A 72,089-nucleotide genomic window follows, 5' to 3' on the forward strand; every position below is an offset into this window, starting at 1 on the left:
CTTGTTAGCTGGGTAAGCTTTTTATTGTGTGTGTAGTAATAGTTCAGGGATTGATGGCGAAGAAATAAAAAGGTTTTAGAAATTGGTGAAGGGTCAAGGGGGGTAACTAGAGAAAAACTATCTTTTTGGGTTTTTAACGTTTATTTGGCTATATCGATCCAAAAAAGGCCTAAATTCTCTCCTAGGATATGGCGTGGTTATTAAGCAAGTGGACATATTTTCCTTCTATCCGAACATCCTTGTGTCATCACTCAATAATCATTCAGATGAGGCTTTTGGCTAGATTCTCACAGGATATGGAACTTAACTGTTCTAATCTTGGTCTCGAAAACTCACTGTTATATACAATCAAATACTGAGGCATGCCATTCATGAAAATGTGCAAAACTATTGTATGCATATTAGTCTGAGTTCGAAGAACAAATCTTTACTCTATTGCTATAATGAAACTTCTAAACCATTTATTCATCATAGAAAAAGGAAAACAAGACTTTTAATACTAAACATAAAAAATATTTTTGGTCTTTTTGAAATATTTTAAGAAAGAAAGAAATATACTAAATCTATATAATATAATAAATGATATATAATAAATGCCTAGTTTTTACAGAATGTTACTATGCCACCCCCAAACAGAAATATGCTTTGTCCTCAAAGTATGAAGAAAAGGAAAGAGATTACCATAGGAACGTGAGCAAAAACGGCAGTGACCTGTACTCTGTTCTTCGTTATGAAAATATACCACCCCCAAACAAGTTTGGAGCATGGGTTGATAGATATAGAACGAGAAATACATGGTTTATCTAAAAGGTAAAAAAATGTAATTATTCTAACATGAATTTTTTTTTTTTTTTTTTTTTTTGTAAAAACCTACATAATGTAGAAAATAAGAAAATTTGAGCATGATGTATTTGTATGTCCTTCTGCTTATATACCACAAATCCTTATACATTCCACAAAACACAAACATACATAACATATAATATTAAGAAAAACTAGAAGTGCATAAAGTAAAAACATGTACTACGAGGAAAACAAATTACATATAACTATGCGGACACTAGGGAGTTGCCTAGTCAGATTCCGCGCGGGATAACTAACGACGTCGAGACGAACTCGAGCTACTCCTGTCTCTTCCCTCTCATCGCGCTCTCTCAGGCGTAAAAGCCTATGGAACTAACTCGTCTCGCAACTCTTGAAGAATCTGGAGAGTGCTGGCCTGGAAGGTGCGCTGCTCGTGCTGAATTGAACTCAACTGCTGGTGTAGTTAACACTAACCCTCATGCATGAATCACAAAGCATCCAAGGGACGCGTGAACTGAAATAGTGCTCCTAGAGCAAAGTAGTCCACTGAAGGTGGAGATGGAGCTTCGTCATCGACGAGACCGTGCTCAATCACTTCTACAGCCTCTGGGGACTAGTCGTGCTGAACGCAATGAAAATAAATAGAAGTGAATGTGGCAGACTTTACTACCACAGAGTCACTCGGAACTGCTGCTCCCCAACTAAGCATGAGCTTAGTTACAAGGGTAGGAAGGGGAGCAGTACTCCGTCTAGACTGAGCAAGAAAGAACTAATATAGAACCCGTTGTTCCGAGTCTGTAAAATCCAAAGAATGTGAAGGATTGGCTTACTTATATCTGAAGGTTTCGTCATCCCCACAAGGTTGTGCGCAATCCATGTTGCCACTGCCAATTGGTTCTTCCTAAAAGAAGTCTGCCTCACGCAGGTGGAACCATTAATGTACTCGCCCTCTAACACAGTCACATGCATCAAATTGAACACTGAGCCATGGAACTGCTGACTCTCAGGTACCTCGTGTCGCGCTTCAATACCCAAAACCGACCCAACTGCCTGCAAAGTCAACACATGCGTGCCTCCCCCAAACGAAACGGTAGCCAAGCATTCGTTATCACGAGCTAAGCCGCGATAGAAAGCTTGAACAAGAGAAGGGGTGTAATGAGCGGTGGGTTCTAGCAAGAGTGGCCTCCAACCTCTTCTAAGGATTTGTCCCTTGAAGAAATCATAAAAAACCCCTGAATCAAATAGATTTACAAAATCCATTTCGGGTACAGTCTTTCGATTGGTAGCCATGGGAGGGTGTTTTGGTTAAATTGAAAGTGGATATGAGGTGGGGTGAAGGTTTTGAAGTGGCAGTAGGAACTATTTTTTATTTGGAGAAGGAGGCGCGGCGTGGGTTAGGGGAGGCGCGAGCGCGTGTCGGGGTTGTTTTTGCGAGCTAGGGTTTTGAGTGAGAGAGACGGTGCGTCTGGCGGTCGCGTGGTTGGATTTTAAACCCGCGTACGACCGTCGGTTTTTGGGTTTTTAGGTTTTGAAATTTTTGGCCCAAGCCCATATGAAATGTGCAAATACCGAAAAGGTCCTGTTCTGTCTCATAACTCGTAAAATGCAAATCCCTGCTTCGTTACCGGTCCGATTCGGACAAACGAACTGTCTAAACAATCAGCACAAAAAATCCTATCCAATGGTATATCACATGCTTTGATCCAAGGGTGTATGACACACAAGATGATAGATAAACGCCTTAAAGCGTGAAGATGGCATAAGCTGTATACACGAATGAGCTCTAAAAAGAATAGAGTATGCCAACTTGAAAAAAAAGAACACAAATAGCGGAATGAATCAAAAAGAGTGTTACAAGAGCAAAGGGAACGGATGGTGGAAAGAATATACAAACGTGAGATTAAAGACTAATTAATTTTTTTGGATTATATTTTTGAAAAACTTTAAAAATGTGGGTCGTTTTAAGTCAGATCCCTAAGACTCGAGTCAATCCCAACCAGATGGTTTGATTGCTCTACGAAGTTGGGCTCTATGTTTTGGTGTAAGACACATGTAGATTGTAAATAATGAGCCTTCGCTTATCGGCTGAAGCCTAGGGCAGTCTGGTGTTTGACATTGCAAACACCAGTTCTCCCTGACTGCACGCCGTCTACGAGCATAGGAACTTTTTCCTGCACTAGGTGTGATGGTGTGAATTATCTTCCAGATATCATATTTTATATCAATTGGAAGAGATACAAAAAATTTAGAATCAGAGGGTACACGTCTCCATTAAGCCTTGCTCGGTGGAGGAGAATTATCTTTAGACATTTTGAAAGTTTTGTAGAAGGGGGGGGGGGGGGGGGGGGGAAAAAAAGAAGTTTTTGAAATTTTTGGCAACTGGAAATTTTGTAGAGTTTTAGAAAAAAGGGGGGAAATTTTTAAATTTTTTGTACAAGGTGAGTCTTTTAATGTCAGATTCTCAAGACAATAATAGAGAGGTGCATGATAGAATTAAACAAATCATGGTTTCACTTTGGGTTACACCATTTGTTTAATTCTATAAGTCGACTCCTCGTTGTTTTTTTTTTGGTTCTTGTTTTTCTTAAAAAATATCTCTAACAAGATAGAGGGTTTCTGCAAAAAGATAAAATCATATGTTTATCCAATATCATTTTGGTTACTCTTGGACGTAAGATTTTAAATTTTTATATCCTCAGGTTTTTTAAAACTATGTAGAGATATATACGAAGGATTCGTACAAAAGCAGTGATAAAAACATACCATAACAGATTGTCTTAGGCCACTTTCATGTAGGTTCGAATGAACCCAATCCGCATGCATACGCCTTCCGCTTATACAAGTTGGGGTTTTATCGCAAAGACATGGAATGTCCCCGATTCGCGAATAGCGCCGGATATATAGGCGACCCTTAATAAGCAAAACTAATCTCAAACCGCACCTAGATTGCACTTTTCTAGGGGTTGGTCCGTGTAGAATCCATTGCCCGTTTTCAAAAAAACACATGACTAGTGTTGTGTCGAGAATCCTCTATTATAAAACTCGAAAAACCAAGAACTTTTATAAAAACAACAAGAAAAAGCTATTTTTAACAAAAAGAGTGTAAAATAAAGAAAAAGAAAATTGTATACTTGCCCCATATAGGCACACTACTCAAACTGCGAGTAAAAGTGCTAACAAGGAATATGCAAGTATACGTGGACTCAAGGCTCCGGCACTTACAACCACACACTCCAAGTAGATTGGGTTGGTTATCTTTTCTGATGTATTCCATAGAAACAGATGTAAGGGAATGAAATGATTGGAAATACATCATGGAACAAAGGATTTAGGCGCTTGTAGCTTCCAAGGCTGAGTTCGCTTGTTTAGGATTAGGAACTACTTGTCCTGGGAACACACTTTTATGGGTTTTCTCTTGAGTTAGGTAGCTTAGAGATTGTTGTATGGACACCAAGATTTGAGATTGTTGATGCATCAAGGATAGCATCATCTCATATGTGTTGTCTAATGGGACATTAGTAGGTTGGGCAACTGGAACTAGGTCTCTTTGGTTGTTGATTGTTGGATTTTGATAGTTCTGGTTAAAGTTGGATGGAACCATTACTCTATTATAATTGTTGTAGGTACCTTGTCCTTGTCTGAATTAATTGAATGTATTTTGTGGTTTGACATGATCTGTGAACCCTGGAGGTGGTTTAGTTTGTTGATTAGTATTTCATTGAAAATTTGGGTGTTGCCTCCATGGTGCATTTGGTACATTGAAAGCAAAAACTTCTTCTGGTTGAAGTGATGATATGCTGTTGAGCAAGGGACAATGAGTAGATACGTGATTTAGATCTAGACAGAAAGTGCATGGTGTTATATCGATGTTCATGACTGGTTGGGGAGTATGCCCTTTTTGTTTGGTTGCAAGGGCATCTATCTTTATTGTGAGGGTTTTGATTAGTGTTTTCATCTCAGGATCGGATTTTACCTCAAAGATACCATTGGCTTTAGAAGTATTGGGTTGAGATGTTCTAGAATTGTTTATGTCGCCTCAATGAGTACTCTTTTCTTCTTGGTCAATCTTCAAGAAAGGTTATAGCTTTTGTAGCACCTTTATCTAAAAAGTTTCCATTACTCATGATATCCAGTGTGACTTTGTGTTCTTGGAGAAGACCTTTGAAAAAACATTGGACAAGAGTGGATTTTTCTAGTTTATGGTGAGGACATGAATGGAGCAGGTTAGAGAATCTATCTCATGCTTCAGAGAATGTCTCACTTAGACTCTATCTGAAGAACTGTATCTTGCTTACTATCTCCTCTATTTTCTTTGGTGGAAAGTACTTCTTCATGAAGGAGAACACTACCTTTTCCCATGTATTGAAATAATCGAGCTTCTGTGATAGAAGCCATGCGTGGGTCTTGCTAGCCAAAGTGAAGGGAAACACTCTCAGTTTAACCAGAACATCAGTAACGCCTGAATGATTGAACGTACTGCAGACCTCGTGTATCCGGCGTAGGTGTTCGTATGGTAACTCGTGTTCGAGACCGTGAAAGATGGGTAAGAGATTGAACACGTTTAGTTGGATGCGGAAATCGCTATTGAACTATGTGAGTCGTATACAAGATAGAAGTCCATCTTGTAATGGTGTGTAGAAACTAGAGAGAGACTCTTCAGCTTGAACTACTTCATCCACCATCCTAGTAGTTGGGGGATGAGAAATAGGAGTATGTCGAGATCGATGTGCTCTCCTACCTGGGCAAGTTTTAAATGCGCTAAGCTTTGTATAGCCTGAGCGTAGTCTCATGCACAATTGCGAGACTATTTAGAATCTACTTATTGCGCACATGTATTGGATGCTCAAACAGCGAAATTCGTTTGTAGCTTTGAAGTTTTTGAAAAGTTTGCATGCTATGTCTGTAGATTAGATACTATGCCCTACTTGAATTTAACAGTGGGTGCAAAACTGGGTTTTGGGAACTACATGCGTCAAGGGAGAAGATCGCTACTTCACCAGATGGTGTGCCACCAAGAATCTCACCCACGGTATTTCTGTGGGGGGGGGAGTGAGGAAGGTGGTTGGTCCACTGGAATCTGGTAGTTTACTACTCTCTTTGTTCGTGCTAGATGTTTGTCCTGATGGACGTGACTAGATTGGCTCTGCTTGATTGATTTTATCTTCTTAATTTGGTCTATGTAAAAAACATTTCACGCAACATCCATTTTAAGGTGGGGCTTAATCCCACTTTTTGTTCTTTTAGGGCTCGGGTTTAGCCTTTGCGTTAATGTAAAGATGAGACTAAAATATAAATCACACAATTATCCAAGCATGCTTAGTAACACATAAGTATCCTCTTACACTTTGTAGCGAGGAGGTTTAGAAATTACCGCCCAAGGTGTGCATACACAACCCTTGGGGTGAAGGCGACGTGGTGGGGTTGACGAAGTGTTTGGTGTCTTCCGTGTCAACCCACCATTCGAGTTTTTCCTTACGGTTACAAGTTTAATCTAACTAAGACCCACAAGTCAGGTTGAAATGTTGGAAAAGCCAATAAGTTACAATTGGTTGCCTTCATGGGCCTAAAACAAAGTTGCCTTCGTGGGTTTACAACTATGAAAGCGGTAAACATGAAAATTTAACTACGTTTAGCTAACTAACTATTCAGTAATGATTAATTAAACCAAATACATAAAAGCTTGGAAAATGTTCGTCAAACCCCCAAGTTGGATTGTCATGTGCGAGCGTGGTGCTACTCTTTCATGCCTTGCACATCCAACCGGTCCAAGTTGGTTGAATGCCCTACTCTTGGTAAGTAAATTTTAACTAAAAGATTAAACTTCCAAAACTTAAACTATTTTGTATTTATCCTAATTAATTTTTTTGTATTTTGATTTAACTTTATGATATTATCTTAATATAATCATGCATAAACAATAATTAATAAAAACTAAAACCTAAACATGCTACTAAACTAATTTTTGATGTTTAACTTTGCTAATGATTACTAATTCATTTTACCTGCCCGTTATATGAACTCCACTTATACGAACTCCAAACAAACTCCACCATGAAAAACAATAAATTATAAGCTTATTTTTGGTGGAGATGTTAGTCCCATAATATAGATCATCCTTAGAAAAAATCAGCACATTCGAAGATTTCTAGACGTATCAAAATTTGCTTGCAATGTTATAAAATTATCCAACGGTCTAGATTTTTCAAATTTCAAAACAACTTTTGACAAAGTTAAACATTTCCGGTTGGGCTGATTTTTTGTAGAAAGATTCTCTATTATGAAAAGACTATCTTCACCAAAAATCAGACCTCAATTCTTCTAATAAATCCACTTTTGGTGATGGAGTTCATATAACGAGCTCGTTCATTTTAATTAATAAAAACTTTTAATTTTAAAAATGCTTTTTTAATTGAATTTTTGGTTTTTGAAAACTCAAAACTTTGCAAATCTATCTACTTTTTATCTACTAATAGTTGAATTAAAAAGACCAGGGGGAATTAAAGTAGACTTACACACGAAGATTCCGAGCCCGTTAGAGAAAATTAAAGCACGGCGCAGGTGAATGAGGCGTGGACGCGTATCAAATGCAGACACTGGTGAATGGTTAGTAGGTGTGTGTCTGACATATGCGAGCGCGTTTCGTGCGCGGGCGGGCGTGTGATAGGCGCGGCGTAGGTTTTTTTGTTCTGTTTGTGCACTTTTTTCTACAGCAAGTTCTGGTGATTCATCTCATGCTATTATCGGGCTCCGTTTGCGCAGAAGTGTGTTGGAAACATACGAAAACGAAACATCAGTAACGAAATTAAGAAAAAAAACTAAAAAAAATTGAAATTAAGATTGAGAAGAAGGGTTCAATGAGTGTTGTTTTTCTCCATCTTCCTCTTCCCATTTGAATTCATGACGGCGGCGCCATTTGATAGATTTAGAATAGTGGTGTTACGGGTGTTGTTCATCTAAAATTCTTTGTTTGGAGGATGGTTTTCATGGTTGGAAAAACAAGACTTGTAACTCTTCTCTCCTACTTTCTAATAGGTATTTGAAAGTACTTCTTAATGTGAAACTCTTGGTTGATTTGTAGATGATTAAAACTTGCTTTTAACTTGTTGTTGAATCAAAACATGGAATTAAATTGGTTTTGATAGAAATCTTACTCACAAAGTTATACTCATTTGAACTTTTCAAATGAGTATGACTTGTGTTTGTGGGATTTAATCAAATATGAGATAAGTAGAGAAAACTTGTATTGAAGAAATGATTGGAAACTTGTATTAAAGTGAATATTGAAAACTTGTATTAAATCACTTAAAGCTTGAAGAACATAAAAAATGGAGAACAAGTAAATGCCAAATTACACTATTTTCCCCCAATTTAAAAAAATATTAGTGATACCCCCCCACCCCCAATTTGTAAGATCCAATGGTCAGATTTCTTCATCTGAAAAATAAATCATCTCGTAGCCATTGGATCTTGCAATTGGGAGGGTATCACTCATATTTTTGAAAATAGGGGTAAGTCTAACTAACCCTTAAATTAAAACATTTAATCTACTCCTAATGACCAAAGATTAACTCTAAAGTAATGTTCTTTCTCTACAACGTAACTTTAGTTTATATAGGACACCAATTACATTTATGCCCTTCCTTCTAGAAACAACCTTGTGGGCTTTTGACCTAAGCCCATACAATAGAATTCTTGATTTTTGCTTTAAGTCCCTGAGTCCATAGCTTTCAGCTTTGAGTCCTTGAGTCTTTGACTTTGACAGTCGACTTTGACTTTTCGGCACTTTTGCTCCGAAGCTGGAATCTTCCCAAGCAGCGTAAATAGCAATCCTTTTTGCGCTAAAATGCATGTATTAGGAATATGCATCCTAAATGGCCTGTATCCTACAAACGGTAGCAAAAGCTATAAGTTGTCTATTCATTAAGCATAAGAAGGGCATCATTGAAGCATTATAATAGTAATAAAACACACATTTAGGAGCTAATCATACATATATTATCCTAAGTTCAAAGGAGCTTGTCCTTATTCCCCACTAATGCAGTGTATAGACTTCTGAGAATAAATTAGGAGACAAGACCGTTTGTGCTAGATAGAGGAAGTTTGTGAGTACCTTCTCTGGAAAACTCTCATGAGGCTTAAGCTCGTCCACTAGGGAATTCCTAGTGCAGATTTAAGGCCTTGTTGCATATGATCAATGCAATCACACTCCGTGAAACGAAATTAGTATAATAAATCACACAATTGTGATCTTAGTTTTTATCTCTCTCATATTTGTTTGAGGACAAAAAAAATGTTGTTTGGGGGTTGTTGATTAAACCCCAAATGTGCGTTTTATTACCTTTACAATGCTTCAAATATGTCCTTCATATGCTTAATAAACAGACAACTCATAGCTTTTGCTTTCCTTTGCAAGTTATTACAGGCCTCTTCAGACTACTTATTGTAAAAGATGCACTTTAGCGCCAAAAGAAACTCTATTAACGCTGCTTAGGAAGACTCGAGCTTATATGAGGAAGTGTGGAAGAGTCAAAGTCAAAGTCAACAGTCAACAGTCAGCGATTAAGGACCCAAACCCAAAAGACTGAAGATTATGGCCTTGTCTCAAAAGTAGCCTTGCTTAACCAAAAGAAAAAACGACTAAAAAGGGTATCAAACTTTACACGTTTTGACAATATGGGGACCAACCTTATTTTCTTGACAGTTTGGGGACCAAATTGTTTGATTTTTGCAATGTAGGAACTTCCGTCAAATTTCTCTAATACCGTTTATAATTTGTATTAATTTTCATTTTATAAATTAATACAAATGAAAATTAATTTCTAATGTTGAAAAAAAAATTAATATAAATTAATTTGTAATGTTGAAAAAAATTAATATAAATTTTCTAATTTGCAATGTTGAAAAAAAAAATTAGAAACGGTGTTAGAGAAATTTAACGGAAGTTCCTACAATGCAAAAATCAAACAGTTTGGTCCCCAAACTGTCAGGAAAAAAAGTTTGGTCCCCATATTGTCAAAAGGTGTAAAGTTTGATACCCTTTTTAATCGTTTTTCGTAACCAAAACTTGCTCAAGAAGAAAAGCAAAAGCAAAAGCAAAGAACATAAAACAGAAAGGAAAAAACAAGGTGTCTTGCATCTAGGAAAAAACATAAAACAAACTCATGAGGTGGTTTGAATCCAAAGGAGAATGGAAAATCTATAACTTGTAAAAGGTGGAGTATATAAACCAAAAAGTGGGATGAGAGAGAGCATCTAGAGCTATTCTCTAGGGTAATTTCTAGGAGTAGTGTAATATCTTTATTTCAAGTCCTTTTTTATTTTTTTTATTTGCTTTATATCATTTTCCATTTTTGTTCTTCATGTTCTTCATTTCAATCTTTTCAATCTTGCTTTTCATTCTCTACAAGTACGTTCTTCTTCATTCAATCATTTCAATCAAGTTCTTCTTATTCATTTCAAGCTTTTCAATCTTGTCTTCATTTACATGTTTTCAAATGCATCCATTAAGTAGAGTAGAGTGACACTACAAAACCAAGATTTACCTTCCCCTCTTCACCAAACACTCTCCATAATCAAAACACAACTTTCCATGGCGAACCTCAACACCTACCACAATCTACATCAACACCTATCAGTACCATGAACTTTTAATTTTTTACAATTTTGGTACCTTTAGACGATTTGAAACTTTTATCTGACCAAAATGCCCCTACCTATTGTTTTTTCATAATTTGTAACTAAGTGTATCTTCTTCATCCACCTTTGCCACCACTTCCACCCACGCCACTGACACGTGTGGTTTTTAGGGATGGAATGATATGTAGGATGAGATGTGGATGATGATGGATGATGGGTGTGTATTCATTCGAATTTGCTTTGCTCCTTGTTTAAATTTGTTTTGATTTTGTAATTTCTATTTCCATGGTCTCCAAGTAATGCGATTGGTGAAGGCAGTGTCATATGAGTCGTGCATTTTTTCGTTAAGATTCATGCCTTCTTCTTGCGCTTAATATTCTTACTATCTCCTTATACATTAGTTACAATTGTTAAGATTTCTCCATAACCTAGAATTGCATGTCAATCAATAAAGAAAACCTAATTGTAATAGGGCATACTTGAAGCCATAACGTTGATCAAGCAAGTCCTATAAGAAGCGGAACGTTGTTGTCTTCCACTCCAAAACCCTTCTTTGTGTTATCTCACAATAGATGGAAAACTATGAGACTCAGAATAGGGTTTGGAGTGGGGACCTCAACTTATATATTGTGGGTTTATTTCTATTATAGCCCATCATGATAATAGAAATACGCTTAAGCCCAAAAAGTATCTGCACATATAGTTAAGCCCATACTCACTTTATACATGTGGCATGACCTGACACGTGTGATTTGAGACATGTAAATGACTCGGTCATGTTACTTTAAGATCACGGTTTAGTGAGTCTTCTTAATATCACACGTACGTAGTTCGACAATTAACACTGTGTAATGTGTATGATCTATGTAAGTACACCTGAAGAGGAAAAGTTCTAACAATCTCCCACTTCTACCACATAGGTCATAATCTAATATTAAACAATGTTGACCTTAAGAGCTCTAAATTTTATTGTCGAAATAATAAGTGACGTCTCAAAGACACAATCTAGTCCATTGAAAATAAAATATATATGATCACAGCAGTCTTTACCACATTTAGCATGACTAGACCCATTTGTGGTCACAATACTAATATCTCCAACGACATAGATTAAGTATGGATGTGTAGCATGAAAATGACATGTAATGTGATCCATGAACATGTGCATTTTCAACTGGTTCAACCTTATGATTTATAGTGATTTTCTTTATACTACTTAATCAAACTTTATATGCGCAACCATAAATGAATAAGTAGATAACTTTATTTCAAAATAATCATCAATTATTGAAGTGACAAGCAAGAGTTACTTAGTAATATAGACTCCCACTGAAATGAAATATCACAAGGACTAACCACTCTTTTACGAGCTATAAGCTCTTTTGAATGCCTTATTAAAAACAATGGTTGTAGAGATTGTGAATTACTAATGCTAGGCTAAACTAAACTAAACTAGCGATTGATTATATGAGAGGGAATTCAAGAGATTTGAATCACCGATACCTTTGATCCACGACCTTCTGCTTTATGGTTTTTTCACAAGTAGACTATAATTAGGCAATCAAGCGAGTGTTGATGCCTTCTTGGATGAAACCTCGTTAACACTTATTTCTACTTAAGTTTGTTCCTATGTTTATGCTATTAATATCTTCTTTCCTTTTATGTAAGCACGGGCAGCCATTCAATGTATTACCGAGAACAACATCAAGGAATACTTCCTAATTAGGCAGCCATTCAATGAATCACCACTTAAGGCAAACACAAAGAATACTTTCCCTAGGTAGCCACTCCCTGAGCTACCCCTTCTAGGGCAACACAAAGAATACTTCCCTAACTCTAAAGAACTATATATACTATTAGAAGAAAAGTAAAAAACACTAACATGATATTAATATTGTAAAACATAAACCCTATTTTATACTTCCATCCCCTGATGTGGGCAATGGAACTAATAACTAACAACATAAAGAACTAACCTGATTGGAGAACACCAAGAACCAGAAAAATCACCGAACCCTAAGCACCAGCTTCATCTCCTCCCTTAAAGGAGAAGATTAACCTTCCATCAAGAAGGAAGAACACAAAGAAGAATTGAACATAAGACTAAGGAGATTAATTTATTAAGACTTGGCTAGTGAAAACCGAATCTCTTAATATTAACCTCTCTCTGCCTCAAGTTCTGGAGACAAGAATGAATGAATGTGAATTGGCAATTACAACTAGCACTGAAGTGCTCTAGCTATTTATAGGGGTTACAATGAGCTCTAGAAACATCTCAAAACATGGAATTTTGGACCTAATTTCCTATTACACATTAACCTCATTTCGGTTCCATCTTCATTTCCAAAAGCATTTAAGAGGTGGAGTTGCTGAGTCGGTTCCATGCGTCTGGACACATGGGACAATACGAATCCATGCATCCCTGACACACGAGTCTATTTTCCTCTTTTGTTCCATCCTTCGTTTCTCTTTTGCAGTCTTTGGTCCAAGTAACGGGTCCTTTTGCCTTGGGCTTCTAAGTAAGCTCTAAAATAGGTCCAAGCCCTATCTTCTCATAGCTTCAAAACCTTGGGCCTTCTTCATAATTATCCATGAGCTCCCATGTGATCCTTAATGCTCCAAATTGCTCATTTTTGCTCCTTTAACTCTAATATTTAGCAAAACTATCTTTTTCACCTGTAAAGTCATAAAACACAACTTACAAGTATTAATAGTCCAATAAGATGGCTAAACAAGAGGTATAACTTAGGGTTAAAATACACTTTTTGAGCACTTATCATTACCCCCAACTAGCCTTTTGCTAGTCTCTTAGCAAATAAGATAAAAAAGAGATAAGTGATTGAAATCACATCCTAACAAATAATAAAATCCTAACTCACTTTCGTAGGCATCAAGATTGCATATACCCACAAAATCAATCAATAGCATGTTCAAGAATGATAATATTTTTCAGAGAGAGAAATTCCTTATGAACTTAGTGCTCAATCCAATGGACGAGTCTCCATTGCTGCAAAGACTCATAGATTATGTTAGGAGATAGTAAAAATTGACGAAACTCTCGATCAAAGCTTATGTCTGTACTTAGTCAATATTTTATACTCTCCTATCCAAGAAACAGAATCCCTAGTTTATCTTTAGATAGATAATCTCGTTTTTCAATCCTCACCATTCATACTCTCAGAAAAAAAATCTCTTAGAAGATGGTTTACTATTTTACCTCATGTATATGGGGAAAAGAATAAGAAAATACGAACATCCCACATACTACCTTGAAAAATGGACTTCTGGATGAAAGTAGTCTCATGGAAAGAATGTCAATCACATATGAAGTGTTGGGTCCTTCGCTTTAGCATCCTCTTACCTATTCTAGACTTCATATCATACTATAGTGATAAGTCATGGGTTGTAACTTGGTTTGGGATTGGTTTATGAAAGAATGGTAAAAAGAATTCAAAGGGTTTTCAAAGAACACTAAGGGTTTTGCTTCTTTCTTAGAAGATGTCTTCGATTTCTGTATTGCGGAGAAAATTCTTCCTTTGTATTGGCTTCTCCATCAATTAGACCTCATATCATACTATAGTGATAAGTCATGGGTTGTAACTTGGTTTGGGATTGGTTTATGAAAGAATGGTAAAAAGGATTCAAAGGGTTTTCGAAGAACACTAAGGGTTTTGCTTCTTTCTTGGAAGATGTCTTCGATTTATGTATTGCGGAGAAAATTCTTCCTTTGTATTGGCTTCTCCATTAATTCTGCTCAACTTATTATTTTTCTTTTTCTATTTTTCTTTTTTTTTGCTCTATGGTATATTCTTGATTAGTACTGGATATGTTTGTTTTCCACTAGCTTCTTTCTTCCTCCTTATAAACCCTAAAACCCTAAACAGAATTATGGTCTTCATTGTATCTCTTTAGTATTTCCTTGTAATATTCCTTTTGGGCTCTTTCTTCCTCTTTATGCCCTTCGCATTCTCAAAAACATATAGGTATGGCTGATAAAAGTTTTTGGGTTATACTCCTTGTTTGGAGTTGGGTAAAAGGGTTTACGAAGGAAAATGTTTGATGTATGTCTCAAAAGGATTTAACATGCATGATGGTCCTACTAGGTGGGATAAAGGCTGAATGGGTTTACTACTTTGACTTATCAGTATGCATGATGGTCTCTCTTTTATTGATGTTAACCACCCATATTTTTGCGAACACAACCAATAGTTGATACTTGATATGATAAATATACTTTGTGAATTCATCAACCAATTAAGGATCTATGATTTTAGTTTTGTGTACATTGCTTCTTTTGCAAGATGTAATTTGGCTTTTGAGTGAAGAAATTTGTGTTATGTATGGAAGAACAAAAGTTGACTTCACAATATATGAGAAATGAAATCGAAAGATCAAAGAACTTGTTGGTACTCTCCTGGAGAGGAGAAAGATTAGGAGAGGTCATCCAATTTGAGTCGTTCAAATCTCTAAATAAGTTATGGGGTTAAGGCAGACCCCGTGTTGATTAAACTCAAAAGAGTTACATACCTCCCTAAGAGTATGATCATTAGAGGGAGGATCCTTAATACAGTGACACTAGACTATGAGCCTTTCAATCATGAAACACTAGGCTATAACCTTACAATCATGAAACACATCAACATAACACCAACGCGGGCATACAGGCAGACTAAGAACACGTAACCATCTATCGTTTGCCACCAAATAAAAGCTTATCCCTCAAGGTTGGATGGCCCGTCCTTAAATGTCTCGCATTCACAGCATGCATATATTAAACCAAGAGTGTCATCCCAAATCTCCTTAATGTATCCATCAATGTTCTTACCTTTATATTTTGCCTTGGATGCTTACTTCATCATAGCTAAGGTAGGACTGATTTCACCAGGCGAACACCCCTTGACCACACTTGGAGGGGGTTCTTTACATTCATTCCTAGTAGCTCTTTTTGGCCTACTCACTGTTGTCCATTCACCGACTTGAGCTGAAATTTCTGTTTTTTTTTTTTTTTTTCGTCTCTATTCCAATAGGTGTCTTATCTGCTTCTTTCACCACCTTTACAATGGTATCCACCAAAAAGCATGCATCTGACAGGTGATCCTCAAGTTCTTCTTGTTCAGCTACAAGTCCCTCATACATCCATGCCTCTCTACTATACAAGTGAACCTCAACAGGTTGCTCTTCTTCCTCTTCCCAGGAATGAACAATAGGATAAACAAGAAATCAAACAAACAAAATTCTTGGTATGCTCTTTCACTACTGAACTAGGCCTTGCAGCTAGAGGACTGCTGCTCTTCCGGTTAAGAATATCTCTTTACTTTCTGGCCTGATCACTTCTTCCTTGGAATGGAGCTAGCTGCAACTAGTTCTACTTGGGTGGTTGCATACACATTTTTATGGAGCATTAAGTGCATTCCTTTGTCCATGTCAAAGTTAATGGCATCCATGTCAATATGTCATTACCTCGTATTCCTTTAACAGAGTTGACATCAGTTTCACCAGTAATAGTATTGACATTGATGTCAGTATTGCTCATGAGAAAGTATTACCATTACAAAGGTGAAACCACTTTGTCCCTCCCAATACTGCTTAGAAGTGGTTGTGATTTAGCTGGTGTAGTTGAACTTCCCCAGTCAGTAGTAGCCATATCTTCATCCAGAGGAGCAGCCTCAGTATCAATACCAACTAGGTAAGCTTAGGGACTTGTAGATCATCAACCACAAAAATGGGTAAGCTTCCCATCTCAATAGGGTTAACCACATTGTCACCACCATAGCCAACTCTGTAACATTAGTAACAATCTGTGCATCTGTAACATTAGTAACAATGGTCTGAGCTACAGGGACTTGTAGATCATCAACCACAAAAATAGGTAAGCTTCCCATCTCAATAGGGTTAACCACATTGTCACCACCAGCGCCAGCGCCAGCTCCACCTTGCACATTTGTTGTTTTCTTTGGAGTCCACCTTTGCTTATGCTTTGGTTGCTTCTTCTGCAAGTGTGTTGGTTCTTCTCACCCTTACTTGTATCAGCCTGCTGCTTTGGACACTTATCATCACTGTGTCCAAATATATTGCATATTTGACATTTTTTAGGCACCCAATTATAATCCAAAGCTATATCAACTTGCACTCCTTTACCCAAATCCAGCCTAGTTGAGCTTCGGAAGGAGAAATCAGTATCAACAACTACACAAGCTCTTGCTTCCTTTTTGGTCACCAAGTAAGTATATATGCTTCCTACAAACTCAATCCCCTTTTTCGTCCACAGTAATTTAGGCAAATCCATTTTAACCCAAACGGGAAGGGATCGAATCTATCTGCCTTGTTGTTCAACTGATTCAGACCAAGGCAAAACAACTAAAAGACTCTACCAGCTATGAATAATGGCCCCAATTCAATAACTAGTTGCCGATCTTCCTCATTCACAAATTTGAAATAAAACAAATCTTTGTTTGCCACCATTTCAAAGCTACCCTTAATCTTCCATTGCTTGTTTAGGGCTTCCTTGACTAAAAGGTATGGTAGTCTCTTCTCAACAAAGAAGCCAACCACATATTCTTTCCACACTGAAACCCTGTTCAATAATTTCTGACGGAACTTCAGTAACACCATGTGTGAATTTAGGATAAACCTTATAGTTTAGAGGGAGCTCCACGATCTCACACATTTAGTTGAAGGCACGTTCCCCCAGAACCATTTGTGGTGTTAGTGGAGACAGAAATCACAAGATCTGTGCGCAGTAACTAAAGAAGGATAAGTTGGGTGGATCTGTAAACTCTCCACCATCCATATTGCAGCCGTTACGGCAATATACACCCACTGGAGGGTATCGGTCTGAGCTGCCTGAAAGAGGCAGGGTTTTCGTACCAAATATAGCAATATTTGACCGAATTACCTTAACAATGCCTTCATGACAGAGTAATTGGCATTGTTGAATTTAATTAGTCCATCTTTTCTTTGGATGAAATCCGCCTATAATTTTTTCCAAATTGATTTTTGGTAAAGAAACAATTACAGAAAGCAGGCAGGGGATGAGTCCTACTACCTAAGTACATAAAGTGTCGAGCTTGGCTTGGCTAGGGCTTGAGCTAAAGCGAAACACTTGCCAAGTTCCGTTAGATTGGGGATGATCATGTGGTTGGCAAAACATTTAGATGAAAAGGAGGCAGATGGATCGAAATGGAGGGCAATTGGAGAGAGAGAGAGAGACTCTTTATGTAATTAAACTATGTATATTGATCCACCATTTATTCATTTAAATCAAAATAAAACATTCACAAAACAAGGGGACAGATGGATCAAAAAAGAGGACATGGCAAAAAATTAAGTTACAATTAACAATGCAGAGAAGATATATGTACTTAATATAGATGTGAAGCCGTGAGAAACCAATAGGGGGTTGTCTTCCGATCACTCCTGTTTTCTGGTCTTGTTTCCATCAACTTCAGAAGTTAATCCTAGCCAACCGTTCTCACTTGAATAAATAACTTTGACAGACCAGTGTGACCTCCATTTGACACTTTCGGCATCACTTCTAGCAGTTGCTTTAGTGTACAACCTTTATGTGTCAGGCTGCAAGGCGAGCCTCTGTATCTGCAGTAATCATTCTCTATCATCATAACAGTAGTATAGTATTGATCGAAATAAAGAAATTGGAACACCAACAATATCAGCCAGTTCTCATCATGCATGCAATAGGTGAATATGGTAAACATAAGGTAGCTGTAGCTACAAGCTTGTCAGCATTTTTTGGGACACCCTCAAGTGGACATCAGGGATATAAGCTAATATAGGGAGTACAAAGAAGTGGGGGTACTGGAGCAATTCTGTGGATTTCCATGGACACATTAAACCACGTGTAGGGGTCATAGACACTAGGATGAGTAAGATCCTTGGCTAGAAGGGATATTAGGGTTGGCAAGGACAGTCCGTAGGGGGCCGAGAAAAGAAAACTAGGGTATAGGAGGGACCTAGAGCTAAGGAAGTGAGGTTGTGTCACCGTCCGTATGGATAGCTGGCCAACCGACAACCACTTTGGATACCCACCAAACACCACAGTGAACATCCAATCCAATACACCTTCAATCTACTATTTCATCCTAGATCTACCCCCTCTGATCAGATCCAACGGTGAGGAGTACATGGGGATATACTGTACCATATTTCGGTAGTACACTAATAAAGAGAACCTCATTAAGAGTGCCCCACAAAAAAAGAATATGAGAGCAAAGCAAAAGAGAGGGGGGATGAATTCAGTTTATAAAGTCAAACATGAGATAGATGCATGCATCATGGGATTAAATAAAATACAGATGCACCGTTGATTCCAACCGTAGATAAAGCTACTGGCTACATGGAGTTCCAAAAGGTATTTAGTTAAGATCCATCGAGGTCGAATCCAAAGGAAAACATGAGGGGCTAACCTATACATGGCAACTCCAAGCGAGTATGATTAATTCACCAGTCACTATCACAATCGATCAACCGAAGCCAAAACCTTCACTTGCTTCATGAATAGCCAGCAGCAAGCGCTCTTGAAGCTGATCCTTGGAGGAATACTCGGGAAGATCTAGTTGGTTGAAGCTGAAAAGATATAATGGAAAACAATGAGGATAGAAAGTTAGACTGAAGACTAGCAAATGGAGCTGCCATCCTGATCCAAAATATTCATGTCAATTGTTACATTGGATACCTAAAATGCTGATATACACCAGGTATATACAAAACTTACCCAATTTGAGTCGGTTGGAAATTTTCAGATAGTGCAAGAATCATCAGAATTTAGCAGTACATATTGATGGATATTGGCAATGTACTTCTGTAAATTTTATTTAAATAATTTGAAGCAAATTAAATTCATATTAGATAAATTCAATCATTCTTCACATTATACTATTAATGTCATCTAAGAAAATATATTTGGATATACTCGACCTTTATCCCGCATAAAAAAGGCTTATCAACTAAATCTGTTACACGGGTACTTCAAAATGGAAGCCAGGCACACGCACACTATCTTTAATTGAACTTCTCGTGTCCATGCCATGTCCATATCATACCCACTTAACATAGTGATGTAAATAGCATATGCTATTTTTAGTAAATCACGCCGTTACTATTTAGAGTAATTTAGGTCACGCCGTTACTATTTAGAGTAATTTAGGTCTTTACTAATTTTAGTAAGTCCTGGTTTTAGTTGGCTTGATTGTTTTTTAGAAGTCGAATTAGTTTAAGGGGTTCTTTTATTTTTAGTATTCCTTATTGGCGTAAGACTGTTGTTAGTAGCCAATTAGTGTTAGTTTCCTATTTGGATGTGGAAACCATAGGATGTTATAAATGGGGTCATAGAGTTTATTAGTGTTTCCATGAGTTACAAACTTGAATGTTTGAGGGTTAGTTCCCATGGGTTGAATTCCCGTTATCCCCTATTGATGATTCTAGGGCTGATTTCATTTAATTGGGGTTTATTTAATTATGTTTGTTTAGTGTTGTTCTTTAAATTTAAGTTTAGTCTTTTATTTAAATCATTGGTGTTCATCTCTGTGCAGTTAAATCGCCACTCGCTTGAAGAGCGAGTAGCGAGTAGGTGTAATCGGTCGGGGATTAATCGGACGATTTTTCATAACACTATCTTTCTTTACAAATAATTATTAAATATATTTAACTTTGAAATACCAACATAATGAAGCCAATTAAGAACCCAATCAATCAATAAACAATTAAAACACTCAATCAACTAAAATAAATATGATTAAAATGTAGAACTTTACAGAATCGAGGGTTGGTCGAATCGGCGAAATGTCAAATTCAATGTTTAACATTGAAATAGTGAACACAATTACTCGGCTAATCGGGCCTAATCGGCCGAGTACTCGGGGAGTTTTTGAGCCCGATTGTAATCAGGGATTAAATTGTTAGTCGGGTCGGCTAAGCAGCGAGTAGCGAGTACTCAACGATTTAATAGCCCAGGACTTCATTTTACTGCCCGCTTCCGTGAGTAAATTTCATCACATAGTAACTAAGCAACTAATATATGTCCGAAATAACAGAATCTAAGTTCTCCAAGAACCAGCGTCACCAAGATTTTCTACCCTGACTACCATAAGACACCGAGTCATCAAGCAATATCTACACTAAGTCACTAACCAGGTATGAGCAGATGGCAGCCTCTCTGGAGCTCCATATGCCTTGTGAATCTGAAAACGTTGAGCACCAGAGATACCTTGTAATGCTTTAAAACCCTCCAAGGGTACCTGAAAAATCAAATTAAAGAATCAGCTCCTCTGACGAATCTGCTCATGATGTCTAGCGACAGAACTGTAAAGCAATTTTGGAAATTGTCTGGTTAAAAGTATCTACCAGATAGGCAAGTAACAGAAAAATTAAGACTTATAGCCAAAATGCACAATTAACGCAGCACTTCGTTCAAAAGAGTTTTATAAAAATTGAAGGTTAACAAGTACAAACTTAAAATTGAATTAATTAATTGATAATATATATATATATATATATATATAACATATATTGAGCTATCTTCAAAACATGTAAAGAACTTTTTAAAAACAGTATCATGTGTTTCCTAAGCCAGGTGTAACACTAAGAAATCTTCCAAATTTCATTATGACATGGAATAGAAACTCTAAACTCTTCTAAATAACAAAACTAAAATTAGAGAATTGAATCTTTGACCGACAGTTACTGAAAATCAGGCTGATCAATTCACACTGTTTTCTCTTTTAGGTTTTTTAATTAATTATCAAACCTCCTGCGTTTTTTTCTCTTCCAACTTTAACTTCTAATGATCAAGTCATCTGGCAGGAACTTTTCTTTTAAATACTATCTAGCAGGAACTGTAAAACCATAATCAGTTTTCATATCACTTGTGGGTATTCCTGCCAGTGTCGGAGGAGACGTGGATAAACATAATGCATCAAAAGCAAGTTACTAGAAAGGCAGTAGAGCATCAGATCCAGAAAATAACCCATTAACTAGCATAACATGTGACAAAAAGCCATATCAAAATACCACAATCAAAAAATAGACAGCAACTCAATTGATAAGATCTGATCAGATGTACCAGGTTTTGGCACTCTCTTGCATCAGATTCGTCTTTTCCAAGAATTAAATACGTATTCCTTTGGTCAGTTCTGAGACTGAACTGTAACCTTGTAACCAATATTCTCATTAGTCTTGGCTGTTCGAAGGCATAGTTTTGGTCAGTTCTGAGACTGATCTTGGATAGTCTTAGAGCACTACCTTGTGCCCACTCTTCTTATTAGTCTTGGCTGTTTGAAGGCATAATTTTGGTCAGTTCTGAGACTGAACTTGGATATCCGCATATTTTGGTCTTAGGACTCAACATGGTGCTTAACAGCCATTCTTGCCAGATTTTATTTCTGTCAGAAATGAATAAAAAAGGGTTGTGTTATATAAACTCACCATTTTACGCACAACACCCACTTAAAGTGATTGTTTTGTTTGGACAAGATTTCCCCCATATATTGTTGATCACACCCACGTCCATTCACTCATCTCATCTCACATTTTAATTTTTCAAGGAAGTGGTCTTTTCATGCTAACAAAGATAACAACTAAATATGATTAGAATTTTATATAACTTTCAATCTAAACAAATACTCATCATAATATGAATTTTATAATTAATGAATCATGTAATGGGTTAATTTTTTGTAAATGGGTACTTGTTTTGTTGGATAAATAGAATTCTTGTAAGTCATTGAGCAAGCAAATGCCTTCTTTGGTGATTTTCATTAAGATTACTAGTTATGTTATATCAACAAAACAGTGTTTTGAGTAGGAATTAAACCCCTTGGATTATATGTTTCCTCCTTCAGCTTTTCTTCCCTGATTCAGATCTATTTTGAGCAGTGATCAAGCTTTTGCCCCACGTGAAGAGCTACAGTAGGCTCGATCACTATATTGAGGGTGTACCTAGGTAGCCACTTTGTGGTTTAGTTCACATATACTGTAAGCTCATTGTCGTAAAATTAGTTTAACTAAAGCCAATAAGTGGCAACCACTTATAAGTGCTTGCTACTTATAAGTTTGTGTACGTCAGGTTTTCCATCTTACACTTTTCACTTTTGGTACTTACAAGTAGCCAAATAATGCAAAATATTGGGTCTACCACTTATAAGTAGATGAATAACTAAGTTACATTGACACGGATATGTGTCCATATCCGACACGGATACAAAGGGTCTGACATGGCCAAAGATAGAAAACTGAGGTAGATGACATACACAATGTGCCTGGTGTGTCCGATAAGTAGCTGAAAAACTAAGTTACATTGCCACGAATGTGTCCGTATCCGTGTCAGATACAAAGGATCTGACACGGCAAAAGATAGAAAGCTGAGATATACGACATACAATATGTGTCCGTGTTGTGTCCGACAGACACGCGGATACGTATCCGACACCGATTACTTTCAAAATATGGCGTGTCCATGTAATATCCCAGAAAAGAAAACCAAAAAACTGGTCCACCACTTACAAATTAAAATAAGTGGCAAGCTACAAACAACACCCCCTAAGCTTCCACTTAAGAGAGAGCTTCTAGTCAGATGACAAACCAATATAGAAGAAAAAAGAGCAAACCTAGATTGAACTCCCAAGAAAATCAGATTCTAGGATCTTCCTTCTATTCTCATGAATATGAGGAAACTGTACAAGATAAGAGCTTGTAGGCTTCATAATTGGGATGGGTTTGTAAGAGAAGATCTCTTCTGTAATTTTGGGAGCACTTCTTGCTCCTAATCTATGTAATCTAAATTCTGTTGTCTGCTGATCACACCAACAGACTGAAAGCACAAACACTGAACATTAATGCATTAGCATTTTTATGCAGCATGAATTGTAGTGCGGCATCCCAGGTGGCGCCCAGGTTTTAAAGACATCAAAAGACACTGAAGCTTTTGTTCATCATCATTTACCTTAGATGTTCCAGTGACAAACTGAAGAAATCTTGCCATGTCTTCCTTGCTGAATGCTTTGACAACCTCCCAGAACCCTTGGACAACGGCAGACGCAGCTGTGTAACCAGTATACTCAGTATTGGCCTTCAGATCATCCACTGGAAAGAGCATGACAAAACGTTATGAGGACTTCCATGAAATCTAAACCAAAATACAGCAGAATGCCCGCTACATATGTTTGAGATACTCACAGTCAATCTCCGGAAGCCCACTGATTAGAAGCTCAAGCTCTTTATCATTGAATATCGAAATAAGCTCTCTCGGTACTAATTCGTTGAAACCTTCTAAGAAGGAATTGATTTGAGGACGGATGGCATTTGTCAAGATATGCTCCGCAACAAGGTCTACATACTCGTGCTTTGTTTCTTCTTTTACCGGAATGTTTCTTCCTCCGGGTATGAGCTCATAATCAGTAACCTATCATAATAAAAAAATTAACAAGATAACAATAGTACGATAAAAAATAAAAAAAAAAAAGTTCTTTTCAAATCTTCAAAATATCAACTGAAGATTATGGATGTCCGGTGAATTGAATCGTGACACATTTATTTTCTGGTCCCAATGCTTTTATTTTTTCTGAGTTGAGAAAAATAAATAAATATATAACAAAGCAACCAAAGCAAATATATAAATTAAAAAGGTTCTAAAAATTTTATACAAAAATGCTCCGGCAGTCTAATAAAGTTGATTGTGATGGAGCAGTAAAATGCAACCCCGGAAATTGAAGTTCTTAGGAAGAAGCTTGGGATGAATACCTTCTAGTAAAAACTAAGTTACATTGGCATGGATAAGTTCATCCGTATGTCTGACACGGCGAATATCAAAAAAAGAGGTATAATCACATACAATGCATCTGATTTGACCGATATGGACATGTGGATACCTACGATGCACAGATGCAGCACTTTTCACATTGCATCTGTATCCACCTAGAGATTCGTTATTCTTGAAACCCTAGTTTTTGGCTATTTTCCATTAAAATTAATTGGTGTTATCAATCTAAGTTAGCATAAAATATTCAACACCTTTTGGTCCGCCTTCAAACTACAATATGATTTATTTTGCAAGCTTTGATGGATATCTGTAATTCTACATAAGCAAATTACATCATGAAGTCTGTCTCTTCGTTCCTCAATTGTTTTGGTTTGGTTTACAAAAACTTCTTGATGTAGTGTTCTGTGGGGACTGGGACCACCACAAAAAACAAGAAAGTCTAGATAATTAGTATAAGCATACATGTCATATTGAATGCAGAACAACACTAATGGGCAAGCCATGATTAAGGAGAAATTAGTTATCTCCAATTAAAAAATTTCCAAAAACATAAAAAACAAATAAATTTCTAAAAAATAATTTCATCATATAATTCGGAAAGATTCATGCCAAAGGATCTCTGAATCTAAGTTACACAGACATGGACTCTGAACCGAAGTTCTATTCACATGGACACATGTCGATAACCGACACAGAGAGCTGTTGAGAACCGACACTAGCACACGGCTAGAAATAATTAATTATTTTAAAAATATTTAGTTGGAAGTATTTTAAAGAATAGTAACAAGTAGAAAGGTAGAAAAAATAATTATCTTTTAAATTATATTTTGGTTAGCAGTATTATTGAAGAATAAGTAATAAGTAGAATAAGAAGATAAGAAATTTAAAGCGTCAATATAAAACAAACATTATAGTGACACGTATTAAGCTTCAAAAAAGTTTATAACTCATGCAAGTGACATCTTAATGTCTTATAAAGAGTTTATAAACATAACATATACGAGTAATAAGATAATTGTGACTGATTTGTAATCTAGTATTTGATTGGCCAGGAGATTTTATTTCCAATTCTGTTTTTTCATTATTATGTTTTCCTATTTTATTGGCGATAATTCCATATTATATTGATTCCTCCTATTGTGGATAATGCCCTACTTTTCTGGTGAATATTATGGAGATATTATTGGTTATTTTTCTTTCACTTATTACCAAAAATGCTTTTCATTAGTCTTCTACCCAAAATTATTGGCCGACAGAGAATATTATATGCTATGTTACATGATATGCCATTTTAAAAATAATTTGTATCGGATACTTATCCATGTATCCATGACGAACACACACGGACACATTGTATGTGATACACCCCAAATTTTTATATTTCAACGCTTTGTACCCGTGTGTCGTATACGGATACACGTATCCGTGTCCAATCTGACTTAGATAATATGCCGTATCCAGCTAACACAGCTGTGTCGACACATATCCTCAAACTGCCGTGTCAATGTAACTTACATCTGAACATACTACAAATATAGAATTTCTTATTTCATCAGTATTAAGATTGAAACTCAACATAACAGATTTGCTAGGAAAGTTTTTGTGTTTGTTACACAATCAATGGGGGAAAATAATTATATTTAGCAAAAAGCATATCAATTCCCAAAGCTTCGAAACTTGCACTGCACACACACTGTTCAATGTTAATTGGACAAATACGGGCTTTATAGACTTGTTCCTTGTAAAGAGAGAGCTGAGCATGTATGTACTATTCTATATTTATTGTGGTATATCTGAAACGTAGCCTTTTCATTTCTATATATATATATATATATATATATATATATATATATATATATATATCAGCCCGGCTCCTAAAATGACCTTAAATAAGGACCAAATCTAAAACAACCCACAACTTCACCTACAAAATGATTTAAAATATAATGTTTTGTGCATATGATTTACTAACCATAAAAAACATCTCTACAAAAATTCAACTCGTTTGATATCTTCTAACTTAGATAAAAATTGTTGTCCACTTTTGAAAAAATATCTAATGGTCCAGAAATGTTTAGTTTTTGCAATCATCTTTTGCCAATGTTAAAAATTGTCAAGTTGAATTTTTGTATTTTTGTAGAGATATTATTTGTGGTTAGTAGATCATATCCACAAAAGATTAGATTTTAAATCATTTTGTAAGTAAAGTTGTGGGTTGTTTTAGACTTGGTCCTTATTTAAAGTCTTTTTAGGAGCCAGGCTGATATATAATATATACAACAATAATACTAATAGTGGATACGTGTGTCCGTATCCATGTTGGATACGGAGTGTCTGACACAACTAAATATCCAGAATTAAGGTATATCACATACAACATGTGTCAATGTGTCCAACACGTACACGTGGGTACGTATCTGACTCGGATTATTTTTGAAATATGGTATGTCCAGGTAATATAGATACTATCATCTACATCGTCTTACCTCCGTCTTCTCATAAAGAATGTGCTTTTCCTCATCAGCATCCATGCTAAATGTCAAATCAGGTATATCACTAACGTCATTCTGCGAAAAAAAAAACGAATAATCATTATTGATATTAACAAACCATGCTTCTGTGTTATTTAAGTCTATTACATAAACAAAATGCCACAGAATAAACAACGAAAACTTGATGTGAAATCATTTTGTAGTGCATCCATATGGGGCTTATTGATCTGCGTCAACACGTAAAATTAACAAGTGGACCATGAAATGAAAATTTCCTAAGATCTAGTTTCCCTAGCACATAGCCTGTGAGAAGCTCTAAGAAGCGAGTGATGATCAAAGAAGTCACTAACCTCCAGCATCCATTTCAAATTCTTATAATAATCTGGGTCAACAGCCTCTATATCATGGTAAGTCACCTTTGCCCCAAGAATGTGCTTGTAGAAGGAGCGAGTGAAGTAAACGTCTAAAAGTTGGCCATCAAACAATGCCTTGGCAACCTGCGAAGGCATCAAAAGTAAATAATGCTACCTAAATACGCCAGCACAGAAGAAACAATTAAGCAGAGTTCCAGGGAATGTTACCACTCGGCCCACAAATTTGAAGTAAGAAAGATGCTCAGTTTGGTATACCGAATTTGGGTTCGGTTGGAAAGTTGCATCGCTGCCCACAGTTGTGAACAGCAAAGCTCCTTTGTCAAATATGACCCTGGACAGTAACTGATACCATTCTCTAGTCAGGCCACCGGCATCAATGCCCTCCTCACCTTGAAACTGCACAGTCAGGCCCTTTCAAGTCTTGAGTAGGACGCATTCTTAACTGATTGTAGGAGTCCTCCAACACATATGCTCGACGAACACTAATACGCAGTGGAGCAGAAGGATGTTGTTCGTGTTGCTGCCTGATTCTCGAGCGAAAATATGCTCTCTTGTTGTCAAAATCAATAAGTCTTGGTGCTTTAAGCACCATAGAGAGTGATTTTTCCAGCAAACCTGGATTCTGCCTGATGAAAGCATTCAATAGGCGTCGATGCTTCTCAGCAAACCTTGCAAATGTCACAGAAGCATCAGGCCGTCTCTGAAGTGCACCACCAAATTTAGTAGATGATTCAGTTGAACTCCCACCAGATTCTTTTACTTCTCTAGCAGTGACATTGGCATTATCTTGAGGCAGAATGGAATGGTTCGTCTAAAGCTTCTCACACAAAACAAAGAAAGCCTCAATAAATGGAAGAAACCGCTGCGTACCAGGAGGAAGAGGTGGGAACTGAGAAGAAGCGCCTCCAACGTGGTCGCCAACATTCGTACTAGAAGAGGCAGAGCCCTGCCCCAGTTTTGTCTCAGTGGTGCATATACAATCGCTCAGTTCATGCCACAGTGGTTCAAGAGCTACATTCAAGTTCCACATAATGGTTTGCTCCTCCCCATCATTCTGTTTACCCTTATTTGCATCTACCGCAGGTGCAGTCAGTGCACCAAGTGCTTGTAGAACACGTAAAATAGCTGCCCCAGCCATGGAACCAGCACTCAGGCCCAGCATGTGTGTACACTTTAATGTGATGAGCTCACCAACAGCAGAACTACTCAAGCCATGAGCTAAACCTGCCAACTCCGAAATAAAGAACTTCCTATGGGGACTAGCAACGGAGGCCAACTTCTTTAGGACTCCGGCCGCAAGCAAATAGACTTTATCTGAAAGCCTAGCAATTTTAAATCAAATGACATTACTGAAAAGAGACAGAAAAGTTGACCAAAACCATACTTAAGTCAGTCATAGCATACAAAACAAAATAAAATTTTAATTACCCCTCACGGGCAAGAAGCCTGCACAAGTTTTGCAAATCCGGCTCAGGGAGCTTCAGAAAGACATCATACATATCAACAGTTCTCTTAATGGCTGGGGCCGGTATCTCGCTACAGACACTCTTATCCAACTCTTGGCAGGAATCTACATTAGCTATAGATGCATGTTGTTGACTATCACCTGGTTCTTCAGTCGCCGGTAAACTTGGTACATTTGCTGCACCAAATCCAGAATGACGCTGACAATCAACCTTCGAAGCACCTGTATAAACAGCCACTTGAAGCAAGCCCATTACCTGCACATTTAAAAAAGAACAAGGGAAAAAACAAATCAGAACGTGTTGACCAGCAAGGAAAGGATAGTAGTTAACATCCCATCAAATGAACATTCAGACCTGGTCCAGATGAGCATTGCTGCGTAAAAAGAGTGGTTGATTCAATAGCTTCAGGAATAATACTACAGGTATATCCCCCTCAGAGATTTCTAATGGGCTTGACGAGGTTACTTCTTCCAGTAGCTTTTCTTTCCCTTTTTCCTTTCTAGCTTCCGATGTTGTTAAATTTGGAGACGTAGAGATCAACGAAGGATCAAAATAAAAGAGAATATTTGCAACAGAAGAATGGTTTGTGGCCAAATATGTCAATATCTCAAGAATACGACGTGATACCAGTGGGGGAAGACCTACATGATAAAACCAAAGTGCAAATTGAGATCTTGCATTAAATAAACAGAAGTAGCAAAACATTCACTTTTCAATACCAATATAAGAAAAATCAGTACCATCCAAAAGCTGTGCTCGGCCATAGACAACATTCGGTTGACACCCATAAAGCCTCTGAGGAGGTGATGTTGCAGATCCTCTGACAAGACCTTCAGCTTCAGGTCTAATCAGATCAAGCAAAATGCGAAGAAGAACAGCCCTTGTAGCACTATGTGCACAAAGATTCAACAAGAGTCTTTGAAGAAGGCCTTTTCCGAGGGGCTTCCCAGACGAAAATTAACCAAAAACAACACAATAGGACCATGTGAGATAAAGATCGAAGTGCAAGGATGCTAAATATCATATTGCAGGGATAAGAAAGATAATCCAGAGTAAACTATGGCATTCCAACTGCGGATACAATATGAAGTCTAAAGTTCAGGCTAATCAGAACAAATTGGTTCAACTCTACAGGAAAACATTTAGATAATTACATGTTCTTTAAGCAAAAATCATCTATCTCAAGTTCTTTTTTTGATATTTTAATGCCCTTTTACAAGCCTTTTACACCAACGTTATCCCTAATTGCCATGAGATTGTCTAAACAAAGACCTATTACAGTAGGAGAAATCAGACCACTTCGCACGCAAATATTAGCATTTGTGTTTCATATCACATGGAAATCCAAAAATTCCTCATTGAAAATCAATCTTGTAAACATAAGGAATTAAGGATGGATTAGAAATTCAGAGTAATACCTGTGCTAACCTCAGAAGCCGGATCAATGCTTTCAAAGATCCGGTATCCAAAAGCGGTGTGCCTTCAATTTCCTTTACCTTTGAGCCATCCGATATAGAAGATATTGCTCTCCGACCTATTGTAACTCCCACGCCCCTATCCATCACAGTCTGCCTATCAAATCCCAAACTATTTCTCCTGCCACTAAGCCTATGACTGCTTCCAAAAAGGCTGCGAGCCTGATAGTGGCTCATTGCTCTATCCCTGAGCATCTGGGCTTCCGCAAGCAACGGAGAAGGCAATGCAGACAAAACTGCTTCAGAAGAAGTCAGAAGAACCTGATACAGGAGCAAGGGACAAATAACAAAATCAATAAGAAATTTAAAAGACTTTCAAAAGAAAGAATAACCCAAAGTGCAAAATCATTACCTCTTCACGCAAATCAGCAGGGAAAGTAGCTATAATGGAGGCATTGTCCATTTCAACAGCTTGTCCTTCAGCTTGTTGAGACTGCGCAACTCTTTGTGCTCGCTGTTGTGCCAACACTTCGGCTTGAATATCTGGAGGGAGAGCAGCTAAAAACTCGGGATCAATGTCTTCTGCTGAAGGTGGAGCATATGCTGCAGCTTGAACAGGCTGAGTTTGTTGGGAAGCTAGTACTTCTGCACGGAGGTCTTCAGGTAGTGCCTCCAAGAAGGTAGGATCAATAGTATTTGCATTAGAGCTTTCATTGTTGTTACTGGTTTCATCAGCTTGATTAGCATCTTGAGCAATAACAATATTTTGATCGCTGGATGGCACATCTACACCACCACCATAAACAGGATTGGCATGCTCTGTTTGATTTTCTTCAGCGTCAGCACCATCCATATCAACATCAGCACTTACACAAACTGAAGAAGTATTGACATCACCAACATCAGTCATTTCTAAACCAGAGTCTACACGTGCATAATTACTAGATTGACTATCTGTTCTTGAAGGTGCATCAGCATAACCATCCTGAAGTGCCAACTCACTAGAAGTTACAATACAAGAACGAAATTGGCTCTCAGTTGGCGTAGCACATTCAGGGAAAATGTCCAACTGTGTAGCAGTAGCACCATTTAACCCACCAATTTCCATGCCAGCACTTCCATTTGTTATACTGTTCAACTCATTTGGATCTCTTGACATCATACTCCGCTGCATCTCTAAGCCTTCATCCGCTTCTCGAGCAAGAGACTCCAGATTGACAAGTTCATAGGATAAGTCAGGAAGATGGACATCTGTCTCAGTTGTTGGACTTTCTAGATGATGAACTGATTCAGTACCCAAGTCTTGATTCTGGACTTCTCTTTGCTGTCTGTTTACATTATCACCAACTAGCAGTGGCTCACTAGTATCACTTGGTTGTGGGACATCAGGTTGTCGTGTTTCCTGTTCCTGTGCCCCTGGATTCTCCGATGGCATCTGAAGTTGAGGATTGTTGGCAGGAGCAACACTGTGTAACTCGGATATAAACTCCTCCTCAATTGCCTGAGCAATCATAGCAGCCTGAGCACCTGCCTGAGGTTGACCATCGTCAGTCCAACGACTGTCACCTGCCCCTCTGCGACCCGCCAAATGCAAAGGATCCATGCCTACAGAAAAATCGATCAGAGGTGGTGGCGCTGAACCAACCAAACGGTCACCAAAGAGTGAAGCTGATGCATGTTCAGATGGAAGAACAGGTGCATCAAACATATAGAAGTGAGTTACATCAAAACTTCCAGCAGGTAGAGCTTCCAAATCTCTGGATGTGTTTCCAGCTGACGACCACATTGAACCAACTGGATCACCCAACTGAGACGGCCTAAGAAGGAGAGGATGTTGAAAACCACCTCCACCTAGACCAGATCGCTCAAGTAAAGCCCTGTTACCAGTTTGGTGGCGCCGCTCACCGCCTAAAGGCCTTCGAACCCCAAATATGTCATCCACATTCAACCCCTGAAAGGGCTCTGCAGCAACATCAATGAGGCCACCTGCAGGTCCAGGTCCAGGTCCAGGTCGCCCTAAAACCTGCAATTGGTCTAAACCATCCAGGCCTTCCCTCCACCTTACTTCTATGACACGGTTCTCATGAAAATCGTCATCTTCATCATCAATCATTTCATCATTGTACTCATCCCCCAGTCCAGTATCATCGTGATCATCCACATCAGTATCAGCTAATGACATTAGAGCAGCACCATCTTCAGCTATATCCTCATCATCCTCATCTTCCTCATCCTCTTCATCATCTTCACCATCCTCCCCTATGTCCTCATCATCTTCATCCCCAATCTCATCATTTGTCCTGTGCTCAACTCGGAATGTCACATCAACTCCATCTGTGTTGTGTATTGCACCATCTTCTTCCATCTCCTCATGCATGAACTCCACTCCATCTTCCATAAGAGGGTTAGAGGTTGGGATCTCGTCCATCTCTATTCTCATACTGTGTTCCATAGACCGGCCTTGATTTGAACCTTGATCCCCTTCACTCTGAGATGTTCCTTGCAGCTGCTGTACAGTTTGCACTACATTACTGCCTTCATTTTGAGTACTATTGTGGTCAATCTCCTGAGCTTCAGTGGCAGAAATTGAATTTGTTTGAGTTTCAGTTCTATCAGAAGCAGCAGCTGTTTTCTTCTTGTTGGACCCATCTGATTTGCGTGCTTGTTCACCAGCATTAGCAGCCCTTGTTAAGCTCTCTAATGCCTTAAGTATGAGATTCACAACTTTGGGAGCATCAGGATGGTCCAGATCAAGCACTTGAAGCATACTGGTCAATGACTGAACCACCCCTCCATCGATCATAGTCTTTGCTATGTCTGGTGAGCAACCAGGACCAGGTAAGTTGCTGGAAGATGAATTTTTTGACAGAATAGAATTGACTAAATCAACAAAAGCTAAGAGGCTTTTATTTGGCAATAAAACACTCTTGGAGGAGTTGCTCTCTATGTTTGAAAATGAAGACAAGGCTCTCACAAGTTCATTGATCACACGTTTGCGCCCTTCACTAGAACGCCCCGATAGAACTACCAAAAACCATGAAGCTTTTTCAGACAACTTTTCACTCCATTCATCAGCCGCTTCAAAGGTCTTATCAGATGACAACGGAAGTAAATGATTCAGAACATGGTACAGTATTCCTCCTTGTCCCACACCATCTAATTGAATAGATCCCCGATGTTGACACGTCTCCAAATCCCGTCTCAAAATAACCCCTACTGCATGTACATACATGAGAAGAATATCACTCATCAACTTAAGGACAAAAGTTACTTTTGCTAGCCCCACTGATCGTTCAGAGAGACCACCAATGCCCATAGTCTCCAACTCATCAACTTTTGATTTGCCCTTCTTCTTTGTACTGGGTTCATCCACTTCCATGGGGGTTGAAAAGCTATTACAATCTACCTGTCCGTCTCCCAATGGGTAGCACATTACTATTTCCAGAAGCTGGTCAATAACTTGAGTAAGATTTGCAGGTACTTTTTTATGAGCCTTGGAACATCTGCTTGGTGTATCGTGTTGCTTATTTTCAGGTATCCGAACACATTCAGTAGACAACACACCAACTTCAACAGGAGATGTTTTTGATTTATCCTTTTCTTTGTCCTTTAATAACACAACATTCATCCTCCCTCCTGATGCCTCCAACTGACAAACAGCAGCTGCAGCCCTCATGAAGATCACGGGATCTCTAGAGATTACAGGTGCCATGGATGTCAAAAACGTCCGGGCCAAAAGGCGGCCAGAATGACGACTCCGAATGCCAGTAAGAGTTTGTCGAATCTCCAACTCCATAGCCGTTTGTAGGGTTTGAGGATCTTCAAGTAGATGGCGAACAATAGCAGATGCCACACTATCATATCCAGGGAAGAAACAACTTCTTGGTAGACTAAGAAGAGCAGTCAAACCTCCAACTTCAAGAAATTGCATTGCTATAGCATGAGTTTTAGTCAAGCGGGCACATAACTTCAGAATAGCCTGCATAACCAGAGATGGAACATGCTGTTTGATGAATTCACAAGCAACTGCTAGTACTCTACGACACTCCTCAAGAGTCAGGTAACCAGTAGACTTTCCCAGTACCTTCTCAAAACCATTTTCAGAGTCTTCTTCATTAATATCAGATGCACATTTCCTCTCTGTAACTGCTGATGGAAAGGATAATGGCTGATGTTCTTCAGATGAATCAGCTAGAGACCCTGAACGACTTCCTTTGACGCCTTCAGAAGCACTTCTTGGTTTCGATTGCGACATGTTATCCAAAATAAGCAACAAGGCAGTCACACATTTAGGAACTGCATTCTCTTCTCCCAACTCATTTTTCAGCTTGAAATTCGCCAAGATATCTACTGCAGCAGAAACAATACCATTCTCAGCAGCAACTTCACGCGTATTGCCATCTTCCGAGAGAAGTAGTGCCAAAATATGTGATAGTGCACAAAGTGCACTGATGTCCTGTGAGAAATCAGATGGACAAAGCTTTAGCTGCTGAACTAGATAGGAAGTAACTTTTCGACGGTCTTCTCCTTTGTTGCGATTGCAAAGAGTCACCAATAAATCGGTTAAAGAGAAGGCCATCGAATCACTATTCTGAAACAACTTCATAGATGAAGCAAGAATATCATCAACCGGAGGTGCCTCTGTTCCTTTCTCATCCGTCGGTGCATCTTTTGTCTTATCAGCAGTATCCTCTTTAGATGTTTCGGGTGAATTTCCCAATGATAATGCAAGGGCTCGAGCAAGCTCATCATCTTCCTGCACAGGATCATCAGCATGACTAAACAACCATTCCATTGCCATCTCAACACTGTTTGTTTCCACCCGCCTCAAGGCTTCCTCAGCTCTGGCTCGAGTAAAACCCATCTCAACTATAGTAGCAATAGTTGCTTCATCTGGAGGTGGAGCCATGAGGCGCTGTGATGCGCCACCTGTAACACCATGTCGCCCTTGCTTTACATCTACCACACCAGAGTATATATGAGTAACAAGGGAGACCATGGAGGTAATGAAAGCAGGGCTGCAAGTGGGAAACATGTGATGGTTCCATATGGGAAGGACAACATCCAAAACCTGAGACTGCAACATACGGACAAACACTTCAGGATCCCTAGGAACGGGAAACAACCCAATCGACAATCCAGCTGCAGCAGGTTGAACAAGCAACTGAGCCTGAGATGAAGAGCTTGGAGACAAGAGTAAAGTGGAATTAACAAAGTACTCAAGCATGCGACAATAGCTTTGTAAGGTATCATGCAACCACAAACTGGGAGACAACTTGTTCCCTTCGCCAGTCTTATCCTGATCAAACCCAGATGAAGTAACAGAATAGGGTAGGGTCCAAAGTAGTTGGCTTGTAGCCTCAAATGTTGTCAATAGCTCTTTGAAGGTTCCATGCACGTAGAAATTATTCACCAGAATCGTGTTACATGTACGTCGTCTGCTATCAAAAATAATGGCCACCATGTCATCCACAACCTTCCCAAGATATCTACATTTCACTGACAGTGATATTTCTAGGGAAGCAGATGAAGAATGTCCAGAGAAGCTTAGAGCATCATGAAAGATTTTAGACAGGGCTGTAGCAAGGCTCTTAGATGCAGAACTTAATGAACCAGAGTCAATCCTGCGACGGTTTGGACTGCTAAATCCCTTAACAAGAGTCACAGAGAAAGAGCGCATTGCAAAAGCAACCTTACTTAGACTTTCCATGATAATAACATCAGGACTTTTATTTTTGGTGTCTTGGACAGAAGCATAATCAAGAACATTCACTGAACTTTCTGCATCAATGCTGAAAGCCTCTATTTGTCGACCAGTCCTTCCACCCCGTGTCCGTGTCAACCCATGTCTGCCATGACGGTTTGCAACTTCACCAGAACGAACCGACCGAAATACCGATAAGATTTCCTCCTCCGCACTCCATTCGGATTGGGAATTGTTACGTGTTGAGACTGGATTCATGTATCTTACCATTGGTACAACGTTTGCATCATCACCATTTCCAGAAATGACAGATAAAGTAGCATTCTTTGTTACAACTTCTCTATCTTCCATCTTCTCTTCCACCTTGGAATCACTGGCTAAAGATATTTGCCATATTATTTCCTTGTAAGCAATGCCAAAATCCTTCAACACATCAGCATCTGTGGACCCCAATTCAGATACCATACTGCTAGAACCTTTCAACACAAAGTTGGACAGAGACAGGAGACCTTCAAGACAGGAAAGAATTCTGATGACCTCCATTTGCTTTCCAGAATCAAGCTCAGCTAGATGAATCCCACTCACCAAAATTAAAGTTTCATTTGTTGCCTTCAGACGTTCCCTCAAAAATGTGCATAGTGTTCGAGCTAGAGTAGCAGAATGTTGAGGCGAAAAGTTCCTGAAAGCAACAGATATACTCTGCCCAACTGAAAATGTAAGCGGCATTAGTGGCAAGGTGAACAACTGCAGAACAGCTTCAATCCCTTTCTTATCAATAAATATACGGCATGTGTCAGCATTCTGAAGAATCGTTTCAAGAAGACGGGCTGCATTATTTATGCATTCAGGAAGGAAAGACTCAATATTTGCTAAAGAACCATCAGGAGATGCCTCAGTTATTTGTTCTGAAGTTTCCATCTTTGAAAATTCCCCATCATCAGTTGAAACCAGAATACTTTCTTCTGCATCAGTTTCCATTGGAACAGGGGCTGAACAACCTATTGATTCGGTGGCCAAGGAAGGAGCTTCAACCCCATGACCAATCTTTGAAATGGTAAACAATATCTCCATTAACATATCCACTCCAGGACCACGCAATGAAGAAGCATGACGCATTAGTTCATCCAATCCTGTAGACAATGATCCTGGAGCATCCCCAGAAAGAGCCCGTACATACGTCCTGGAAGTAAATATTCTTACAAAGGACCTCAAAGCATTGCAATCCTTAACGGCTTGCAGGCCTTTGTTATTCAAGCACAATGCATCCAAGCACTGTGGTATGCATGCAACAGCTTCAGCAGAGCAAATAACACCACCCATTACAGCCTCCAGGAAAGCAGATGGCAAATCAGCAGCATCTAAGACAGGAAAACAAGTAGGATCTTTATGAATGAGATCACTCATGACAGTTGCTGCAAGTGAGAATACCCCACCACCAAAATCTTTTGCTCTTCTGAAGATGATACAAAGGCAATGAGGCAATAAACTTTCCGCTGAACCGTATAAGCGAGCCGAGCTCCCAGGGGCATAAGTTCCAAGTGATATAGCACGTAACAAAGCTTTCATTAGTAACCGCCGGTGGTATGCAACCAATCCATCAGAATAAATAGGCTGCCTGTTATCCAGCTCGCCAGCCTCAACATCGACAACTTGTTTTCCCTTACCAAAACTATGAGAGTCTTCACCCTGTTTACTGGAGCCACTTTCAATATAACAAACTTCTGTCTTGAGACGAGCAATAGTGTCGTCTAACCCCCCCAAGTCTCTGAACAGTGCAGCTGCTGGGTTGCTATAATCCATAAATGCCTCAAGAACATGAACTGCAGTACCAACCAAATGTAAATGTTGGGGTTCCAGGTCTTTAAGAAGAGGAAGAAGAGTAGGTATTAATCCTGCTTCACGCAATACTGAGCAACCAGAAGAGGATGAAACCAAAACAGTGACTAGCGACAGGAGAGCCTCAGCAAAAACAACAGAACATTTTGAGTAATCACCAGTGATGGAATCGATAGTCTTCTGCATGAAACTTGGTAGAATGCCACGGTGCCCACCGGATGTGATAGCAGTCAACACTGCTGCCTGGCGTGATCTATCTTGGCAAAGGGAAACCAATGCTAGAGTAGACAGAATTCGGATCTTTTCGGGAACCATATCTTCATAACTTAACAAAGACACCAGCTCATTGATAAACTCGGGCTCGTTATTGAAAAAAACAGCCAAGTCTTCTGCATCATTGCTCGCTTGAACAAGTACTAAAAACGCATATAGACGAATGCATATATACTGCTGGCGGGAAGCTAAATACCCAAAAGCTCTTGCAAACCGCAATCTGGTTAAAAGCGAAAACCTCAAGGTAGGTGGTACTTTATACTCTGTCACTAGTTTATTCAGAAGCTCAAGATCACTCCCTTCATGAGCACTGATTCTAGGCAAATGAATTACCTGTAAGCCGTGGGTCATCTGGTTTGTAGTATTTACCTCTTCTGCTAAATCATTTGCATAAAACTCAAAATGGAGGGTGCAGCCTAACTCATATGCAACTGAATCACACCCATTCTCTATGGAGCATGCAATCAATCCGAGACCTTCTTCCTTTCCTCCCCAACCTTGAGAAAAGGCAAAAAGCTTCGAATTCAAAGAAGTGGCTCTTATAGAACATTTCCCTGTTGTTTTCTTTAAGAATGCAGCCAAAGTCTGAAGGCTTGCCTCGACCACATCTGCATCAGTAGAAGCAAGCAGAAACGAAAGATGATGCTGCATTGCCCAAAGAACCACATAAGAAAGGGCAATTATGAAAAAAGAAGAAAAATTAGTGGTGAAAAATAAAAACATCGCATTAAGATACACAACAATAACAAGGGGCTTAGCCGTGTATTGGCAAGGTGGAGACGAAGATGGAAGGGGTTGGGAGGTGGACCTCTGGATGATGGTGGTGCTGGCAAGGTGGAAATCATCGTTTGCTTTTTTTTTTCTTTTTTTTGTTCCCCTCATTTTCCTTAGCTTTTTTGTCCTTCCGCCAGTCTGTCTGTTTCGTATTTGCTTTTGGGTTGTTTCTAATAAGGTCTTGGGTGTAGACTCAAGGTCTCATTATTAGCCGAGGTGTTTATGCCACTTAAAAAAAATATATATATTATTTTTTACCTATTGAAAAAAAAAAGGAAACAGAATAACAATAACAGTACATGAAGGCATAAAACATATAGAAGACAGACACTATCATTTAAAAATAAACTTACCTCGTAAGAATTATAGAGGTGTTTGTTTGTACAATTATCCAAGATGATCCTAATAACACGTAGAATTTGGAGAACCGCATCTCTTGGGAAGGGAGGATCAGCCTCCAAAAAGTTATCCTCAACTTGCAAATCCTTCCTCGACTTTATGTACTTCTCAAAGAAAGAATCAAAGTGATTGAAAAGATCAACCCAGTGGTGAAAATCTCCCTGGGCAGAAATTAAAAATGAAAAGAAATGTAACATCAGCATCAATAAAAGTATATACTAACAGTGAACAGAAGAAAAAAAATACGGTAAAGGTTAAATCATAAAACCCACCTTATCAAAATCCCAGACAAAGTTTTTTAGGGGTTCTTGTATATTTTCCAGTGGGACACTGGTAACACCATCGACAAAAGATTTGATTTTTGGAGGCTGAAGCAAAAGAAAAGTATATGTATGTCAACAATTGATACTTAAAACTTCAAAATAAGTTAAGTAAAGAAAATGGAGAGAACTCAAAGTGAAATTGAATACTTTAAAGTTATACCAATTCTATACTAACTATCCTCTAAAAATAAGAATCAACAATATCGGATCATACACATTAGATAACAGTGGCAGCACAAAGGTTAAAAATATGATCTTTAGCAACATGGATAGCAATTGCAATACAAAGCTTACAATACATACTAACTAAAAAGCCATCCACTAAAGGATAAAGAAGAATAATATATTGGCACTTAAAACGAACCAAAAAAGCTAAACTGGACTGATTGGATAAAGCATAAACTCCCAATAAATGAAAAAGATACATAAATTTTTAAGTAATTTAAACAATGGCAAGTAAAGTTCCAAAATTTACAGCATGTAATTCTTTTGAGAAATAGAACAAAAGAAAGGTAGATGTATTGATCAATAGTAGTGGAGAATTAGCATACCACTTCCAAAACCCTCCTTCTTTTTAATTTCATATTATTTAATTAACCAACCATTCAGAAATGATATGAAATAATTGAAGCTTCAAATTCCACACGCAAATGATCTGATCGGAAGTGATGAAATGAGTTTTGTTTTGTAAGAGAGAAAGAGTTTGGGTTTCAGTTTAGAAGAGAAAGGGTTGTTTTATAAGAGAGAGAGAGAGAGAGAGAGAAAGAGAGATGCTCTGCTACGGGTCTGGGAGAAGCTAAAGAAGAGCAAAAGCAAAGGAGAAGGAACGGAAAGGAGTGTTAGTTACTATAATATATATATATATATCAGGTATCTGAGAACGAAAAGTTTTTTGCCACGTCCAATCCCCCCACTACATGGGCTTTATGAACACAATTAAAAAAAAGCCCGTCCTTAATTGTAATCGCTTTTGTTATGGGTGTTAACTTAGGGTCGGGTAAACTGAAGCGCAACGGCTTAAAACCTGAATTCTGGCGAGCTTGGAAAGTAAAAGCCCGACTTTAATTCGGGTTACCGGGTTGGGACGTCAAAAATTGGAAAGCAGGATCTAATTCTAATCTGGAACAAGTATAACGACAAGGCAGACTGACTCCTCATCTCTTCATCTTGGCGAGAATTGAACTCTGGGGCAGACAAATGTGCAAAGAGAGGTGCAAAGCCCGGATTTTCTTTACATTTTTAATATATTTTATTTACTTTATTTAGGTTTATGACTATGTTACTTTTTTATTGTATAAATTTCGTATTGTTTGTATTTATCATATGTATTTTTTTTAACAAAAGGATACCAAACATTTATTTTGGAAACAGGGTTTATTCATATCATTTTGACTTTTGAGGCCGGATAGATTAAATGTGAGTTTTCATAAATCCCACGGAAAAGCCCATATGTTTTTGCCCAATTTTGGTTTTGGTCCGGAAATAGTAATTTGGGCCCAAAATCTAAAACTTTCTTTAAAAAATTCTAAGACCTTCTAGAGAGTTTCTAAAGCTTTCTAAAACATTCTCAAACTCTCATATTTATCCATTTTCGTCCATAAAAAAATTAGGAAAATAAAAAGAAAAGAAAGGAATTTGTGAGAATAAAACATAGAAATTTTGTGGTAATTAAAACATAGACTTTGGTTGTTTGAGATTAATTAGGTGAGTATAGCAATTGTTTTCCAATCATTTTCCGGTCCATAAGTGGTTTCATTTGTGTTTTAAAGATGCAAGAAATGGGCCTCAATCCCCTCAATCAAATCCGATTATATGTAAACTCCTCCATCACGAACGTACCAATATAATCTCCCTATTATTTACACATTGCCAATTAACCTCACTGTTTTGCAGATTATGAGCAATTTGCGGTCTAATTTTTATCCCCCAAAATTTTATGTTTCCCATTCTATCCTTTTCATTAAATCAAGCATTTAAATCAACTGGTGATCTTTACACTGAAGAAGAACTACATTTTCCAATAAAGCAGATAAGTAGTGAAGATTCTTTATCCTTACACTAAAGAAGAACACCGATTTCATTGTGATAAAAAGTGGCTATATAGGTAACCATTTTATAGGTACAAAATTGAGTGGGGGGAGAAGTTGACTCTGCTTATTGCTTGTAGTATATTTGTGGAAATGTCCATGAGGAATATAATTGCATGAACCACAATCATTTGTCTATACATTTCTCTATTCGTCGTTTCTTTGATACCACATGTGTATAACATTGTGGTTTTTGGTTATATTGGTGAAGGAATCATAAAGATGTACAAACTAGCTACTTATACTCTTCTCATTAATTTCTTTTAGAGAGAATGGCTGATGCCTTGATGGATAAAAGACATCGTGATTGGAAGAGGCCATTAGCCTATTACTGTCATATTCAATTTGTTCATTAGTGGATACGAATGAACTAGCCATTGGCACCGTACCAACTTTAAAATCTGAACAAGCTCGACTTCTGATTTTCATGTTGAAATTTCAAATTTACATAGTAGTTTGACATATGAAAATTTAATTTTACAGAGTAGTTTGATATATGAAAAGTTGAATTTACATAGTAGTTTGATATAAGAAAATTGAAATTTACATATAAAAATTTAAGTTTGCATAGTAAAATTGTGAACAAAACAAACCTGATGAAAAAACGTACGGAAATATAGTTTTATATATTAGTTTTTGAAACTAAACGTGTCGGTAAAAACTACTTAGATAACCTATGAAATTTTATATTTGCATAGTTGTTTAAGTTATGCAAATTTGTATTTATATATATAAAAATTTTAATTACACAGAAGATTAACTTATGAAAATTTTAATCCGCATAAGATGTAGGAGTTCTTTTTGTTCAAGATGGATAATTACTATTGAAAAAATGAAAAGACTTTCAATTCCAGGAATGAACTAGCCATTGACATCGTACCAACTTTAAAATCTGAACATGCTCGACTTCTGATTTTCATGTAGAAATTTAAATTTTACAGAGTAACTTTTGGGATTGAAAATTTCCCGACACCTGATAGAATATATGTAAATGTATTTTTACAGTCATATATATGTAAAACTATATTTATATAGTCATTGGAGCTATGAAAACTTAAATTTATATAGTAACTTTTGGGATTGAAAATTTTCCGACGACACCTGACAGAATATAAATTTAAATTTTCCTATGAAAAAAAATTTCATATGAAAATTTAAATTTAAATAGGTTAAGAAGACTGTGTAATTTTATATTGTCATATATAAATACAAATTTACATAAGATGACGTCAGCCCGATTTGTCTTTAACCCGAAATTATAAGTAAAGATTAATGACGTCAGCCCGATTTTCACAGGGGTATTTTGGTCTGTTTTGGATTTGATGTTATGTTTTAAATAATAGGGAGGTTTTATGTATTTGTTCGCTTCCGAGGGTTTTTTGTGCAACCATTTAAGTACTAGGGAGATTAAACTCATTGTCTGTTTAAAGATGTGGATAGGTACTTTATAAAATTCAAAATTGACTGGTTTTTTATGAATCCAAAGCCTACGTACTCCTAACACACATACCTACAATGTTTGTGTTTTACAAAATGTCCTAGCTGGTTGCTTAAAGTACTGAAATTGAGTTTAAAATATGATGCAGAAACTTGGGCTAAATCTGTATAGTCTACAATAATAAATTCTTATAAAATCGAATATATATCTTTTTGTATTGAATCCAAATCCTGTGAAAAGTAGACTTACATACTTATAAACTTCATGTTTTGACTTTAGGCCACACTTGTGGTTAAAATTATGAAAATTGGCTTCAAACACTGACAATGGTCGGTGCACACTATCTGGACAGGTTGTGATGTATAAAGTGCGTAAAATTCTATACTTGTTATTTTGTTGTGAATCCAAACTTGATGAAAATAGACATGTAGAAATATAATTTACAGTTCTAAGTTAATAACATATTGGCTATTTTAATTATCAAAAGTGGCTGGCAAATCAGATATGCTTCACTACCCAGTTTTTGAATATGTCGTGATAGATACTTTATGTAGAATGTATACTTTATCATTTTTTCTCAATTCCAAAACTCGTCTAAGTTCATTTGAGACCTTCATATAAATGTATGTTTTCATATTTAGTTTAAAGATATCAATTGTTGTTGTGTGTGGATGTCATTGTAAACATCTTAGCATTCCACAACACCTTGATATTTTGATATGGTTTTACTATTTTTTTTTCTACGGATGGATGATTTATTCTCAGGCGGAGGTAGGTCTTCCGATGGTCATTTTGGTATCAGAGTCATGACAACTTAAATTAATTGAGGTTAGTGCAATTTTAGGGGAGGAATGTTTATAATGTTTATAGATACGATGATTTAAGCTAAAGCTAAATCTACAATACGCGAGATGAACCGATACACAAGATTCTTGTCCATTGATTCTACAAAATGCAACAGGTAGAATAAGTTTACAAAAAGGGTAAAAAGGGTATATCATTTTCTTTAAAAATATTGTATTAGATATTTTATTGCATGACTCCACCAGTTTCATCTCCCTCTCTCTGTCTCTCTCTCTCTCATGCACCTGAAAAAGCGAAAAACATGGTGATTAAATAGAGATTTCTCATAATCAACTTGTAGTAATTGGAGTGGTTACTAGTTGAAAATTATTATTCTTCATCTTCAAATGGTAATATTGGTGGTGATGTTGATTTGGAGAGGAGAGAGAAAATGAGAAATCTAGGGGAAGCATAGGATGATTCGAAGAACTATTGTGTAGTTAGTGTGTTTCTTCAGGTTAGTTGATTTCATCTTATTTAGTGGCCAATGTGAAATTTCAGAATTAATTTGTTTGTTTTATTTTGCTTTTTATTCAATTCATATGTTATTTGAAACTTTGATAATATAATAGAATTCGATTGTGGAAGGCACAATTAACTACCTAAGTAAAATATAAGTAGAATGAACATATGGAAAAGTTTGAACAAATGAGTGTATAGATACTTAAAAAATTGAATATGGTAGAAATTATATTGGACAATACATGAATTGTTTTATGACTATTATCGATCGTGCTTAATCATTATGTTTTGGAGTGATGGATTGAAACTTTATTCGAAATACCTGTAAGTGGTTTGAGTTGTTTTAGGTAGGTATATGTAATAGGTTATTATTAGAAAGGTCATCTTCTTTGAACGATATTTACTATCTCTTCAGTTGATTGTAGTTTGGATAATCAATACAAAATTACCAATGTAATCTCTAAGACTCTAACTCATATATACCATAACCAACAATTTAAATATTCTCCTCGATACACCATCTAAGTTTAGCTTAAACTGTCGTTGGGTTGGAGGCAACCAATTACACTTTTTTTTTTTTTTAGCTTAGGTGCTCTACTAGCTCTCCAAATATTACTCAAGTTGTGACACATAACTCGGTGTTTAAGCAAGTTGTAGGAATGCACCTTAACTTCAAAAAACTCAGTTGAAAATTTAATCCTAATAACTAAAGCCCTACAATGTCGTAGCACCACCTTTCAATGAAAGACAACTTCTCATAGTTGTTCAGTGAATAGACGTAACACCCTAGTTATGAAAAAAATTAGGATTTATTGTAGGAATTGTTGAAAGTATACATCAGTCAGGAAACTGTCGTCACATGCCACTACTAGGCTTGGAAGTGGCAGTTAAGTGTTGCGAACACTACACACAGAGGCGGATCTAGGATTCTCCGCATGGGGGAGGGGGGGTTCTACCACTAATTGTTACTACTATTTTTTTGTGGGAAAGTTGGTGTGACACCCCGGTTATAAAAAAGGTTAGGATTTAATGTAGGAATTGCTCGAAGTATACATCAGTCACGAAATTGGCACATGCATGCCACTACCATGTTTTGGAATTGGCAATTAAGTCCTGTGAACACTACACACAGAGGCGGATCCAGGATTCTCCCCCCGGGGGTACTACTACTAATTATTATTAGTACTTTTTTTTTTGGGTGGGTGAGTGGGATGGATAGAGTATATGACAAAAATTTAATGAAAAATTAAATAAATGGATGTTGACTTTTTATTTCTACCGAAACCACCAGTTGACTTGGGTCAGAAGATTTAAATCTCTTTTAGGACGTGCACAGTGTAAAAGTTGTTTTCGCTGACTTTTACTATTCCAGTGCAAGTACAAAATTGTCCTTTCTCTCAGTTTGTATCTACTAAATCCACTATAGATCTCTATCTCCTCCACTCCTCTCTGTTCTGAAAGGACTATAGTGGAATTCTAATTCCCAATCATGTCAAGTCAAGGCCAACCCCATTCCTGCCCTATTTTCCCTCTCATTTATCCCGCCCTTTTTTCCTTCCCACTGCAGCAAGACCCACAGTTATTGGTATTTAGTGGAGAGAAGTTGGTCTTTAGTATTTTTGTAGCTCGTCATTTTTTGTATCTTTTAGCCTATTTATTGTTCTTCTGTAGAATGAAGAGGGTTTGGGGGGTTATGGTTAGATATTGTAATAGATTTCGTGGATTTGGAATTTGAGAATGACCTTTAGTGTGTTGTAATTGTAGTTCTAATTATGTTATATTATTGCTTGTGGTTAGATATTGTAATGGCTATCGTGGATATGGAATATGAGAATAGCCTTGAATCTTATAGGATGAAGGAAGGTAGAGTTAGGTCAAAACAGAATATGGAGATGGCATGTTAAGATAGGCAGACATTTGATGAGTACTGGCTTGTGGGTGAGAGTTCTGAAGAGATTGTTGGAATCGTGAATAGTCATGGATTTAGGTTGTCCTTATGTTATCATCTGCATTCACCTAACTGTGTGGATTTAGACACACAAGCCCACATGTGGGAAATATTCATTGTGGCACTGACCCGCTTATACAAACTCACTTTGGATATGATGATGGCTGTGAGTGGAGATTTTTTTAATATTATGAGTGACTTAGAAATGCTTACGTATTGGGGATTCAATGTTAAGTTCTTGGTGAAGTATGTTTTAGAAATGACACGTGACTGTGTGGAGATTTTGGAGTTGGATTTGCTGAGATTGAAAATGGACATACAACTTCAAATTGTGTGCAACTTGTGATGAGTATGCACGGGGCATGTCATTGATCAATAGGGATTGTAAGCCTGAGAGTAAATAAAGTCTGAAACACATACAAATGCTCTGCAAGAGCCTTTATTCGAGGTTTAATAATGGTGATATGCTGAAAAGAAAATCATTATATGTGGTTTACTTTCGATTCAGTTGCATGCGCAATGGGCATTTGAGATGCGGTTTCTGCAGTTAGACTTTTTCGTTTTTTTTTTTTCTGTGACCTCCTTTCTAAGTTTGACATTCCCACAAGAATTCCTCCCTCCGTAAGGAGAGCTGAAGAAGATCATTTACATTTGTTTTTCCTCATTATATTGTGTCGACAGTTCTACTTTAGTTATTTTCATTATCGAGTTTGGTCATTATATTGTATCACGATCCATCATCTTGCATTTATTGGTAGCTAGATAAGGTATTTTTGTTGTCGTTTCTCACCACGTTATTGTATCATTGGCACTTGTGCATTAGTTCTTTTCATTATTGGTTTTGGTTATTAATTAAATTGTATCAGGCGCCATCGTCTTGTAGTTATTGGTTAGTGGATAAGGTATTTTTACTGTCGTTTTTCCTCATTATATTGTGTCATGGACAGTGCTACTTTAGTTATTTTCATTGTCGAGTTTGGTCATTACATTGTATCATGAGATATCTTCTTGCAGTTATTGGTAGGTAGGAGAAGTTATTTTCATTATCGTTTGTCATCGATATATTGTATCATGGACACTCCTGCATTAGTTATTGTCGTAGTCGGTTTTGGTAATTACATTGCATCATGAACTATTGTCTTCTAGTTATTGGTACGAGGACAATGTATATTCATTGTCATGTTTCATCAGTATATTGTGTTATGATGGATGATAAATGCTCAAAAAGTGTATTTTAACCCTCAATTATACTTCCTGTTTGGCCCGGCCTTTTAGTGGACTAATCATGCTTGTATGTTATGTTTTATGACTTTACAAGTAAAAAAGAGAGTTTTGCAAAATATTAGTGTTAAAGGGCCAAAAATGAGCAATTTGGAGCATTAAAGATCACATGGGAGCTCATGGATAATTATGGAGAAGGTCTAAGGTTCTAAAGCTATGAAAAGATAGGACTTGGACCTGTTTTCAAACTTATTTGGAAGCTTAAGGCAAATGGACCCGTTACATGGACCAAAGCCCATAAAGAAAGCAAAAAAGGAAAAACAGGTCCAAAAGCAAAAAAGGAAAAAAGGAATCGGAAGGAGGTCAATATGTAATAGGAAATTGGATCCAAAAGCCCATGTTGTAGATGTTTCTAGAGCTCATCCCTATATAAGGAACACCTCAGTGCCAATTGTAATTGTCAATTCACATTCATTCTTCTTGTCTCCAGAACTTAAGACAAATAGATGTTAATAATAAAAGATTTAGTTTTGACTAGTCAAGTCTTAATATATTCTCCTTAGTCTTATGTTCTTCTTTTCTTCTTCTTCATGTTCTTCCTTCTTCATGGAAGACTAATATTCTCCTTCAAGAGAGGAGATGAAGCTGGTGCTTAGGGTTCGGTGATTCTTTTGGTTCATGGTGTTCTTCAATCAAGTTAGTTATTTATGTTTTCAGTTATTAGTCTCATTGCCGACACTAGGGGATGGAAGTGTAGAATAAGATTTATGTTTTGCAATTTAATATTATACTAGTGTTATTTATTTTTCTTATAGTAATGTAGTTCTTTATAGTTAGGGAAATAAGGAGTGCCTGTCCAGGAGAAGTATTCTTTGTATTTGCCATAAGTGGTGATTGATTGAATGACTACCTAATTGGGAAGTACTCATTGATGTTGCTCTCGGTAATACATTGAATGATTGCCCCAACTTACATAAAAGGAAAGAAGATACTAGTAGCATAAACATAGGAACAACCTTAAGTAGAAATAATTGTTAACGATGTTTCATCCAAGAGGGCATCAACAGTCGCTTGATTGCCTAATTGTAGTATATTTGTGAGAGTAATTGATAAGCACATAATTGCTACACATTTATGCCCACATTTATATTAAGTTGTCCAATTAATTGATATATGTTCCTTTTATTAGTCTGTTTTATTGGTTTTACAAAAATCAACATGAACGCAACGAATAACGAGCTGAGACCTGAGCTTTTAAAAGGACTGTAAAATCCTCGTGGTTTGATTATGGGAAGAATGCTCGATATGAGTCTGGAAATAGCATATGAAAGATATCGTGAAGCTACTGTAAGAGTCTGAAGTTTTGCAGTCAAAGTTAGAGGGCGCATGCCCTCTATTTCGTATATTCTCAAGGGCACACGCCCCCTCTTCTTAGTATGAGCAAAAACAACATATTGCAATCCCAATTCGCACACCGCTTGGAGCTCGAATTAGACAGTCCTAATTGGAAGCAAACACTCGACCGAAGCTTCCAAACAAAACCCTAGGGATCACGTAACCTAAGTGAGGAGATATAGAAGGAGGCAAAACCGAGAGAAAGAGGAGCACATCGGGATTGGAGTTATTGACTGGAATCGACAACCACTGGAACAACACTAAGTGGAGAAGAAGAAGACCAACACAGCAACATCAGTTTAGCTAAATTCTATTGTTTCTAGTATCATATCTAGCTAAACTTCAAGCTAGGGCTTAGATGAATCCGTAGACTTGCCGCTTGCGTAGGTTGTGTTTGTTTAGTTAGTTTAATGTTCTCTAATTAAGTTTACATCATAATATTTGTTTGAATTCACTGATTTTAGTAGAACCACTTTCATTGATTATATCTTGCGTATTCAAATTCATGGCTTGACTACTCAATTGTTAGATTAGGTTTATCAAAACACTATCTTTATTGTTTAATTGAATATGTGAGAAGTTGTACTTTAAACAGACAACTTTTGCTAGGGATTTATATGTTAGTGTGTTGAAATTCAATCAAATCTATTTGTTAGAATAATTAGGAAGTTCACGATCACATCATCGAGTAAGCAAGGGTTACTATTCCCTCATGCTACTCGTATTAAAAAAAAGAATTTTAAATTAATTAAGCTATGGAAACCTACAACAGTCGAGGGTGAATTGAAAAGTCTTAGTTTTTCACCATTGATAGTATAAACTTGAGTTTTATTGCTTTCATAGTTTAATTAAATAGCTTTAGTTAATTACAAATCAAATCTTTATAAAACAAACCATTATTCAAATTAGGTTAGGAGATATTCTAATACTCAATTGTCTAAGAAGCAATCCATATGGGATCGTCCTCGTTCTCGCTTGTCTACTACAATAGACCTTGTGCGCTTGCGAGTACTATAATTAGTCTATTTATTTAGGTTTGTTAAATTCTTATAAAGTTTTTGGCGCCGCTGTTGGGGATTGTAGTGGTGCAATTGAGTCCTAGGGTATTAATTTACGTAATTCGTGATTTCCTGTTTTGTTTTTTTGTAATCATAGTTAATAGTTAAGTGTTTGCTTCAAAGTTTCTGCATACGACCACAAAAACAAGTTCCTGGCGACTGTGGGAAGTTGTTTGGAAAATTTCAAGTCTAACTATGATGAATAGAGGGCGCACGCCCCTTCTCATATTTTCTTGAATTCCAACATAAGGGCACACCCTATATTCCTTTGTTTCATGAGGACGCACACCCTTTAAGTAGTACTGATTCATCTTATCTTTTGCAGGCTACATCCAGTTGCTTTGTAGGATCCAGAACTTTGCTCGTATTGTGTTCCAGTGCTGCAGGACACCAAAAAACAGGGAGGTACACTTCTGACTCGTAAGATTTACCTTGCTTGTCTTGTGTGTGTTGTTTGATTCAATAGATTCATAGGAATTATAAGTAGTTTATAGTTGCAATTCGGTTCGACAACACAACAATTTCACCGTTTGATCCTGAGATTGAATGGACACTCCATAGGAGAGTTAGAAGTGTCATCGAGTTAGATATACCTATAACCTTTGTTGGCAATACACCAATTTTTGCCGACATGGATGTAAATAATAATGATGTAGTTGCCCAAGTACCTAGATCCATTAAGAAGTTCATTTATCCTACTAGGACAACTCGACCATCTTGCATCGTTCCCCCAACGACCAATGATAATCATTTTGAATTGAAGCCCAATTTGTTTGGGCTACTTTCTAAGTTTAGGGGAACAGATGAGGACGATCCGTATCTTCACGTAAGGGAATTTGAAGATATTTGTGGGACTATCAATTAAACTTCAGTAGTTGCTATAAAACTGAAGTTGTTCCTTTTCCCCTAAGGAGAAAGCGAAGAGTTGGTTTCACACTCTTCCATCTAATTCGATAGCTACCTGGGAAAAATTGTGTGTTGTGTTCTTAAAGAATTTTTTTCCTAATCATAAGGTAACTGCTTTTAATTAGAAAGGTAATTTCATTTTTTTGCCAAAATGATAGAGAGTTGTTGTGGAAGTGTATGGAGAGGTTCAAGGACATGCTCTTGTAGTGTCCTAACCATGGCCTTGAGAAAGGTAGGTAAGTCCAATTTCTTTATGAGGGTCTTGATTTTAGCTATAAGGCTATGATTGAGACCATGAGTAATGGGGGACTTCTGTGATAAGAATGTAGAAGAAGCGTGGACGTTTTTAGAAGAAGTTGCTAAAAAAGTCCAGCAGTGGGAAACTAGCAGTGAACCTAAGAAAGTCGCTAGTAGTACTACTAAGAATGTTATGTTTCACGTTGATAAGGATTTCGACACGAATGCTAAAATAGATGCCTTAGTTAAGAGAGTTGAGGCTCTCGAGCTAGAAAATGAGATTAATTATCCAGTTAATAACATTGAGACTCCTGGTTTTCTTTTGTGTGATAGTCTTGATTACGTAATTGATAATTGCCCAGGCGTAATTAGACAAGCCAATGTTTTCAATACATACCAAAAGCTAGGGAACAACCCATTTTATAATACCTATAACTCTGGATGGAGGAATCATCCCAACTTCTCATGGAGGAATGGACCGCATCAAATTGATCTAGGGGTACAACCTGCGAACCCCACTCCCCAGCCATATTCTCAAGTCCCAACTCACCAGTTTCATCAATACCAACAACCACCACCACTTAAAAAACCATCTCTTGAGGATACCCTTAGTCTTTTCATACAGAGTTCCTAACAATTTCAAAAAGATACCCAACAAAATTTGCAGTCAAACTCGCAATCTATTGCCAATTTGGAAATTCAAATGGGTCAACTTGCAAATGCCTTAAGTGAGAGAGAGAAGGGTAGATTTCCTAGTCAGCCAGTCGCTAATCCAAAAGCTCAGTATGAAATAGGCTCTAACTTGAGCCAAGAGCACCACCATAAGCAAGTCAAGTCTATTACTGTTTTTAGGAGTGGTAAACATGTTGACAATAGGGAGGAGATACCTAGGGATGTTGAGGTCAGATATGATCCTATAGAGAATTAGCACGAGGATAGTGATGTGCGTGGTTCTGATAGTCGTGATACTTCTAGGAAGAGCTTAGAGCCTCCTACTTCTGTGGAGACTAGTCCTGCCCCATCTTATATACCTAAAGCTCATTTTCCTCAACGTTTGATTCTGGCTAAAAAAGGAAATAATTTTAATGAGATAATGAAGATGTTTAAACACGTTCAAATTAATATCCCATTAATTGATGCTATAAAACAAGTTCCTTCCTATGCCAAGTTTCTTTAAAATATGTGTACATAGAAATGTAAGTTGAATATGCACAAGAGAACTTTTCTTACCGAGCAAGTAAGTTCAATTATCCAAAACCGAACCCCGCCTAAGTTTAGACATCCAGGATGCCCTACTATTTCTTGTACTATTGGTGATCATACGATTGAGAAGGCATTACTTGATTTGGGGGCTAGTGTTAATTTGTTGCCTTATTCAGTTTATTTACATCTTGGTCTTGGTAAGTTGAAACCTACACCAATTGCTCTTCAACTGGTGGATAGGTCTGTGAGGATTCCACGTGGTGTTATCGAGGATGTTTTCATTCAGGTTGATAAATTTTATTTCCCTGTTAACTTTATTGTTCTAGATACACAACCTGTTCAAAACCCAAAACACCATATTCCTATCATCTTAGGTTGTCCATTTTTTGCTACAGCTAATGCTATCATTAATAACTGTCGTAATGGAGTGTTGAAGCCTTCTTTTGGTAATATGACAACAAAACTTAATGTGTTTAATGTGGGTCAACAACCTCCTGAGCCTGATGATATATGTCATGTTAATCTTATTAACAGTGCGGTCCATGAAACTTTCTTAGAGACTTATTATTTTGATGATCCTCTTGAGTCTTGTTTAACTCATTTTGGCGGGTAATTATGATGGGGATAGTTCGATATGTGAAGTTAATGCTTTGCTTGATGCTGCCCCAATCTTAGACACTGTTAAGTGGAAAACCAAGGTAGAACATCTTTCTCCTTCTAATAAGTATAAACCAGTTCCTTCCATAGCGAGTCCTCCTAAGTTTGCATTGAAACCATTACCTGATACTCTTAAGTATGTCTTTCTGGGACTTGATGATACGTTACATGTTGTTATTACTTCTAATCTCAATAGTGAACAGGAGGGTAAATTGATTAGAGTCCTTAGAGAGCATAAGGCTGCCTTAGGGTAGACTATTGCTAATACTAATGGGATAAGTCCCACTGATTGTATGCATCATATTCATCTTGAGAAGGATGCTAAACCAACCCGTGAGTTTCAAAGATGACTTAATCCTAATACGAGAGAGGTAGTGCGAGCCGAGGTGCTCAAGTTGTTGGATGCAGGTATCATTTATCCCATCTCCGATGGTTCATGGGTAAGTCCTGTTCAGGTTGTCCCTAAGAAGTCTGGTATTACGGTAGTTAAGAATGTGATGGCTAGTTAGTTCCTGCCCAAATGACTACCGGGTGGCATTTTTGCATTGACTATCGTAAGTTGAATTTAGCCACTAGGAAAGATCACTTTCCTCTTCTTTTTATTGACTAGATGCTTGAACGGTTAGCCGGTCATAAGTACTATTGTTTTCTCAATGGTTATTTTAGTTATTACCAAATATGCATTACACCGGAGGATCAAGAAAAGACTACTTTTACTTGCGCTTTTGGAACTTTTGCCTACCGTTATATGCTATTTGGGTTATGTAATGCACTTGGTACCTTCCAGAGATACATGCTTAACATTTTTTCTGATATGGTAGAGAGGTTTCTTGAGGCGTTTATGGATGACTTTTCCGTATTCGGTGATTCTTTTTATGTGGGTTTGTACCATTTGGAATTAGTACGTGTTAATTAGGTGCAAGGAGAAGAATCTTGTGTTGAATTGGGAGAAGTGTCATTTTATGGTTCAACCAGGTATAGTTATTGGTCATATCGTTTCTAGTAAAGGCATTGAGGTTGATGGTAAGTGCTCAAAAAATGTATTTTAACCCTCAATTATACTTCTTGTTTGGCCCTTTTAATGGACTAATCATACTTGTAAGTTATGGGTGAAAAAAAGAGTTTTGCAAAATATTAGAGTTAAAGGGGCAAAAAGGAGCAATTTGGAGCATTAAAGATCAGATGGGAGCTAATAGACAATTAGGGAGAAGGCCCAAGGTTTTGAAGCTATGAAAAGTTAAGACTTGGACCTATTTTAAAGCTTATTTGGAAGCCCAAGGCAAAAGGACTCGTTACTTGGATCAAAGCCCGCAAAGAAGGAGCAAAAGATGGAACAAAAAATGAAAACAGACTCATGCATTTGGGATGCATGGATTTGTATTGTCCCGTGCGTCCAGATGCATGGAACCGACCATACAGCTCCACCTCTTAATGTTTTTAGAAACGAAGTCGGAATCGAAAGGAGGTCAATATGTAATAGGAAATTGGATCCAAAAGCCCATGTTGTAGATGTTTCTAGAGCTCATCCCTATATAAGGAGCACCTCAGTGCCAATTGTAATTGTCAATTCACATTCATTCTTCTTGTCTCCAGAACTTAAGGCAAATAGATGTTAATAATAAAAGATTCAGTTTTGACTAGTCAAGTCTTAATAAATTAATCTCCCTAGTCTTATATTCTTCTTTTCTTCTTCTTCATGTTCTTCCTTCTTCATGGAAGACTAATATTCTCCTTCAAGGAAGGAGATGAAGCTGGTGCTTAGGGTTTGGGGATTCTTTTGGTTCATGGTGTTCTTCAATCAAGTTAGTTATTTAAGTTTTCAGTTATTAGTCCCATTGCCGACACTAGGGGATGGAAGTGTAAAATAAGATTTATGTTTTGCAATTTAATATTATACTAGTGTTCTTTATTTTTCTTATAGTATTGTAGTTCTTTATAGTTAGGGAAGTATTCTTTGTGTTGCCCTAGAAGAGGTAGCTCAGGGAGTGCCTGTCTAGGAGAAGTATTCTTTGTGTTTGCCATAAGTGGTGATTGATTGAATGACTACCTAATTGGGAAGTACTCCTTGATGTTGCTCTCGGTAATACATTAAATGATTGCCCGAACTTACATAAAAGGAAAGAAGATACTAGTAGTATAAACATAGGAACAACCTTAAGTAGAAATAATTGTTAACGATGTTTCATCCAAAAGGGCATCAACAGTCGTTTGATTATCTAATTGTAGTATATTTTTGAGAGTAATTGATAAGCACATAATTGCTACACATTTATGCCCACATTTATATTAAGTTGTCCAATTAATTGATATATGTTCCTTTTATTAGCCTGTTTTATTGGTTTTACAGAAATCAACACGAACGCAACGAATAACGGGCTGAGACTTGAGCTTTTAAAAGGACTGTAAAATCCTCGTGGTTTGATTACGGGAAGAATGCTTGATATGAGTATGAAAATAGCATATGAAAGATATCGAGAAGCTACCGTAAGAGTCTGAAGTTTTGTAGTCAAAGTTAGAGGGCGCGTGCCCTCTATTTTGTATATTCTCAAGGGTACACACCCTCTCTTCTTAGTATGAGCAAAAACAACATATTGCAATCCCAATTCGCACACCGCTTGGAGCTCGAATTAGACAGTCCTAATTGGAAGCAAACGCTCAACCGAAGCTTCTAAACAAAACCCTAGGGCTCACATAACCTAAGTGGGGAGATATAGAAGGAGGCAAAACCGAGAGAAAGAGGAGCACATCGGCTATAATGTGGCTATATATATATATATATATATATATATAATAATATATATTCCTTTTCTCTTAAGGTGTCCATGTCAGCAAATTTTAAGTACCCTAAATTACTCACGATAAATCAGTAGACAAAAAAAAAAACTCGCGGGAAATAAGGAGAGAAAAAAGGAATTATACCGTGAGTCCCCTACAAATAAGATTCTAAACCCCACGAGTCCCCAAAACCTTCTTTCTCCGCCTCCTTCCCTAAGAACTAAAACGCTGAATGCATATTTAATCACCCTATTTATGGTGATGCTGGCCTATGCCGTGAATATCCTGGAACTAGTAGGTGTATTTATCTGCGACGCCAAACATGTGTGGTTGTTAATGTCACTAGGGAGTAGTTCCGTTTTATTTTTCAACCCGTGAACTCTGGAAACCATTAAACTTCATGATTTTCGAATGTCCATTGAGGGAAACTCCTTCTTAGCTCCGCCAACTTCAGCTGATTGTATAGTATTTGGACTTGGAAAAACCTTTGGCAACATCATCCCGGTTGTCGAAAAAAGGAATTATACGTTGAGTCCTCCACAAATAAGATTCTAAACCCCACGAGTCCCTCGAAACCTCTTCTTTTAACAGTAACAAAATTTAGCTTCCTTTTATCTGTCCTTAATACGTACAAGCTGTCTCAAATATAAAAAGCATGACTATCTCATATTTTTTGTGAATTTGTAGACATTAGGAATTGTATCCGGAACATTGAACATCACGCATCTGATAATGTGAACAAAATATTAGTTGGAAACAAGGCTGACATGGATGAGAGCAAGAGGGTAACACCAAACTTGGATCAAAAGGTCAAATTCCCCAAAAGTTTTTTGAATTAGGCTTGATTAATTTTTTTAAATAGGCTGTGCCAACTTCTAGGCGTCAAGAGCTTGCTGATGAATATGGCATCAAGTTCTTCAAGACGGTAAGTTCATACCAGTATCACATTTCATCCCACTAACCCATTGTCAACATATTTACCCACAGGAAACCTGTTTTCTGCAAAGTGCAAAAACCAATCTGAATGTCGAGCAGGTTTTCTTTTCTATTGCAAGGGACATAAAACAAAGACTTGTTTAAAGTGATTCTCAAGCTGAGGTACACTCTACTCTTTGAACCAATTCATGGAATGAGGATTAATACCTTGAATAGTGTGTTCTGACTCATTTATTCCTATTTTTTTAGCCCCAGACCATTAAGATTAGTAAACCTGATCCTGACAAAGGTTCGAGTACAGTTACTGAGAGATCAACTTGATGCGGTTCCTAAAGTTGTTCAGTCAATAATGATTGTTCTGGAAATTCGAGAGTGTATACTATAATCTAACTCTTGAGAAAGTCATCTGTGGATGCCAATATGTTTCAGGTGGCTCTTTTTGCTCTATTTGTGTTTGTTAAACCTTTGATGTTGTAATTTATCCTGTAGAACAAATATTTGGTATACTTTTAGGTGTGGGGATACAAGTTATGCAACTCACTTATAAGATTTTCTAACGTTGTGTGTTTGGCGATTTATTGTCGATTACTACTATGCTCACCTCCAGAAGAAAATTTTAACTTTCAAATTAGAAAAAACCCAAACATAAATTTACACAAAATACATATATATCCAGCAACAATACATGTTGAAGAAGTTGAAGGAAAAGTATCCAGATTGGATAGTTATTGCTTCAGTTATGGAGGAATATGACAAGCATGCATGGGAGGAACTTATTGACCGTGTTGAGCAAACTGGAGTTGTAAGCTTTTATTTATTTTTTCTTATAAATGACATTTCATCTGAAATTATCCTTTTTATCAATCGAATATTGTGTTAGGATATTGTTGTTATTGGTAAAGATACTAATGATGTCTAGGATTCTCATGGAAAGAAATGCCCTTTGCATCTGTGAAGCTAACTCTGCTCATATCATTATCATTTTTCAGGATGCGATTGAAGTTAATTTCTCATGCCCCCATGGCATGCCATAGTGTAGGATGGGTGTTGTAGTTGGACAAGACTGTGTTTTGTTGGAGGAGGTTTGCGATTGGGTAAATGCAAAAGCCACCATTCCTGTCTAGGCAAAGATGACTCCTAACATCACTGACATTACACAGGTCTGCTTACCAGTCGTTTTATTTCCAAGGAAAATACTTATTCGGATCAATGTTGAATATTGGATAAACACATTTAATGAAGAATATGGTCACGAGTCGTAACCATCAATGGAGTAGCTATCGATGTTTTTTTTTTTTTTTTTTTTTTTTTTTTTCTTTTTTTTTGAAAATCTGTATAATTTTATATAATGCTCTCTTTCTTGCCCAAGAAGTTCTCTATTGACATTTATTTGCAAGAACTTGAACCTATAATGTTTTCCATACGTATACTCACTCTATTTAATGATGTCTTTATAGCCAGCTAGGGTGGCATTAAAATCAGGATGCGAAGGAATCGCTGCTATTAACACAATCATGAGTGTAATGGGAATCAATCTCAATACCGGCCTTACGGCTTGAACCCTGTGTTGAAGGGTAAACGATGTTTACCTTGATCAAAGTTACAAATCTGAATAGGCGTAAACCAATTACCAAGTTTTTAAAGATTTGCAGCTTATTGTGTACAACTACTCCTCACCTGGAGGCTATTCCTGTAAGGCTGTCCATCCTATTACACTTGCAAAAGGGATGAACATTGCACAAATGATGAAATTTGAATTTGACGACATGCATTATTCTCTTTCTGGTATTGGTGGAGTGGAGACTGGTAGCGATGCAGCTGAATTTATTCTTCTTGGAGAAAATACTGTTCAAGTTCATTGGTATCTGTGATGCCTATTATTTCTTAATCCTTGAATGTCTATGTAGAGTTTGGAATTGTGAAAGTTACGATTTAGCTCCAACAATTAGAGAATTTTATTTTAGATTGATAGGTGGTGTCTTTAGTTCTGTTTGTTATGTTTTGTTAATTGGTAATGTGTGCCTTATTTCTGGTCATTACTTATCGTGTGTCTATCGATGCTCACTTAAAGATTAAGTAATGGTTTGGGGGACATGGTTTATTATTCTTTTCTAAATGGTGCTATATTTGCAATATTATGAATTCTTTACATGCGCTTGAATCAATTACTGTGTTTGTATCAGCAAGTGGAGGTTGTATTAGCTAGACTACTGTCTTATTGTGTACTGTCTTAACTATGTATAAGGGTTGTAAATGAATGGGGAAAGTGCATAAAGCATATTTGCATACAAACGGTTGACAAAGCTGAGGTATGTTCATCTTGATTTCATTTTTTTCATCCTCAACTATATTTACTCTATATAAATGCATCCTTATAGACATATTTTCTTATGGTTTTGTATTGAATTTTATTTAATCATGTCGTTTTGTGGTCCTTAGATGGTTAAAAGTAAAAAAAAGTATTTTCTTCTACATTTTTAGACAGTTGAAACCTGAGTTTGTTGACTTTGTTCAAAATTTTTCTATTATATTATAGTCTCTCCTATTGATTGTGACTGTAAGCACTTAAAGATCCTAATAGGAAGTTTGAGATAGTTTGATTTTAATGGTCGACTTTATATAACGGCATCGATAAAGGCTATGTAGTCAAAGGCATGACCAATGGTTTTCATGACCCATCGGCCCCTATGGATTCAAAATTAATGAAAATAAATGCAGCTTGGTGTTAATTGTGCCACTTAGAAACCCATGAGCTCTGGAACTTGCTTTGCTCCTTACCATAGTTGATAAAAGTACTCAGTTCCCTCATATTTGTAAATTACTGGAAGTATTTACAAATTTTTTGTGTTAAAGGCATTTGTAAATGTATTTGATATTCTACATACATCTTGATATTCTAGCATTTGGGGGTCATTGAATTATTTGTGCGGTTTTTTTATTTGATCTTATATGGTTCATTTCAGGATCACAATAATATTTGGGTATTGCTCAAGTTTGGATTTGTTTTAATCTTATAATTGCATCTTTGTAGTTGGAATGTGAGTAGTCTATGATTTTTTTTAATGGATGTTCACTGTTTATTAAATCTCAATTATCAAAAAGAAGTTCAATGTAAGATAATTTTGCTTCAGGTTGTAAAAGCAACAAACACATGACCTGAAAAAAAAAATGTATATTACTTCTGAAGTGTTAAAAGTAGTTATGTTATGGGTCTAAATTGATGGATTGAATACGAGTAAGGTAAAAGCGCTTGAATGGGGTTTTATGTGCTATTTGCTGAGTCGGGCTGCCATGTTATTGTTTGTGTGAATAAGTGTATTTAGGTCTTTAAGTGCCATTGCTTTGGGCTAATAATGTGAATTGGCAAGTATTGGTTCGAGCAAGAGCTCAATTTAACCATGCACTGATTGTTGTATTATTTGCTTATTTCAAAAAAATTAGTTAGTTTCACATGGTATTTTTTTTTTGTGTTTTGGGTTTTGTGATATAGCTCCTATTATTTAATGAGGATAACATCTGATCTTAACCTGTTGTTTTCTTCTACTATAAATATATATAATGACATTAAGGGTCTAAAACATTATTTTGCACCCTTAGACTTTAGTAGTGAAGGAAGCAGAGCTAGCATGGATGTTGTTCATGCTATTAAAGGGTGTTTTAAAGTGAATAAGTCTATCTAGGGCCAATGGCATGTAAACGAAAAGTGAAAATTTTGTTAAAAAAATAGGAAAAAGAATTATTCTCCTTATAGGCTTATGTAGGGCATACTTCAGCTCTACATACTGCTTATTTAAAGTTTCTGCAATGTGATCAGATATATGATGGTATGACCTTTGCAAAGTGAAATTTTAACTATATAAATTGTTTATAAATGCTTTCGAAGTTTCTGCAATTCTATAAGGCATACCTTACTTGAAGGTTCTCTTTTTGTTGTTGTGTGTCCGATCTCGCTGCCTATTGTCCTCTTTCACATAACGAATACTTGAGTCTTATTGTTGTGTGTTTGATCTCGCTGCCTATTGCATTGTCCTCTTTCACATAACAAATACTTGAGTCTTATTATACTCTCTCAGACCACTGTGTAATTTCTTCTTGCACTATATTTATTATAGTAGTTCCCTGTTGTTGAGACAGTTTGAAATTATAATTTGGGTTAAAGTTTGCAACTATTAATAAACCAATAAAAATTCAAAGAGTATTGTTACTACAAGTCGGTGCGTATCCAGGACTATGAACTCCTTTGATTGATAATTAGATACCTTTTATACTTTTTGATTTTTTGGTATTTGATATATACCTCTTAAACGGACTATATAAGTTTTTCAAGATACAAGTCCGTAAACTGGACTAGTATCTTGAACAACTTATATAGTGTCGTGAACAACTTATATAGTGTCTTGAACAACTTTTTTAATTTACACTTATTAACTTTTTAATTTATGCTTATATATGACACTATATAAGCTGTGCAAGACATTATATAAGCTGCACAAGACACTATATAACAAGTCTGTAAATGGACATTCGTTTAAGAGTCGGGCTATATATATATATTTCATTTGAGTATACCTAATTTAAGAAACATGCAGTTTAGAGTGGTTGATAGAGACAAGGAGTAAGGTCCCCATATTAAAGATCTACAGATGAAGTTTATGTGTTGGATTGTTCATCTCTTGCACCTTAATTGCTAATGTGCTTTATCTTGCTACTCTAACAAGATTTTGTAGCTATTGTGTTAAAAGTCTGCAACTCCTTCAAGCTCTTATTCATGCGGTTTTTTATATGCACATCTTCAACAATCATTGGATTGTTTAGAAATGATTAAAGATGTTGAATTATATAAAAACTCTACTAGATATAAGCCTACATTTAACCATAATTACCAGTTATATTGTTTTCGAAGGAAACAATTGTGGATACTCGATAAACGAGAGATATATCAAGTGTCAATGGTAAGATGAATTTTGTTCCTGTTTGCATGTAACGACTTGATATATATAAATTGGAATATTGGTTTTGGTACATTGCTATATATATATTGGAAAGTGTAAGTCATCACGGTTTTTAATTTTTTATGAGGATGAAAAAACCCACCCCCTCTCTCTTCATCCTCATTAGACTCTAGGGGTCTCTAGGGTTTGGCGAGGAATTTCTCAGGTGAGATCTTTTGCTCTGTTACAATTTTTAGTGATTGCTTGAGATAGGCATACAATCTCAAAGCTTTTTAAGATAGGTGTACATAAGGAAATAGTGCTTCATTATGATATGTATTTAGTAGTGAATGCATAGTGTAATGGAGATTACCTGTTTGAGACTTTTGAATCTAATGTGATCAAGGAGAACCAAAGTTCATTCAATATGCCTATATTAAATGTGTAACCGGCATGTTTTTTTTTCGGGTCTAACATGATATGCCTAATTGGATCTATTTTGATCGCCCTAATAATTATAATCAATGTGCATAATCAATCATATTTTGTTCCTTGTAGTTTGTACACAGTATGAGAAGTTGTAATGTACACAATGTTCCAATATTTACAAGCCAAAGGTATTGCATGGCCATAAGTTGCATTCAAAGTACTAATTTTATATGGTTTTAAATTAGATGTCCACTTAAAAATTAAGTTGGACAAGCAGGTATTGCATAAAGCTTAAGAGCCACATTTTTTTTTTAATTTGAGAAAGCTGAATAATGATGTAGTCAACTATGCCTTTTTGTGAGTAATGACGTAGTTAACTACGCACCATTAGATGCTATTATTAGATTTCTTTCTTAGGGTTGTTTCGAGAAATTTTTTTACTGTGCAAATGCTTGTAGGACTTAATTTTTTTTAATTATGTTATATTTGTTTGATATTGTTGTAATCACTTGAATTAAAATTTGGAGGAAATCTCTGTGTAATGTTGTCTTAGAATATCCTACTTTGATCAAAGTCTTGCTACCAAGAATGGAACTAAAAGGTGTGGTTCTTTACTGTGCAAGTTATTGTATAGGTTTGGAACCTTCCAACAATCAATATGGAATGTCACCACTTTTAAGAATGGGATACTGGATTCAAATGTTTTGAATAGACTGTGGGTTTGCCTTATAATAATTTTTTTTTTTGCATATCTTTTAGTTTTGCTTTACATAGTGGAATGTCTTATTTATATTCTCTCTTACAATTAGTTTTGGAAGAAGATGATATCTTATTTTGTGGTGTCGGTTTCAGGTTGCTTGCTCTGTCCACTTCAAGTACAAGTCAAGCCGTTCAAGTACGTACAAGAAGAATGAAGCAATTTCTTGAGCAACTCACCGTCGCTTCTTAGATTTAGGTTTCTTTCGGCAAAGGCAAACTAATCGGGTTCTTCTTCTTCAAAGGTAAACATCTTTTATTTCTTGATATGTTTCTAACCGTTGGCACAAGGTATTGCTTGAACATAATGAAGTGGAATGTACGATGTTGGAAATTTTGATTCGTGAACGGTGAACCCATGATGCATGAGAAGCACAAAATGTAAAAGGTATACACACAGTAATTTATCTTTGGTTTCACTCACTAAGTGTAGATTACACAAGGCCTTTGGGTTGCTTCTCATTGGTTTGTGTTAGAGTCTATGTGTAACATAATGTGTTTTCCCTTACTAAGCAAACTTGATGGTGAGGGACTAAGAGCTGAATTTCTGATCAATGTAGATATGTTTGACGTATCTCAAACATAAATGGAAGCATTTTCAATTCGTCTCTTTTAATAATGACTCTTTAATACTCTATGTGTCTTATCTCATCTAGACGTATGTGTTGTTCTTCAAGTCACTTTAGGCTAGGCAAGGTTGCCTCATGCCCTAATAGTTTGACTTGTTTAGCTTTTCTTCTTTAGAGCATAACTGGATAAGTATACACTAATAGGCTGATATATATGCTAATACTGGGTTCTTACCTTTGTGTTATATGCTTCTTTAATGGATATGGTTCTCTATCAAAGTTTAGGTTCCACTCAACATACGGGCTTGGAAAATTAGAGATAAGCTCTGATAGTCTTTAAGCCAGCAACAAATTGTGTTAGCTATGTTTCTGCCTCTTGCTTGAAGACAACTATCTGAATCTAAAACTTTTCTTTTAATTGTTCACAGAAGATTGAAGAGTAAGTCATCTACTGTCTCCATTAAAACCTTAATCGCTCTCACTCTCCGATAATCAAATTCACTACACCATAATAGGATATTTGCAACACGCACCTTTTTTGATTTGCAACAGTTATTTACCGTTAGTAAGTTTTCAAGGTTAAATAAGCGTTGGCAATGTTGTAAAGCGTTGCTTTATTTGGGTGAATTTTCGGAATTAATTGCTAACGCTTAAAAAGCGTTGGAGAAGTGTTACAAATTAAAAACTTGAAAATTTTGCGAAAGAGGGAAACAAAAAAAAATCAAAATATAAAACATAACTTTCTTTCTCTCCTCTCTCTTTCTCACCGCCGCATTTCAAGATCCCTAATTCATCACCGCCGCAATGGTTATGAAAAATAGATCTCACACTCCTTAAAACTAATTTTCGGTGGATTAATTTTAAAGTTCTAGCTGTTATTCAATTTCTAGAGAGGGAAAAAAAAAGGGAGGGAATCAAATTCCATATTGACTGAGTCAGTCGTTACTAGTAAAGAAAGAAGAAGAAGAAGAAAACAAGGAGGAGACAGTGAGAGTTTGGAAGTCCGTTTTGACATTCATTCCTCGTATTTTCTTGCAGTTTGAGGCTAGATCTCAAGTCTTGTATGTTCTTCTTTTGAGGTAAAGTGTAAGGAATGAAGAATCTTTCATTTTCTAGTCTGCTGCATGTATGTCTCTATTTCTTTCTAATTTCATGTAAGTTACTAAGATGGAAATATTATTATTATATATATATATATATATATATAGGAAACACTTGGTTTATGTATTCACAGATAATGGCAAACAATAGAAATAAAAATTGAATAGACAAATTAACTCCTAGTCATTACTATTCTCCTGATTACGGAGACTAATAAGACAGATATAATCCCAGATTACATGAAGAAGATAGGCAAGAAATTTATAACAGAACCTTTGACTTTCACATGATTCTAAACTGTCCAGGGAATGTAAAGCTTAAACTTCATCACCTAGAAATCGGGATAATGAAAGTATGGAACCAATCTCTATAAACTAATAATAGGAATGAAACTTAACAACAACTTGTCAATGGATGGTACAAGGGACAAAATAAATATACCTCTTGTTCATAACAAGTACGTTTAGTAAGTTTCATAGGAGGATTTATATGGTACTCCTGATTACCACGACTCTTTTTGGCCAAAGCCAACATCCGATGAGGTACATACATAGACTCTTCCCCACATTGCCACGGGCTTGGCAAATAAAATACATGTCACTGCACAAATTACAGACCTCTGCCTCTATGATAACATCAGGTTTTAATATCCAATTGTATTTTTTATTTGGTTGCTGTATAGATGCGGTAGTTTGTTTTGCATCCACCATTTTCTATTTAACTTCAACTGTTCCCTTGAAAGCATGGATGCAATGCTTTATTTTTTCAACGGAAGATTATCCAGAAATTGCTGTAATATAATACATTTGTGCACTGTCTTTTTTCCTTTCGCGGTTAATATTGGAATTCTTCCCCCTCTCCGTAATCAGTATTTGATCCCATGCTTATCACACAATGCTTTGCCAGGTTTCTGATTTTTATAAGCATCCAAGTTTGGAATTAAATCTTGCAAAAGCTGCAATGGATGAAAGCTCTCATATGTTTGAGAACTGTGGTGGGCAGCTGTTGGTGTAGATAAGGCATGGTTCATGCCATCCCCGAGCTATCTTGTTCAAAGTTCTTGCAGCTACTATGGGTCTTGAGAGTAGGCTTATGGTGGTAAGAGTGCTATTGTGCTACATCCTCATCTGTGTGTGTGTGTGTGTGTGGTAGACTGGTAGTTGCTCCATGTGTTTTTTTTTTATTCTTTTCGTTTACTATTGTATTTGCCTCCAGTCCACTCTGGTTGTAGTTTTTTGTTTTCTTTTTTTTTTCTTGGTAAAGTTCAATTGAACTCCTTTGGAAGTCAAGTTGCAACTTGATAGAAGTTGCAAATGATGACCATGTGTAGTAAGATGTTACTAGACCATGATAAGACGTGTCCCTCAAATTACAAGTTTATCACAATTACACATAAAGTTCCGTAAAGCCCACACTCCGAAAGCTTGCACACGCACTAGCCAAATGAACAAAGCCTCTTTTACCTCTTTCACTATCTTGTGAGATTTAGTCATCAAACCATGATACAAATGCTCTGCTTTTGATTAATTTCTTTCGGCCCCTAGCTAATCATTAGCTCTTATCGTGTTTATTTATATTGTTGGGGTTTGCCTAGTGATGGAGCTATTGAGCGTCGCAGATTCGCATACAAGCATATGTCCGTGATAGTTATCAAGTCCGTCGAACTACTTGTTGATCTTATGCGGTTCCCTGGCCAGCTAATACCCTATTCAACCAGGGGAAATCTTCATGTCTCATATTGTTCTTTGCTGCGGGAAAGTGACTCTCTGAGAATGACTCTGTGATTCTCCACTTGAACCGAACAGTCCCTTTTAACGATATGCAGATAGAGCAGACGTCGAATGGTACAAATATTATACTCCCTGGCCTTTTCTTCTATCAGAATATGAGTTTAATCAGCATTTTATAACCCAAAATAGAAAGAGAATAGTCAGAAACCTTCTTCAGTGGAACCCCACACACAAGACAATAACACAAAAAACCCTGCGTATAGAAGGACTCCATCTCATTGCAAACAACTTCGAACAATAAAATCTAACTTGCAAAATGTGTCCATTTTATTGCAGTCTTGAACAAGATGAGGCAATTCAACCCTTGCACCAACGGAGACTAGAAGCATCTTCAAATGTAGTAGGTCCTTCATTACGTAATGTAATGTTGCGGCCCACATCTTCTTTGGACCGAAATCTAAGGTAAGGCTACTCGTAATGGTTGCACATCAAACCAGAAATAATTTTGAATTACCCTTGACATTCTGTTTAGTCTTTCTGGACTATGTTTCCAGCTTTTAGATTTGTCCGTTGTAGTGAATGGTAAATTTACTTTTACAAGACCGTAACTTAATCTCTTTTCACTGAAGCAGTTTATCACATAGTGAACCCAATATTGCCAACACTTTTTGGTATCAAAGTCGGAGGAAAGTTGTTGCGGAACAACGGACTGCTAGTTCAAGGTCTCTCTTTCTCATCCTTTTTTTTTCATTATTATAATTACTTTGTTAAATTTCTCTTAGTACGAGTCTATTTGCTTTGCTTATATAAGTTATGCCCTGATACATTTGAATACTTCAAGAAATATTGGAAGTTACGTCCGGTTTTGCTGTATATGACAAGAATTTTAGAACTTCCATTTCAAACTGTTGTGAGATAAACAATTGGTCTAAATCCTAGGGCCTTTCTACTCATTTCCAATCGGTTTTCAGTTGGCTGCTCCAAAGTTTGTATGGTATGAGAGCAGGTTATGTTTGCTAAGTGCTCCATGTAACACATTAGAATAAAAGTCCATGTTTTAGGCTCAAGTCTCGCCACACATGAGGGGGCGTGTTGAGATAAATAGTCCCACATCGGTAGTTTAAAGCCGTGTATCAAAATATAATATAAATATGTTGATTTACAGAAAAGTTTATTTATCATTTGCATCAACACTAATTATTCCTTCAAATACTAATCACCGTTGGTTATTTGGTGATATTCAATGGTCAAGTCTTTCTTTTGGCTAGATATGACTTATGAGAAGTTATGTTTGAAGGTAAAAAGTGGTATGTTCTAAATATACAATGAGTCGTTAATATAGGAATCTATTTGCTTTTGTGTCGTCTCCTGATTTGTTTATAAAGTGGCTTGAGAACTAGGTTGTGTTTGATTGCATGAGGGAATTCACACCACTAAATCCCACATTTTAGTGCAATTCTCAAGAGATAGGAATCATATATAGATAGGTATGGGAAACTTTTGACATCCTCAAGAACGTCTACAGAGAAGTTGTATAGGAATTCTTATATTAGGAGGGCATGAAAGACTTTTCTAAGGGAAATGATCCTTTGATTGGTAATCTCCTATTTACTCGTTAGTTTTTCTTTTTCGATCGATAAAGGTCCTGTATGTGAATCACTATTGAATCAGGTTCATTTGTATATCTGATGAGATTTGCATAAGTGAGCTAATTCATTTGTATATTTATGTGGACTTTCGGAAATCTATTTTTGAGTCATGGGTACAGGACCCTTTACATGTAAGACCTATCACTTGTGCAAGTTCTTTCTTAGCTTGATAGATCATTTTGTTGTTGTTCGGTGTATTGTGTAGGGTATCGATTTTATGAAGGGAAAAACAAGAAGGCCAAAAGAATTGCTTTCCAATCTGATGAGTCATGCTCACCTCAAGCTCCTCGTTAAGGTAAAAACTTAAACCCTTCTCTCTATTTTCTCAATTTTCAACTCATCAAGTTACTACAAGGTTTTCTTTTTATGCACCGATTTTATGTAATCATTGTTTATGTCGTCGAGATATGGGAGTAGACAACAAATGGTCTATCTTTGAGAGGGGAGGGAGGTAAAGTATTTAATTAATTGAATGAATTTAATTAGTATGATTGTTTTTTCTGAGTTCATTATTTGTTTTGTGACTTTTTTGGAATTAGATGGGCTTTGTGGAGCGGCACTAGGATTTATATTGAGTGAAGCCATCGTCACTAATGCTTGTTATTGCATTTTGAAGATTCGGAATTGCTTGGAAAATCGTATAGAAATTTATAACCTTTAGTAAATCTGAATTTGTGTAACCCTCAAAACTCTTTTGAAGTTATATATATGGTTCAATGAATATAATATTTTTTTCAGGCGTTTGTTTGTGTTTATTTTACTTGTCAAATGGTATGGAAAAGCATTGGTAATTTTATTTGCTTCTATATGAAACTAGGAGGTGCAGGTTTAGGGCAAGAAAAAAATTAAAATAATTTTTTTTACCATATCAACACATTAGTAACAGTTGTGAACCGTTGCAAAGCAAAAAATAAATATTAAAGCATCCATCAATAATCGTTACAAATCAAACTACGCAACGCTTTTTAACCATTAGTAATAGTCACTCTGCAACGGTTAATAACCGTTGGAAAATTTGGTTTGCAACGCTTTTTAACTGTTGCAAATATTTCCAACACTTTACCCATGCCATATTTGCAACACTTAAAAAGCGTTGCGAAAATTATTCGCAACGGTTTTTTGCCGTTGCAAATAGCTTGTTATGGTGTAGTGATTATTAGGTAATATATTGAAAAGCTAAGGGTTCATTTACATTTGCTTACGATGTCCACGATTTTTTGACTAGAAACTTTGGGATTTTTATTAAGCTATATCAAACTATGCTTTCTACACTTTTCGCAGTTTTCTCTTCTACCTTTTGGTCTCTCGACACACCAGTTCTGCCGCTCTGTTTACAATAAATCAGGTATGGTTTTTTTGAAACCCACATATGTATCTATCTTTGAGTTTTTCAAAGATAATGACAATAAAAAGCATAGACATGAACTTGGATTAGGAAAATATTATTATATTTATATTGAAGTTCTGATTAAATATCCATTTTGATAACCAAACTTTATCAGATATGTGTCGGCATTGATTCAATACTATACTAATCCTTATTTAACTTAGTTTAAGCCTAACATGTTGCAGATTCGAGAAGCTATTATTTTTTTTTTAATATTTGTGGGACGATTTGTCTCCAACCTATGTTAGTCTTTGAATAGGTCACAAACGTTTCTCCTGTTCCCATTTTAGATTACAATCCTTATTGATATGCATGTCAATTACGCCATTGTACTTTCAAAAGAAATAACTCCAATAACTCATACTCTAATCCTTTCTTCTTCTATACCTTATTATTATTACTATTACTATCAAGGAAAGATAAAATCTATAGAAGATTCTCCTCTAAACATGTTGAACAGTTGAAGTTGTGTTTGGACCAATTGAATAACACCAACATTAATAGGGCTCAAAGGCTTTCTAGCACTTATTGTCATTACTGATTTTCATAACCTAATTGATTATTGTGTAAATGCATGGACATGCATGTACAATTTTCTACAATTTGTTTTCATTAGGCTGATGATTATAATTAAGCTGCAATGTGAACTAATCAGGGATATGATCTGGGACATTGATACACACTTTCAGTTGTCATCGTGTTATATGTATATGAGAAGGAGGAGCAACACTAGAATCAGTTATGACTATTTCTTTGTAATTAACCTTTTTCGAACTTTGAACTACTACATATAATATTGTATTGTTTATCTTATGTTCTAAACCCTCTGTAGGTGTGAGTTGGATTCCTAGGGGTCATAAGTTGGAAGCACCTTGACTAGCTTCCCTTTTGAGCTCTCTCAGCTCAAGGTGTCCATATCAAATTTTACTCATGAAAAATCAGGAGAAAATTAAAAGCTGGCCCAGATAACTTATGATACATTGATGAAAAGGATGAAAATATTAGTTAGACTGTTAGAGTAAAAAAGAATCACAAGATTTACCAAAGCTATCTTTTGGGTTTATTCATCTCCTTTGTACGTTAGTCATCTCCGAAACACCAAAATCGATTCTGTTTCATTAGTATGATATCTCTTTGCAATTCTTAGATCACTCCCCTCGAACCATAAAATCAGAAACTTAATATCTCTGCGAACTCTCACAGTATCAAAAATCCATTTAACGTTCTTTTAAGCTTCAAATTTGTCGACTGATATGCACTCTCATCTTATTCACATATTATATTAAGGAATCAATATGCTCTGTTGTATATGTTTTTTCTTTTCTGTTGTCAATGATTTGTCGTCTCAGCATTCAGACCGAAGCATCTTACAAGTTTGGAGTTATGACGGATAGGATATTACTAGATTGATTTAGCATGTGAAGTAGTCCAACATTTTATACAAGTATCTTATGTATTTTCACTAAAACATTTCTCAATAAGCTGAAAATATAATACATATAATTTCTGAAATATATTACAACTAACTTATGAAAAATCATCGTTGCTTTGATATGCAGTTTGTTCATCAGTATATTATGGATCTGTTCTCTAAAGAGTCGCAATTTTACTAAACCAGTTAGGAAAATAAGTGCAGTTCTAACAGTCCTTGAATGAGATCCGTATTTAACGTTCCTCACAAAGTGGTTAGTCTCCAATCTACTCAGCTTTTTACAATGGCAAACCAGTATTGATTTTTTTTCTAAATTGCACTATACCTAGGATAAGCTAGATTTTACCAGGTGCCTATCACAACTAATAACCGCTAGATCTTTCATGTTATTGGGCTAGAGAGAAATGCTTATGTTAGTTTAATTCTAGGTGTGAAAACACATAAATGTAGTTGTTTCGAGACACCCCTTCATTCCCTTTGTGAGATAAAACCCCTTCTCCAAACCAAAATTAACTCTAATCTCACTTTAAAAAGCTGTGTGCCCCATCCTTCCCCTCATTGTCTCTTCCCTGCTGTCTGTTCTTCGCCGATCGTAGTCCCTCAAGGCCACTCCACCCACCACTAACAGTATACCATCCATGCGACAACCTGATACAGTTGAAATCTGGCAGTTCAGCGATGCCGCGTTGACCTCCTGAGGATTGGGAGTCTATGACACTTGGAGAGAAGGCAGTGGAAATACAATGTTTCTATCAATCATGGTCATAGCTTTGCTATGTCGTGAATTGATGCAGTAGAAAGGTTCGGAACAATATTCTTTTTTGTTCAATGTTCTAATTATGTTGGAAATTTACTTGATATTTAAATAAGTAAATAAACCATCTTAAATATTTCTGTTAGTCTAATATCTACTGTAATTCTCGGGCATGAATTCCTATTTTTTCTGTTCATTTAAAGATAAGTTGTTCACTTATTAACACTTGAAATTTGATGTGCAAAAAACAATCATAGCAAATGGATGTGTTCTGTAATGTAGAAGAAATGTCAAGTTAATTGGATTAGGAGGAGGTGATGGTGTCACACTTTGAGCATTTGTCAACTCCAAGCTAACAGGCATACAGGTCTGTCTTGAAAAAATGATACCTTATTCTTTATCTTTAAAATCGCGAAATAATAATACTGTTTATGTTACTGGCATAGGACAACCAACCAATTGATGACATGCTTTGTATCGACTTAAGAAGTCCAGTAAGCCAATAATTTGCCATCATTGATTTGGACGTGTTTCATTTTTTCTTAGATGTTGAAATTAATCAGAACTCTCCATTCTTCTCATCTATCTCCACTAACCTACATTACTAGACCATAGGATCTACCTATAAAATAGGAAGGTCTCAAACCGCAGCCAGTGGACAATTAGTTTAAGCAGGGATTCTATATTAATCCTAATAACCTCTATCATAGCGGCTGTTACAACCACAATACCGCGAATCTCGTGAATCTCCTTTTTACTCAAATTCACTCTAGATTTTGGATCGGCTGCACCAATTTGGTTGCCTACGTACCCATTTCGGGATCAAGCCGCCGTAGTTCACCTCTCTCCTCACCCCTCTATGCCTATTTTCTTAGCCCCCTCCTCTACTCTCCTCTCTCTTCCTTTTTATATCCCTCT

The 72,089-nt window shown here is 36.7% G+C and overlaps 2 protein-coding genes across 3 annotated transcripts; both read right to left on the bottom strand.

Annotated features, from left to right (window-relative positions):
* Window positions 1–17,652: 17,652 nt before the first annotated feature.
* LOC147474753 (E3 ubiquitin-protein ligase UPL1-like) lies at window positions 17,653–27,741 on the bottom strand. Of its 2 annotated transcripts, none has more exons than XM_086583196.1 (8): window positions 27,285–27,741; window positions 27,054–27,200; window positions 26,698–26,778; window positions 23,629–23,854; window positions 23,396–23,535; window positions 20,587–20,693; window positions 18,864–19,023; window positions 17,653–18,027 (listed from the first exon to the last, which is right to left on the bottom strand). In XM_086583196.1, the coding sequence occupies exons 2-7, from the start codon at window positions 27,060–27,062 to the stop codon at window positions 18,921–18,923; spliced, it is 666 nt and encodes a 221-aa protein (XP_086439322.1). In that variant the 5' UTR covers window positions 27,063–27,200; window positions 27,285–27,741; the 3' UTR covers window positions 17,653–18,027; window positions 18,864–18,920. The 2 variants fall into 2 exon arrangements, with proteins under 2 accessions (XP_086439322.1, XP_086439321.1); XM_086583195.1 differs by having other exon boundaries at window positions 17,653–18,033.
* A 147-nt stretch (window positions 27,742–27,888) lies between these two features.
* On the bottom strand, window positions 27,889–39,959 carry LOC147474754 (E3 ubiquitin-protein ligase UPL1-like). Its single transcript, XM_086583197.1, has 9 exons — window positions 39,819–39,959; window positions 39,217–39,312; window positions 38,899–39,105; window positions 30,371–38,416; window positions 29,962–30,279; window positions 29,284–29,485; window positions 28,898–29,184; window positions 28,506–28,798; window positions 27,889–28,399 (listed from the first exon to the last, which is right to left on the bottom strand). The coding sequence occupies exons 1-9, from the start codon at window positions 39,849–39,851 to the stop codon at window positions 27,889–27,891; spliced, it is 9,993 nt and encodes a 3,330-aa protein (XP_086439323.1). The 5' UTR covers window positions 39,852–39,959.
* Between the last annotated feature and the right edge of the window lie 32,130 nt (window positions 39,960–72,089).

The sequence above is a fragment of the Coptis chinensis genome, chromosome 9, assembly GCF_015680905.1.
Source record: "Coptis chinensis isolate HL-2020 chromosome 9, ASM1568090v1, whole genome shotgun sequence".
Classification (NCBI taxonomy): domain Eukaryota; kingdom Viridiplantae; phylum Streptophyta; class Magnoliopsida; order Ranunculales; family Ranunculaceae; genus Coptis; species Coptis chinensis.

Bases quoted from the DNA above. Each gene is read 5' to 3' on its own strand.
- LOC147474753 (XM_086583196.1), bottom strand. The intron at 23,536-23,628 runs GTGAGTATCTCA...TGCTCTTTCCAG, and splicing joins TGGGCTTCCGGAGATTGACT to TGGATGATCTGAAGGCCAAT. The intron at 19,024-20,586 runs GTTAGTGACTTA...ATATCTTTTCAG, and splicing joins CTGCCATCTGCTCATACCTG to CTTCAACCAACTAGATCTTC.
- LOC147474754 (XM_086583197.1), bottom strand. From the start codon at position 39,851: ATGAAATTAAAAAGAAGGAGGGTTTTGGAAGTG. The intron at 39,106-39,216 runs GTGGGTTTTATG...ATTTCTGCCCAG, and splicing joins TTGTCTGGGATTTTGATAAG to GGAGATTTTCACCACTGGGT. The intron at 38,417-38,898 runs GTAAGTTTATTT...TGGGCAATGCAG, and splicing joins ACCTCTATAATTCTTACGAG to CATCATCTTTCGTTTCTGCT.